The 72,089-nt window shown below is 42.6% G+C and overlaps 1 long non-coding RNA gene across 1 annotated transcript; it reads left to right on the top strand.

Annotated features, from left to right (window-relative positions):
• Window positions 1-14,065: 14,065 nt before the first annotated feature.
• Window positions 14,066-41,106, top strand: LOC132657013 (uncharacterized). The gene is made up of 5 exons (XR_009594857.1): window positions 14,066-14,194; window positions 15,654-15,771; window positions 37,802-37,923; window positions 39,032-39,302; window positions 39,954-41,106. It is a non-coding gene; the product is annotated as an uncharacterized LOC132657013 (long non-coding RNA).
• Window positions 41,107-72,089: the final 30,983 nt, after the last annotated feature.

The raw sequence follows: 72,089 nt of genomic DNA on the forward strand, positions 1-72,089 counted from the left end.
GGTGATTACCTTCCTCCTTTGCTAGTGTGCAGAGTACTAGAACCGTGAACACTAGTCAATAAGGTTGAAACTTATACTTAGGCGCCTGCTCCAGTTGTCCTTGTTCAATGACATACATAGGCACTTTCTTCAGCCAAAGGGCCTTATTATAGGTGTTGGAAAGCAATGACAACCTTGAAAATGGGCTGTGAGGTTTAGGGAGTCCCATGGGACCCCTTTGACCAATTAGTCAACAATATGTAACCTATTCCTGGACCTGGGGATTTTACTTGGTGGCATAAAATATCTGTTTGGGGCATTGTCTCACCTAAATATGTTTTTGTGACTCCATTTCACTTCCTTTCATATATGTATGTGTGTAAGGAAGCTTCTACTGTAGTAGGGTTCCATATGCTTTCTCAAATGGCCTTTAGTGTTAATTGTCTCTCTCTGTATTTCCTCCATTATCCTTCTTTTCCATTTCCCCTCTTTATTTAATCTTACTATTCTAGTTTCCTCTGTATTTCTCCACAACACCATGTACTATTACTCTTCCTTGCGAGACTCTCTTCTCCCTGAGGCTCCTTTACTAGGTACCTAACGTCTGTGGTTATTCAGATTGTAGCATACAAATTAAAAGCTTAAAAGCTAACTTCCAGATACAGGACAAAATATCTAATATTAGGCAGGCATGGTGGTGCATGCTTGTAGTCCCATCACTCTGCTCTGGGAAGCAGAGGCTGGAGGATCACTGTGAGTTCAAGGCCAACCGGATCTACAGAGAGAAACCCTGTCTGGAAAACCAAAACCAACCAACCAAACAAAACATCTAGTATTTTTCTTTGGGGGTCTGGGTCACTTCACTCAGGATGATTTTTTTTTTCTAGCTCCATCCATATATCTGCAAATTTCATGATTTTGTTTTTCTTAACAGCTGACTAATATTCCACTTTATGAATGTGCCACATTTTCACTATCCATTTGTCACTTGATGGACAGATAGACTTTAAAATATCTGGATGTTATGACTAGAACTGCAATGTATGCAGATGAGCAGGTGGCTCTGTAGTAAGATGGGCAGTTCCTTGTGTATATGCCCAAGAGTGGTATAGCTGGGTCTTGAGATATATCAGTTTCTAGATTCCTGAGCCTCCCCAAGGCTTGTATTAAGACACTGAAGAAAGAAATCGAAGAAGACACCAGAAGATGGAAAGATCTCCCATGCTCATGAATCAGTAGAATCAATAGTGTGAAAAGGGCCATTCTTCCAAAAGCAATCTGTAGATTCAATGTAATCCCCATCAAAATTTCAACACAATTCTTCACAGGAAAACAAAGCACAACTTCATCTTCGTATGAAAACACACACACACACACACACACACACACACACACACCAAAAACAAAAACAAAAACAGCTAAAAAAGCAACCCCAATTAATAAAAGATCTGGTGGTGGTGGTGTGTCACCATCCTTGATTTCAGCTGTATTAGAGAGCTACAGTAATAATAATAAAAAAGACAGCATGGTATTGGCATGAAATTAGGTACATTGATTATGGAATAGAATTGAACATCATAAATTTAGGTCTAGAAAACAGAGGTCTGAAGTGCATCCCACTGTACTGCAAAGCTGTATGTAACTTTCAGGAGCTTCTAGGGGAGACCACATTCTACTGCCTTTCAAAGCTTTTAGTAACATCACCCATCCCATTAGCATGCACTCCTCCCACCATGTCTAAGGCTAGAAATAATATGTCTGGGTTCTCATATGTATTCCTCTAATTTTTCTGCCTTTTTGGTACAGTGTGTGTGTGTGTGTGTGTGTGTGTGTGTGTGTGTATACACATGTATGGATGTGCATGTGGAGGCCAGAGGTTGGTGTTAAGTATGTTTCTCAGTTGCTCTTCGACTTAGGCTTTGAAACAGGTGTCTCACTGAACCTGCAGCAAGACCATTCTGCTAGACTGGCTGGCAAGGAAGTCGCAGGGGACCTCCTGTCTCTGCCGCCCCAGCAGTAGGATGATGTGTGCTTGCTGTGTGCTTAGCTTTCTAATATGTGTTTTAAATGATCAAACCCAAGACTTCATGCTTGCACAGCAAACGATTTGGCAACTGAGCCACCTCCACAGCTCTCCCTGTTTCATGTGACCAACCTTTTGACTTTTTCACACTGGCAAGTCTGTTTGCTACGTGGTGTCACATATTTCTAAGTTCTGAGGACTGGGGCATAGACTAGTTCCAGGACTGCAGTTCTGTGTGCTCTGTGGTCATGAGAATGTGGGGCAGAGCTTTGAGATGCACAAGGATTTGCAGAGAACTCAGGCACTCACTAGTGGCAGGTCCTGATTTTATTCGCAGAATGCACAGGCAAAGCCGCATCCATAGCTCTGTCCTCTAATTCCTTTCCTTCCCTGGAATTTAATAAATTAAACATAGTATAAGATGCAAAAGGGTTACATTGAGACATATACTATTTGAAGGTTTAATTCATTTTTCTAGTGTCTAAGACACAAGGCTATTAAATTTTTAAAGCAGTGAGCTCCTAAAGTCTCTTACTTTATGAGAGCTTTCTTCATAAAGATAAATGGTTTCCTTGCCAAATCAAATGCAGATTTGAAACAAATTAAGCTAATGTGCAATGGTACAAGGTAGAATGGGTGTGGGGCAGGGGGGGGGGAACTCTTATATCTTGCATTGTAATAACTATACCCACCTAAATCAATAGCTGTGGAAAAAAGCAATAATATCATGTAACTGCAGGAAATGAAATATAGTGGTTTAGTGGGGGAAAACAGGCTACAAAAAGAGAGGGGTTTGTATTAGAATAATGACATTTCATTAAGCAGGGAAGGAGTGGTATTGAAGAGAAGTCCATGGCAGTAAATTCTATTTCTTATAATAACACTCGAGAGGAGTTAAATTTGGTTGGGGATTGTGATAAAGGATAATGCTGCCATCTTTCCTTGCATTGCACTATAATTTTATGGTTAAAGAAACCTGAGATATTAAAGAAGCTGTACATGATTCTGGAGTGTGTTCTCATTCTCCTAATCTTCTGTTTAATTTGGTTCAAGGTCCTATAATCTGTCTGAAAGACCGTGTTTGGTGCTTTGAGAGGAAATTGGTCCTCTTTTCTTGCTTCTTTAAAATTCTTTTTATTTATTTACTTAGGTGGTGTTTCTGTTTTGTTTGCATATGAATAAAAGCAAACAGGGTCTTTTCATTTTCTTTTCAGTAGAGGGCAGGGTAAAGACAAAGGGATCTGCCATTATGAAAGTGGGTTTTCTTAACAGGTACCTCAGAGACATTTATTCCTACAGATGCTATCTTGCAGCCCACTAGTTAGTCTATAGTTTATAGTTATCTCTACCCATGAGAAACCCAAGGAGACATGTCACACATGTAGAGAGCCTGGCCAGGGACATCCCTATCTGAAAGCCTGTAAGGTACACCGTTGACATCTCCTAAAGCTGCTCTCACAAAGGACTACTCAGAACGCACTTTCCTCCTAGCAGAACTTAGTTCCTGCCTAAGGTAAGGTTCTATGTTCCTGAGCTGGAAACGAGCATCTGTGTGTTTGCTTCTTCCTGCTGGGAGAGACAGACTATCATTGCTGTTGAGTACCTGCAACCTCATGGCTCTAGTTCTAAAAGGCTAGGAAGAACAAGTTGGCACGGAGGTCATTTCCTCCAGGAAGTCTCCCATGTATAGACTTTTAGTCTGCCTTCGTAGTGTGGCCTCAGAACGGAAAGAGAATAGTCCTCCTTGTACTGTATTATTCCAAGGAATCATTCCTTGGGCTGGGAAGAAAATAGCATAGGGGCAATATGTTTACACTCTAAAGAAATAAGCCACTGGAGAACAAAAGTCACATCTATGGAATCTGGTATCTCTTTTACCCTAGGCAAATTCCTTTAAGTCTTTGTTCCACAGTCTCCTCACCTGGAAAACAGTATTCATCCTTCCAGGATTTGTAGCCTGGCTTTTTGGCTACTTTATTGGACCCTTATATCCACTATCCTTCTCCTTCCCAATCCCTTCCAATCCCCGGCAGGCAAGAAAGAAGGTTAGAGGGGAAAGTGAGCATAGATCTTTTTAGACTACTTTCTGCTGAGTAGGGCCATTGAGTTCCATGGGGCAAGTTCAGTCTTTTCTGTCAAGACTTCTCTAACTAGCTGCCAGAAATACAATAATCTAGCAATTCTGCAATTCTGCAATCCTGCAATCCAGCAATCCAGCAAACAGCAATAGCAAAAGCAGCAGCAGGAACCAGCAGCAGTAGGGGGAACAGCAGCAGGTACCTTTCTTGGAACTCAGGCACTGATATACCCACTGCAAAATCCCCAGAATTCCAAATGTAAACTATCTGCAGCTGGGAAAAATCATGCCCCTCCTAAAGGATGACACAATCCAGTAGAATGCTGTAGACAATCTGAAGCAGCCACATATTCCACACCTAGGATTAAAACAAAAACATTCATATAACATTACTGGATTTTTAAAGAAACCAAAATTCTCACTGTATTTTCTGCTTTGCTGTTTTAAGCCATTAATGGACACAGAGACATTTTAAACTAAATGCCTTTCCAAATCAGGGGTCAAGGTTTTAGGAGACATTCACTGCTGAATTATAACCTTTGTAAGTTTTTGTGGTATCCATATCTTTCACTCCCTGTAGAAACATAATCACAAGCATATCCCCAACAAAAATCTACTGTAGGTTTCTGCAAAATTCTGATGTCAGCCTATCTTTATAGTATATAGGTTGACTTAATTCCACAGTTTTTTTCTATAACTCAGGGTCTCTCAGTTGCTATTGTTTCTTTTTCATTAACATTATAAAAATTTAAAGTTAACAAAGTATTATTTAGTCTTTCCTGGGGGGGGGAGTCTTTAATCTTCTTTTTGTTTTATAAGCATTTTTTAAAAGTATGTTTAGATCTTTCTACAACTGCTTGTCCTGTAGGATTGTATGGTATACACATAATGTGGTTTATATTATAATATGCCATGAATTGCTTCATCTTACTGAAGACAGATGTGTGTGAGGAATTATCAGTATTAATCTGTGCAGGTATCCCATAATTGCTATTATTTTCAGTGAGTGTGTAGTTACAGAATCAGCTTTTTCAGAACTCAAAGCAGGTGCTCATTGAAACCCAGGATGTGTAGCAATGGTATTGTGTATAAACTTTAGTTTATTTTCTACAAAATAAAACATATTCATCTGCTGTATTTTATTTCTTTTGGTACCCCTGGGGCTAGTTATTGTGGGTAATGGAGTTTGGTTAAACAGAAAACAAGTATAACATTTTCTTATGATTTTTTTTGGCTTATTGCCAAGTGATAGAGAAATTTTTTCCTTAAACATTTTCATGATCTGATAATGATGTTTTTTCATGAAATTTTGAGGCTTTTAACACATTTCCTATTAATAATTGGTTCATTTCCTCATTTTTTTGTGCCAATGGAACTGGTAAACCTCTATGAGACCAAATATGAGTAATATATAATGGGTATATTATATTATTTCTGCAATATATTACGTTATTATAGTATTCAGTTATTATATTATTCAAGAAATATTTCTGATTGCTTATTGAAGTTGCATCAATATCAAAGCTGCTTATGGATTAACAGGAATAAGTTTATCAGTTTCTATGTGCAAAACAACTCTTTCTTTATATTGAGAGTCAGTAATTAAGAAATTCAAGAAAATCTAACAATACCATAAGGATGGCATACAACTCTTATTTTTGAACTGAAGTATATGGACTTTGAATTAATATGCTTATATTGTCTGACGTGTAGCCTGCCATTCCCAAATATTTGCATCAGCATAAAATGTAGGTGCTTCAGGAATTGGCATTCCCTTTACAACATGTGGGAGAATCCAATTAGTACTTTTTATAATGGCAAATGCTTGTTTTTAGAATATTTGTTATTAATTTCTCCCAAATAGTTACTATAAGCTCTTTGCCAGTCTTCATTAATTATGCACAATGTCATAATCTAAGTATTAGTGAAAGGCACTACAATTTCATCCAGGTCTGTTCCTGACAATTCATGTATTCTTAGTCTACCTTTTATGATTAATTCAGAAACCTTTTCTAAGTAAGTATTTTTTAATTTTGTTCATGAGCTAAGAAAATCCATTCCATAATACTACCTTCCTTTGCATAATGAGCCCAGTAGGAGAATGAGTTGAAGGCAAAATAAGCAAAATACAATTAAGTTTAGGATTAATCTGATCTACATATTCATCTTACAGTCTATTCAACCTGAGTTAACTCTCTGCTTCATGTGTTAAGTTCAATTCTCCTTCTAACTTTTGAAGCAAATTACTTAACTCATGAGTAATTAATCCAATTATAGGCCATATCCAATTAATATCCCTCATTACTTTTTGAAAATCATAAAAAGTTTGCAACTGATATACAGATTTGGATCTTTTGTGGTAAAATTTTTTGTTGACTTATTTTATAGCCTAAAAATAGTTAATAAAAATCTTCTTTCTGTTTTTTTTTTTCAGGACCAATCTGTAACCCCAGCATGACAGAATTCTTTTTGTTTCCTTAAATATTTTCTCTAAAGTGTCTGTATAAGGATCAACCAACACAATATCATCTATGTATGATAAATGATAGAGTGAGGAAATTTCCTATGAATTATTTCTAGAGTTTATTGCACAAAATATTAAAATAAAGTTGAACTATTTAACATTCTCTGTGGAAGCACTTTCTAATGATATCTTTTTACTGGACCACTATTATTATAAGTGGGTACTGAGAAAGGAAACCATTCTCTATCATGCTCGTGCAAAAGGATTGTGAAAAAGAAATCTTTTAAATCAATTGCTATTATAGGCTATTACTTAGTTAATAAAGAAGGTAAAGGAATTCCAGGCTTGGACTCATTGATTGAATTATTCTAGTCAGTGCCTTTAAATCTGCTAATATTCTCCATTTTTCTGATTTCCTCCTTCCTTCCTTCCTTCCTTCCTTCCTTCCTTCCTTCCTCCCTCCCTTTTTTTCTTTCTTTCTTTCTTCCTTTCTTTCCTTCTTTCTAACAAACACAGGGGAATTTCATAGGCTGGTAGACTCTTCTATATGTTGAGACTCTAGCTGCTCTTGTACCTGCTGCTTAAGGACCTATAATTTTACCTTAGTTAAGGGCCATTGCTCTACTCATACAGGCTTGTCAGTCAACCATTTTAAGGGTAGGTCCATTGGCACTTCAGCAAGGGCCCCTCTTATAAATTTGGAAGCATAGTCCCTGTGATGTCCTCTGTTTGGACAATGAACACAGCTTGTGATTGTTCTTGAGAACACATTAATACCTTCCCCAGGAGCATCTACCGTTTCAACACTAATTTCATCCTAAGTGGTCTCTGAGACTGTAGAAATATTTAATTTGAATACCCCATTGTTGTAAAAGATCCCCTCCCCATAAATCTATGGGTTTGTCAGCCCATAAGGTCTCAACTTCCCTGTTTGTCCTTCTGCTTCCGCACATTTCACCCATCATATACTTTGTTTTATTTGAGATGATTTACTAGTTCCTATAAACTATGTATAAATAGTCTAAAGTGGTCATTCTGAATTTCAGCATTTTGGAGAAATGATAGTCACATCATCTCCTCTACCCAACAAATCTTCTATTTGAAGACCATTTACTCGCAATTTTAATTTTCATCTGTGTTCATTAATCGCTGTTTGTCAGAACACGTTTTCGAGTACTCCCAAATCATCCTGTTCTTTCTGCAGTGCCCTTCATGTAGAGAAACAATAGCTGCTGAGCGATTTTATACCCTGGGCTAATTTTCATCTCTTTTTCACACATGCCATAATTTTAATTTCTTCTTTAAAATCCTCATCTATGATACTTGAATGCACAACGAATCCTTGGGAAGTTAATCCACTTCTTCCTAAGATCATCCCTACTGTCCCTGAAGGCAAAGAACCATAAATGCCAATGGTTCCTTGAACATTGAATATTGGGAGACAGGCAATGGGTTTGTCTATGATCAAATCAGAGCATCACAGCCCTCAGTTGCATAAATGAGATTAGAAATATGTAGGTGTGGTTTTCCTGCATGCTTGTTATATCCTTACTGACCAGAGGAAAATGGCTCATAATTTTTGCTGCGGGGCCTTGAGTTGGCAGGCTTCCCATTTTGTTTTCCAGTATTAAGAGATTACCTGGACATCTCTTGTGGACCTGAACTTATTGGTCCAATGATAGAGAGCCTTTGCCACAATGTCTGCCAACTCTGGGACGCCTACAGGTTCTTTCTGAAAAACCTTTGCTGCCAGAAGCAGCTTGCTTACTTTTCTGGCAGAAAATACCATATTTTTCAGAGTTAAAACACTGGGAATTTTAAGCTCTGTCATGTTTCTCAGTTACCACACTAGACATTTTGAGATCTGAGGCTTTTAGCAGCTTGGTCACAATTTCTTTGTAAATGGCCAAATTTACCACAATTAAAGCACAGGGCATTTTGATATCAGAGACCTCTACTATAGCTTATCCTATGATATTGGCATGATGCTCATGAGAGCCAATATCAGTCATGTCCCTGATCTCTTCATCCAATAGAGCTGCCTACATGTTCTGTAGAAAACAACAGCCTCTTTAAAATGCCTTAGAGCTATCATTTCTATAAGATACCAAGTTATTTCATCATAATGATGATCAGCAATGTTAGCAAGCATGTACTACACAATTACTGGGAAAACCAAAGCTGATTTTGTAATCCCAGGCCATCCCTCCTCTGGCAATAAAGCAAGCTTAACCGTATTTCTTGAAACAAGTTGTTTTAGCTCTTCCTGCATGGCCTCCTCCACATCCCCTGGATCCAGCACATCCAGCTCCTTTCCCCACCCAGAGGCTGCAGAGACTTGAAACCAAAAATGCCTAGATCTGCATTCTAGCCTGGTTTTCTTTCCTTTTTCATCCTTCAGGAAACTCCCACTCTTTTGCTCAGTCACAGGTTCTGAGCCCTTTCTTCTTCCTTTTCCAGTGCTATTCTGTTTTCAAGCACTTCTGCCTCTACTCACAATCTCTCCAGTTACACCGCCAATTCTAAAACCCCGTCAGAAATAAGAGAATAGAGTGACCTTTTTGATTTTCCCATTTCATCCATTTTTTTTGTTTGTTTGTTTGTCAGACCTCTCCATAACCACTGGCAATTGTTCAAACTGCTCAACCATTCTCCCAACCTTTTTTTGAGATGAAATATTGGAAAAAGAAGGAGGGAAAATAGAAAATCCCACGTGGAAGCAAAGCGGGGGAAAACCAAACATCAGCAGCTGAAATAAACTTCTGCTGATGCTCTGAAATAGAATATCCATTCCTTTGTACCCTGCCATCTCCTCTATATGCCATTAGAAACCAAGTTTCCCATTCTGCCTAGCCGCATGTCTGGTTACCTCTTGTAGCTGGGCTTTTTTGGCTCCTTTTTTGGGTTCTTATATCTACCACCCTTCCCACTCCAACCTTTTCCAAGCCCCCAAACTAGATGGACAAGAAAGAAGGTTAGAGGGGGAAAGGTGCATGGATCTTTAGACTACTTTATGTTGATTAAGGGCATCAAGTTCATTAAGGCAAGTTCAATCTTCATTGTCAGGATATCTCCAACTAGCAACCAGCAATTCAGCAATTCAGCAATCCAGCAATCCACCAACCCATCAACCCAGCAACCTAGCAACCCAGCAACCTAGCAACCCAGCAATAGCGAAAGCAGCATTAGGAACAACCAGCAGCAGGGGCAGTAGCGAGAAGAGCAGCAGCAACCTTGGAACTCTTGAAACTCTGGCATTAAAATACCCTCTGCAGAGTCCCCAGAATTCCAAATATAAATGATCTGCGGCAGGCCAAAATCATGTCCCTGCTGGAGCATGAGACAAATCATAGTTGCTGCTCTCAAGGCTCCTGGATATCAGAGGCCAGCCACTGTAGGTGTATTTTTTTTTAATCTATTGTATTGGGTTCCTATACTTCTACTCCCTTCTAACACTTATTCCATTATAATCTATTACAACCCCCCCAACACTAGGTAGAAGAGAAAGAAGATTGGAAGGGAAAAGGGACACAGATCTTTTTAAGCTAATTTCTGCTGATTAGGGGCATTGCATTCCTTGAGAAAAGTTCAGTCAGAATATCCAGCAGTCCAGCAATCCAGCAATCCAGCAACAGCAAATGCAGCAGCAGAATGAACCAGCAGTAGTGGGGGCAGCAACACAGGGATGAGCCGCTACTGCAGGTTCTCTCCCATTTATACTCTCTCCAGAGTCCCCAGAATTAAACTGTTTGCAGCTGGCAAAGATCTCTCCCTTGCTAGTGCACGAGATAAATCATAATCGCCTACTGTGAAGCAGCCTCTTATGCACACCTGGGATTAAAACAAAAACATATTCACACCACATAACTGGGTTTTTAAAGAAGCCAAAAGTCTCATTACATGTCTTCAACCCTTATCTTGAGTAGACTCTCAGCTGGGTAGCATGTCAATAACATCAGTTGGAGGAAAGAAACAAAGAAAGAAGAGAGTAGAAGTAGAAGGGAGTGAAGGTGTTGTTATCTTTGTTTGGAGAAAAACTTTAGATAACTTTGCTTTTATTTTTAAGGTTTTTTTCCCCTCTTAAAATATTAAGGTTATTGTCATCATACAAAATAGCTAGGCACTAACTATGTACAGAGCCAGGTTCTAGTTTCATTTTCTGGATGATGGAATGATGAGGAGCTTCAGAACCATAAACACGGGGTTGTTGCAATCCCAGCACAGCACCTGCTTACCGTAACAGTGGGTGTTTAAAATACTTACTCTGGAAGACTGGTGTGAGAAGTTGAGATAAATGGCAGAGAAGACATGGTCCATACAAATCATTCTGTAAATGGTAATGATCACCCTCTCTGTGGCAGGCACTGTTCTCTCTCTCTGTGTGTGTGTGTGTCTCTTACTTTCTCTAATTGAGAGCTGAGACTTCTGTTACAATGGTTTCTATTCCTCACAGAACACCAAGGAACACTCAGTTCCAGCAATATCATACAGCAATAGCAATAATTTGTGGCTTAACATGACTCTCTTCTCAATAAAATGTCTTACGTGGACTGCGTTCTGGACAAAGACAGATGCTAGTCTTTGCCCTTGTCACAGACAGGCTCATGATCCTATTGAAGACACCTAGGGATCATACATAGTACTTTGGTGGAAGGAGAAGGCTGAATTCATCAGGCAGAGCATCTCCATTGAGAAGGCACAGGGTGGATGGAACCCCAGGGACTAGAGCCTTCTGACACGTGTACTGTATCAGTTTCCAATTGCTGCTGTAACACAGAAGCTTTACTCTCTTACTCACTTTCCTAAACCCAAGGTGTCAGCTGGCCTGTATGTTTTGAACTTCCACGAATAACCCATTTCCTTGACTTTTCTCTGCTTTTAGAGCCAGCTTGCATTTCTTAGCTCATAGCTTCCTTTGGCATTTTAAAGTCCAGTGCTGGTAGCCTTCTGGCTGAAGCCCTCACACTGCAACTCTTAGGCCTCCTTTGTCTGAGTTAACGTCCCCATCTCAACAGCCTTGATTACATTGCACATTTCCCCTCTGCCATAAAAGACATTCAAAGGGTCCAGAGATTGTAATCACAAGATTATAGTTTAGAGACAAGCTCACTTAGGGGCCTCCAGAGGAATCTTGTAGAAGTACAAGGTACCTTCCTGAAGGCTTTGTTGAGTATGACCATTTTGGAGCATGGGGAAGGGCGTTTTGTGTTTTCTTTTATACCCTAGTCTTCATTAAAGAACATGTCTGTTTAATTAAGAGGTGACTTCTGCAATGGCTACTGCTCCATTGGGTGTCTCGGTTGGATCGCCATTACCCTTTTACATTTGTTTATTACGTGTATGTATATATATGCATGCGGGTGTGTATGTGGAGGTCAGGAAAACTTGCAGGAGTCAGTTCTCCCCTGCTGTCATGTGGGGTGTTGGGGTACAAACTGGGCTTAGTGGCAAGCGCCTTTACTCTCTAAGCCCTCTCACTGGACAGAGCACTCATTTGCAAAGCGCTTCAACACAGCCTCACTCCATCTTTATGGTTACCTAGATAACACCATCTCTATTCTATTCCCAAACCTATAACTATTAAAACACGTACCCATGGGTTGACCCGAGTCTGTCTTTTGTGGACATCAGACTCTTCCCCCACAGGGTGCACAACTTCCTTGAAAAGAATTCTCAGCGGACAGTGTGACTCATCAGCAGTCGGCTTCCCAGCCAGACAGGGAGAGACACAAGGAAAGAGGCAGCCAGTGCCCTTTTTGCTTGAGCCTCAGCCCAGTGGGGAGGTCTGGGCTGGCAAGAGCTCACACTAATCTGTTCCCTTCTCTCTCAGCCCTCTATGCAGCCAGCTCATGGAGGGAAAAGGATTTCCCTTCCAGCCTGACATCAAAAGGTTCTGGCCAGGGGTTCCCTGGGCCAGGATACTGTTGGCAGGGGGTATTAAGCAAACACAGTTCACCCCCCCTGTGTTTGTCAGGGGTGGTTGTGTCTTTGACGCAGCCTCATTCCTTGGACTTAATTAAAACCCAGTTCCCTCTTTTATTCAATTTATGAGGCCTAGCCTGTAGGATTAAGCGATTACAGACAAAAAGCCCCATTTGTGAAACACTCCTAAACTCAAGCTGTTACGATGCTTACTTGTACTCCATTAAATTAATAACGAATGAATCGGCTGATCCATTATGAATTAAGCGGTGGGGAGTCCGCCTGGTTCATGCTTTCTGCTCCCTCCTTGGAGAACATTTGTGTAAAATGATTATATTCATATTCATTCCGCTAGAATTCTCTAAAAGCGGAACACATAAATTACTCTAAAGACACAGAGTTTATCTTAAACATTAACTACGAAGGGTGAATTAATAAGACTATTATAAAACCATTAGCAGCCAGTGTATTTACCTACAACCACAGTGTACCCCAACCAACTTCAAGGCACAGTTGCCATTTGTGTTGGGTGCTCAAGCTAGTTAATTTTAGCTTGCAATTCATGTCAACTCCTAACACATCTTTAAATATCTAATTTGTTGATCAACCTCTCTTTTCATGTTTAAGGGTGTTATCAGAAGATCTTGGTTCCTAACTCAACCACACAATTCTATCAAAAATTATGATGTCTAAAAAGGCCTCTGACTGGGATCTTTGATCTCCAAAAGTTAGAAACCAAGAGGCTGAGCCTTAAGCAGGTAAACTGGAGAGTCACACATGGGCTCCTGAGGAGTCAGCTGAAGGGAGTGGGGGGGCAAAAACAATCAGGAAGAGCGGACGGACATTCACGACTTTCCGGTTGATCACAAGCTCAGGAAGATTTTGATAAGTGAATATGATTTTGCATAAGTCGCATATCATTTTTGATTCAGGTTTTTCCAACTAGGCATCCTGCACATGCTGGACTAGATCATGTTTTGGGGAGGGAGTGTCTTGCACTTTGTCCTGCATAATTTCTTGTCCCTTTATCAGATGCTGACAGCAAAGCTTCTCTTCTTCCTCAGCTGTGACAAGCAAAATATCTAAGTTTAGAATCTTCTGGAAATCAAGAGCAAAGAGAGTTGACTGCAGAACCCCTATCTGGATCTGCTGTCGGGAGAGAGGTCGCTTAGCCTCTCTAAGACTTGATCTCCCTTACTGTAAAATGGTGAAAGATGGCCTTCAAAGGTTTCCGAAATCCATACAAAGATGGGTCATTGCTGAGTGTAAACCTGCCCTGGGGCACATGCTTCGATCTGCTTAGGAAGGTGGGGGTGCAATGACCCGGGAAGATGAGCCAGTCTGTTCTTCTAAAGCACTACCTCTATGATCTTTATTCCTTCTCTGCCTGTATCAGATTAATTTCCTGTCATGGCGGTGAGTGGACTGGAAACTGTGAGGAGGGAGCGACTGTTTCCCCATGTTTTCTCCCTGTCGGTGGAACTTGAAGTGAAATCTACCTGGCACTCAGTTCTTTAACATCACATGACTGAATGGATTCAGGGTGTGCTTTGGACCGAGGAGAGGGGTCATCTCCAGCACATGTGCACATGTGTGCTGTCTCACATACAAACAGCTGCTGACTGCTTCCTGTCCAGAGGCCCCGCAGCTGCCGCGTGGATCTCAAATGCCCCCCAATCAAGCAGGAAGGCTACTGACCCCCACTCCCACACCGGGATGGCAGAGTCAGGTGAGGAGATCACAGGTCAGAATAGCAGGTAGGGTGCACCACACTGGTACAGAGGAGGGAGGTTTAAAATGTGGAGATTTTCCTCCTCTAGAAGCTTCGATGTTCCTGCTTATGATGGAACTGGCAGTTTAATGGCATGCCAAGGATAGCATCCTTCTTTGGGGTAGGGAGTTGAGATGCAAGGAGCTGAGGCAACATGTCCAGTGACAGACAGCTGGTGAGAGACAAGCCAGAGCAGAAACCTCAGTGGCCTGCCTCCCGAAGCCTGGACTCTTAGATTTCAGCAGGCAGCTCCCTTCCTGCTTCCATGTGGTTGTTATGGCCTGACACGGAGCAACACTTCCTGTCAAGACGACAGAGCTATTAATTAAATTTGCCTCAAGATCTTGTTGAGAGTCAGAGTTCTGAGAGCTCCCATTTGTTTCCCTTTTTCTTCCAAAAATGAGGTGCCTTTACCCCTCTATGCTTTTATTCTTTTATTTCTAATTCCTCCTCCTCTCCTTTTTAACCCAGCTGTTACTTTGACCGGAGTTTGTGTGTGTTTTGGAGTTTGTGAATGTTTGTGTGTGAGAGTATGTGCATTTATGCACATGAACACACGCATGTGTGTCTACGGTTACATATGTGCTATACCTGTGAGCACATCTGGGCAGAGGCCAGGCCACTCCCCACTTTATTCATTGAGGTGGGGTCTCCTGCAGAAGCCACACCTCACTCATTTCGGTACTCTAGCTAGTCAGCTGACCCCCGCTGGCCTTGCACAGGTCAGTCATCAGGTCTGCCTGGCTACTAGGTAGGTGCTGGGGATTCAGATTCCAACACTCATGCTTGAGCTTCCAAGCACTCCACCCACTTCATCTGTCTCCTCAGATTGGCTCTCCTCAGAGCTGTAAGGGAGAAGAAAGTCAGGCAGATGTGTGATCAGGAGCCTGCACCCATTGTCACCGTTGGCAAAAGATGTCATTGGACACGATGGAGTCTGAAGTGATTCTCTCCTGGTGACTGCTCCTTTATGTAATGCAGAGCTTGCAACTAGACAGGATAGGGTTAAACCCCAGCTTAACATCTTACTGAGTTTCACAGGCTCAAGCAGATGACTTAAAATATGACTCTTGGTTTCATTATCTACCCAACAATTTCACAATCTGTGCCCATCAGTGCTACGAGTCAAAGTGAGACAGTTTGTTTAATGGTGTTTTTATTAGGTCACTTATTAAAATGAACACTGTGGACTCCTTACACACCTTTTAAACACAGAACTAAATTCAGGGAGGCTGTCTCTTCCATGAGGTCCCCAAAGCCTTGTCCCCAGCCTAGTGGGAGGATTATTGAATTCTTTCTTGAAAGGACTTACATGTACATATGGAATTGGCAAAAAGTCTGGCTCTTTGGCCCGATTCCAAGCAAAACTAATCATCAGAAACTTCATGCAGATTTACCCGTACTCTTTCCATAACAGGGTTAGGCCCAAGCTGCTGAGACAGAATTAAAAGGGGCTGCTGCCAGTGATGAGGGCTCAGGTCTCCATAAAGAAGCGTTCTCCAGCCTAGCACCTTGTGCGGACACCCTGGCTCCAGGTGGGTTGTAAATTAATGTCAGCTGTTAAAGTAGCCTCACTCCTCTTTCCTAAGATTGCTGTGATGGGCTTTGTAATGGGCCTGTGGGCGCTCATGCAAAGCTAACAAAGAAGCTCACAGGATACTCTGAAAGTGCTGCATTTAATTCAAGGCAGGATTTAATTTTATGAGAGCTGGTTTGTCTCAATAAGATTGAGTGTGTGCATAGTGATATTTCTCATTATGAGTGGAGGACCAAGAGTCCCGAGGCCTGGATCTTCCAGGCAAGGCCTTACCACTCCTAACTGTAACACCAGTGATGAAGCTCTGCTCTCTCTTTTTTTCTTTTCTTTTTTTTTTTTTAAATGGCTGCTTGGCATCAGAACAGACCACATCAGTTGTTAAAACACTGACTCTACGCTGCTAAGAAGTGCAGCATTTGTTACCAACTCTAAAATGTTGATGCCCTCCACATTTCAAAAAAAAAAAAAAAACACAAAAAACCAAAAAACCAAAACACAGATTTGCACTAGGGAGATGGCTCAGTTGGTCAAAATGCTTGCCACACCAGCTCACAGAGCTGAGTCTGAGCCTCAGAGCTCACGTGAAAAGGCCATTGCATGGTGGTATGTTCTTACAATCCCACTGATTGTAGGGAGGGAGAGACAGGATGGTCTCTGGGACTTGCCAGCCAGCAGCCTCCCCTAATCCAGGTTCAGAGAGAGGCTCTGACTCAACAAACTTTGCGTGTAGTACGTCTACACTCAAGGATGACCTCTGATCCCTACATGCATGCTCCTACACTGGCACATCCATCCATGCCCACACAGTGCCCACATAGACACATGCACACATGCAGGTGCCCCCCCCCCCCCCCACACCATACCACACCACAGCCATTTGCGCCTCTACTATAACACTGGATTATTGGGCAACAAAACATGGCAGCATTTGGCGAGTGTGATCAGTGGTTGCTGCATTTTGCCTAGTTGTGCATTGTCCTTTCGGTTGTCACTGACTCCAACGCTCCCTGTTGTGAAACGGGGGTGTCATAATTTATGTATATCCTTTCCGATTTCTGGGTCATTGTTTGAAATCTCTCTGTTGCTAATAAAAATGTTTCTATAGCTGGGCCTGAGGGAAAATGTTTGCCATCCCAGCTATTAAACAGGCTGAGGCAAGAGGGTCCTAAATTTAAGCCTTGCTCAGCCTACATAATAAGGTCAATGACCCCTTAGTCAAGTTACTGAGAGCCTCTGCCTAAAAAGTACAAAGCGAAAACAAGCAAGCAAAAAATGATCTGGGGATTTATCTATCTCAGAACAGTTTTCTAGCATTATAATGCCCCAGGACCACAAAAACATTTCCTGGAATTGTTTATGATCAAAAGAGTCAACGTGGTAAGACTGGAATGATAGTACATACTCACAACCTCAGCACTTACGAGGTAGAAGCAGGAAGATCAGGAGTTCAAGGTCATCCTTGGATACATAGTGAGGCCAGTCTTGGGTTATATGAGACCTTGTCTCAATTGATAGATAGATAGATAGATAGATAGATAGATAGATAGATAGATAGATAGATAGATAGATAGAACAAAATAATCCAAGCGAAGTACTCTTGCTAAGTAGATCTATTCAGAAGCCAAATACTTTATTCATCTCTTAACAAATTGAAAATGTTCTTTATTTCATTTACTGGGGATACTTCCCTGTGTGTGGAGAATACTTCCTGGTACCTGTTGGAGGATCACAGTGGACAGCGGTGAGCATAAACTTAGGGAAGGAGGAGATAAAACAACCAACCAAAAGGACAGATTCATGTGAACACAATCAACATCTAAGACAATTTCCAGGTCTCTGCTAAGCTATGGAAGTCATGGTGGAGACAGCCTGGACATCTCAAAGTTTTTAGGAGGAAAATAGATGGTGCTGTGAATGGATGCCCACCTATACAAAGGTCAGAGAGTTTCTGAATATAAAATAGACCTCTGCCCCCTCAAGCCCCTCCCACTCCCTGAACCCTTTTCTGGTCTCTTCAGATGACTCTTTCCCCATACAGCTGGTACTCCAAAAGGTTAATGTCAGCAAGGCTATCTTCTGCACTTTGCATGGATTTTCAGGTTCTAAGAGCCAGGCATTGTGCTGTATGATCTGGAAAGAATGTTTATGGAAGTAAGACACCCATGGAGACCACAGATCACAGCTCTGTAGCTTAGGTAGTTCTTGAACTGCTCATTCAGGACACCTGGGTTCAGAAAAACAAAAAAACAACAAAACAAAACAAAAAAAAACATTGTCCAATAATCTAGGCTCAGCATCACAATCTTACACCCCCTCTCCCAGGATAACCACTAACCTAGATTCTAACCCCACAGAGGCCAAGTTCTGCCTGCTGGTGAGCTGAGGATAAATGCAGGTGTGGTGTTTTACTGGCTTCTTTTGCTTGGCATTATGCTTGTCAAGCTATTAATTAGCCAGGATTGGCTATTAATCTCTCTGAAAGCATTCCATTTTGTGAGCCTAGCCCATTGTCTTCTTGCTTCTATAGACAGGTGCCTTAGTCCGGGTTTCTTAGAGGAACAGTACAGGTTGTATGGATATAGACTGGGGGCTAGATGCTGCTCTGGGCACTCTCGTATTTATTTCTATTTCCTGTCCACAATGGTGTGAAGATTATCACACCATTAACACACACCCTTGTTGTCATGATGTTTTGCTCAAGTGCTTCATGCCAGGCAAGCACACATTGAGCCTTTTGAATCCATGAGCCAAAACAAATCCTTCCTCCTTTATACATCACTTCTGTTCAGTTTTTTTAAGCCACTCTAATGAGAGGAAGAAGCCATACCATGTCTCCTTGGGGGCCTCAAGACATGCTTTCATTTTCCAAGACAGTATTTTTAGACACGGATGCATGAGACCTTCATGCTTGAGGTCGGTCTCTCTACAAGGCTGGTGTCCTTACAGGAGGATAGGATGCAAGGACACTGAAGAGAGAAGCCACACCTGGCCTGAGATAGCATTTATGGGTGTGTCCTCAAGCCAAGAAACACCAAGAACACCCAGAAGGCCCAGAAATTGAGAGATGTTGCCTCGATAGAATCCTCAGAAGCAAACAACCCTGGGACTCCTGGCTTCCACAACTGTCAAAAAGTATATTCACTTCTAATAAACCACTCAGTTTATGATCATCTGTCAGAGAAGACATCAAGAATTACCATACCTCTGACTGTGTGTTCCGGGGACACTGAGGCTTTCTGAGTGGTCCAGTGACTGCAAGCTATTCTGTGGGAGTTTGGAAGATGATGCAGGAAGCATGGGAAGAGCCACAGGCAGCTGTGACTTTACGATTCCTCTCTCCTTCCAAAGGGAACTTCTTTGGACCTAACAACACGTAGCCCTATCACCAGGCTCATAGATATTGCACTATCGCCCCACGCTATGTGTTCTTGGGATTTTGAGGTGACTTCTAGCATCAGCACACCCTGTTGCTTTTACTTGCAAGCACGTACCACCACAGTCTCCTATCCCCCTTAGAACCATAAACACTCTAATAGCAGTAACGGGGCCGCCTCCATCATGACCAAAACGTGATTACGTTCCACATAAAAATATAAAAGCTCATTTGAGCCAGGGCTCCCTCTGGGCCCATTGCCTGCACTTTTATTGAAAACCCACATTCCTGACTCTGCGAGCACTGATGTCAGGGCCCACTGAGCTGTATCCCACAGTCTGCTGTAAAGCACCAGGGCAGCCCAGTGGGGTGACTCCAGAATCTCCATCTTCGCTGTGTGCTGTGGTTTGGAGGCCCCACGCTCTCCTCTCCACAGGCTCCTCTGTGCTCAGTCCGTGCCTTTTGCTTCTGCTGTACATTATAAGGGCCCCATAGTTGGTCTGTTTCTCCCCCAGCAAATGCTCAAGGCCAAACCTGGGCCAAGACATGTGAGTGAACCAGAATCAGAAGAGCCTCTTCCTGCTCTTCTCTATGTCCATCTTTCTGGCTTGCACTCCTGACCCATGCTTTGTGTCCCCCAATCAAGTCTCACTTTTCAAGCCAGGATTCAGGCTCAATCAGCCTTTAACATGCTTACCTGTCCCTTCCCCTTTGCAGGCTGGCTTTCTCAAATGTTTATCTCTCTGTCATTAACACCGGTTCAGCTTTCTTTGTTATCTCTGTGCTTTCCCTAGGGATCAGCCTGGGCATGTCTTTTTTCTAGGATAATTTGTTGTGACCTCTGGAATTGCTATGATCTCCCATATCCCACCATCTTTTCACATCCCGACACTTTTCTTTAAATTTCTTTCTTTATTTGTGTATACATATATCCATATATGCTCCTAGGTGCCCTCAGGGAACAGGAGGGGGCGTCAGATCCCCTGGAGCTGCAAGTACAGGCATTTGTAACTCACCTGACATGGGTCCTCTGAAAGAGCAGCAGGTGCTGCTAATTATTCACCCATCTTCTCAGCCCTTCCCCTGACTTCTCTAGACTTTAAGCACTGCATTGTGCTTGGCAGTGCCCGCTCCATCCTTCTTCCCCAAGGACCCGTCAGAGGCTCTGACTCATGGCATCCTTGATGAGTGTTGGTTGGATGGTTTCACAAACTGCTGAGAGCAGAACAAGCCTCCAGAAAAATGGACACCCCGGAACGGAGGAAGAGAAGAGTGAGCCAGAGTGCTCAAGCACTGAGCTGGAAATATAATAAAAATGTGACTTGAGAGAAACCCCAACCAACTTCACCCTACAACAAGCAGGAGGGAAAAGAAATATTCTCTCTCTTTAATGCTCTTTTTCACACAGGAAGAGAAGGTGGCCAGAGAAGTTCACATTGCCATTGTCAAACACAAAGCCAGCAGGTCCAGGCTTGTAATCTAGATCAGATAGATATTACGTTCAAACTCACTGCAAAGAACATACTTCTAAAAAGTATTTTGTCATTTGTTAGCATTGCTATTATTGTACATGTGCATGTACGTGTGTTTGTGTGTGTGTGTGTATGTGTGTGCAAGTTCAGGCCTATAAAGACAACACTGTCTTCTGCCCCTTTCTCCCCTTCTGCCCTGAGCTCCAGGGATCAGGCTTATGTTGTCAGCTTTACAAGGCATGTGCTTTAGCTCCTGAGGGTCTCCAGCCCAAAAGAGCACAATTTTTTCAAAAGTGATTTTTCAAGAGTGGGCTGTCTGTAAAAGTACAGGACTGAGAGGCCAGTCTCTGGCGTGTTATCAGCCTGGGAGGAACTAGTCTCATTCTGGGCTCAGGATATGAAGGGGCTGAAGATATTTGGACACTAAGTCAGGTGTCTTTAATGCCAATATAGCTCCAAAAATACTCTCTGAAATTATGCACAATTTATGGGGGAAAACATATACTTTAAAATTCAGTGACTGAGGCAACAGCTGCAGGCATAAGATTGCTGTTCTAATCCTTAAAAATAGATTTTACAGAAATGTGCGTGCTTGTGTGTGTGTGTGTGTGTGTGTGTGTGTGTGTGTGTGTTTGTCCATCTACACGCATAGGAGCTCACAGTACAGATTGACAACTGTGACCACCTTGAAAACCCTCAGTTCTCCCTCTCTACCACTCTCAGTCCTCCATGGCTGTGTGGCAATGCTGCTCTGAGTCATTCTAGAGACTGACACGGGTTCTGTCCAGGTGGCTGTGCTGGTCTACCTGGATGTCCATTTTGTCAGCACCTCTTTTTTTTTCACTCAAAGAGGCTATCTACTCTGCATGAGGAGCCACAGATCATTGGGAGTAGGAAGGATGCTGACAGAGCCTTTGTAATGGGGCAGGAAGATGACAAGGCATCAAGGAAGATCCATGGATAATTTGTAATAAAAAGGGAAGGATTGGTTGGTGCTAGCGATGAGTGGGGCAATGGAAATTTTTGAAAAAAATGGAGGCTAAGTAAGTGATGAAGAAGCTGGGCTTCTTTTCTTTGGCAGAATGGTTTCTAACAAATTATGTTTTGTTCATGCATTGAACACAGGTGCATGCACACATTGCGTCCCCTCCCCACACATATTGTATTTGACAGGGATAGTGATGGGAATCTGGCTGTGAGAGAATTCACAGGTTAGCTGGAAAATGGGGTTGACTACATAATGGCCCCAAAAGCTGATCACATCCCAATCCTCAGATATATGAGAGCTATCATCTTCTTTGGCAAAATGGACTTTGCAAAGGGAAGGATCTAGGGATGGGGAGGATGGATGGGTGGGGGAGTGTTTCCTGGGGGGGGGGGTCCTTGTGGGTACAGTGATATCAGCAGGGCTTTTAAGATGGAGGCTCAGGAGATGGGAAGGACCCACAAACCAAGAAAGCAAGTGCTCCCTGAGCTGGAGCTGGAACGGAAAATAACAGAGAGTCCCCTTATCCTATAGGTGGAACCAACCCTGTAGGAACAGGTATTTCTGGCTTCCAGGGCTATCAGAGAATAGAGTTGTGTTTCAGTAAGCTGCAACATTTTAAAAATAATTTTAAAACAGTGCTTGGAAATAATAGAGTGGGAAAGCCTCCAATCGGAAGATCAGATGACCTGATACATGACTCCCAAGGAATGGGAAAGGCTCAGAGTGATGTGGAGAGGACCCTCAGAGCTCCCAGAAACCACCTTAGATGTTATTGAAGGAGGATATTGGCATGCCAGGGCAGGCGTGATGGGAAGAAAATTCCATGCAATGCATATTCTCTGTGTGAAACCTCAGAGGAGGAGCCTGGCCCAGTTAGGGAAGTGAAGAAATCCAGCAGGTCTGGTTCACAGACTGAGGGAAAAATAAACCCAGGTAGGAAAATATCTATAGGGTCAGGCAGAGCCTTCTCAAATCTCTGCTAGGAATCCGGCTCCTTCCACTGGAGAAGACAGGAATGTTTTGCTTTGTGCTAAACCAAGGCGAGATCGGTCAGAATGGTGAGCTGTGTGGAGCTGTCTGCATCACAGGACTAAAAAGTCCATAATTTCTTAAATACAGCTGTCTAGTCACACTAGCCACAGGTCAAGCTCAGAAGCCTTGTGGTCTCATGGTCCTTACATAGGATAAAATAGAGAATATTCCTGGTGTCACGGGTGTTGAAGGCACAGAGGAGTTGTCCTAGGAAAGGTATCTTCTGGAAGGGTTCTGCATGAGACACGGCTACAGAAAAGAGATGTGTGTGAACCTCTGGATGGAGGCCTATAATTCCAGGTTGGGGGACTTGGTGGCCCTTCAGCCACCATGATTCAGTGGACATGGACATACGTGGGCAGATACGAAGTCAATGTAGGAAGCCACTGTGCAGGCTTGGGTAACCTTTCTTAAGAGCTCCTCTGTGCAATGAAGGTCACAGAGAACTGTAGAGAGAATGAGCCACCCCAAAATGAACAATTCTGTTTCCACCATGACGGCAGGGCGCCCAAATGGAGCTGTTTTGTAATCAGAATGCCATGTAAGACCACACCAGGAAAGCGGGCTTGGGGGAAGTCAGGGGAAGAGTGTGCCATCCGTGTAGAGAAGATAATTGAATCCGTAGGAGGTCGACGGGGGCTCATTTCACAGAGAGCCGCACAGAGCACAAGGCTTTGGTGAAGGCGATATGGCCTTGGGAGAGTGCTGTTGAAGGGGACTTGTTTGTACATTAAGGCACAGTTTACTCTTAGTGAGATGCACTGCTATGCCACTGCCTGGGCATAGCCATAAAAGAAATGAAGTATATTTGCCTTGTTAACACACTTTGTGTTACATATTCATAAACCATTTTCTTGAAACTGCAAGGGAAAGATTCAATTGTCTTGGAAGCTGATAATGGCCCAACGGCCATCCAGAACTCAGGCAGCATGCTATGGAATTAGCTGCACAATGAATGAAACACAACGCCTATAATAAAGCCATTCAGATATAAATTACTGCAGAGTAGATGTAATGTTTGTTAAGCAATAAAGCTTGCCACCTTACACGGGAAATTGAATGAGATTTATCATCAAATATGGTGGAGGATGCTTCAAGGGAATCTAGTTCTGTAAACTGGCCATAATCAAAACAATCCAGAGAGAGCAGGCTTCCAGGAACAGGAAGCCAGAAGAAAACGATAGCAGCAGGTTCAAAGGGCATGCTGACATCCTGACCCTAAACTCCAGGGCTCCCCAGAAATTCCAGAGGACATTTGCACATTTGCATTTTTCAAAAGGTTCTGCTTCGACCCCCCTCCCTCTGTTCTCCCACAGCCCTTTCACCATGGGGAATTACCAGAATGGCTTCAGCTCTGGGAATACACAATTTGACCAATAATTGGCTTCCTGGTTACAGAGGACAATAATTCAATTCAGGGACAGGGAACTTGTCCAAGTGACACTGGGCTCTGGTTCTTTTGGAAAGTGTTGAAGTTGGTCTCTAGTGAGGGGGCTCATACTTCCTGAGGTTTCCCTGGGTCCTCTACTGCCCCAAAGACCTCCTTCAGTCTTCCCTAGGAGGGCATGTGGTCTGCTGTCTCCCATCCCTGGGCGCTTCAGTTTATCTCAGTCTCGAGTTTCTGGGGGAAAATAAAATGGAACCAAATGAAATAAAATGGGAATTAGCTCAGCATGGTGCAGGCTTTCTGGTATTGTTACTCGAAAATAACTGCAAATATTTCACAGCTTTACGAGTTGAAGTCCATGTTTTTAGTTTACTGAGAACAATGGAAACTAACTTAGGAATGGATTAGAGCCCCGGAGTTGGATTAAGAGTGTTCAGAAGCCAAAAAGAATTTTCTGCCTGCTAATAACATTACCCTGCCATCTAATGAAATAATCTCTCTAAAGCCAAGTGCACAGAGGAAGCTGAGTTCCCATTCATGGTTAAAACAAAACACTAGTTGGTCAGCCCACCACTCTTTTCACCAGGAACCATGCTTCCGACAACACTGTATGGCTTAAGCAATAAATTACGAAGTTTTAGTGATGAAGATTGCCACACCCTTCAGGGAAGAAAGCTTAGAGTTCAAGTAGGAAGCCTGAGTTCCAACAACTCCTGAAGAATCTTTAACTGTGTCTTAGCTTAAAACGAGTGGGAAAATTCAAATAGGTAAGGTTCTAACATACAAACAACAAAATCTCCACTTCTGGTCATCCACAGTCTTCTCTAGGATAAAGCAAATGGCAGAATATCTACTCAGGAAATCGTGGTAATGTAGGAAGGTACTAGAATCCATCCAAAACCAGAAACAGCTGCAAGGCGACTGGTTTCTTCTTTGCTGTAATCTCATTTATGTGTCGCAACCATCCTTGCAGAGCAGGGATCACTGGAGCCATTTCAAAAGGGAAGGAATCAAGGAGGGTCATGCATCATTTAAAAAATTCTTTCAGGTACAAAAAAAATAGGCACCCGAACTCACAGCGATAAAACTGTTTTTTTGTTTTGTTTTAAAGTCAGCTTAATCCTGTAAAGTAGAACATACTGTTTCCATCCATAAAGTGCTTGCTTTGCAAGCACAAGGACCCAAGTTTGAGCTCCAAGATCCACATTTTAAAAACTGCTGAGCATGGTGTAATCTCAGTGCTGAGAAGATAGAAACCAGTGGGTCTCTGGGCCTCAGTGGGCTGCTAGCCTTACATACATGGGGAGCTCTGGGTCAGTAAGACCCTAGCACAAAAGCAAAAGGTGAACAGGACATGGGCAATGACACTTAATGTTGTTTTCTTGCATGAGTGTAAACACACACACACACACACACACACACATACACACAGACCACCCCTGGCCCTGTGTCTCTATCCTTGCTGCTATCCTGTACAGTTTCTAGAATGGAAAAGGGTGAAAAAGTTTCCATAGGTCAAGAGCCAGGCCTGCAAAGTGTCTTTTTATATCTCTAAACCAATATTTCCCCACAGCCAGCTCTTCACTTTGCTTCATTGATCTGAGTTTGTTTCTCAGCCACCACTTGGCTTGAGTGCAGGGTTGGACGAGAGAACCAGTGATGCCCACCACCCTCTGACTCGCATAATTTGTATAGTTTGCATTGTTCACTGGTTAACAGGGACCCACAGAACCAGCTTTCATTCACAGTCATATACGTGAATTATAACTGCACCATCTCCTTATCATTTGGCTCAGAATCGTACCTCTCAATTATACCTTTGTTAAGCCAGTTTCAGAAGAAAGTAATGTTATATATGAATTACATAAATGTAAGTTTGCCCAACTGACACCTTTTGTATAATAGAAATTAGACTGCACTTGATATAAATTGGACAGACCCACACATTGTAGATTTCCAAAAGCTGGTTTATGGCTCTGAATTAGTTTAATCAATATGGATAATTTAGCGTAATTTCTGGACCATTTGGCCTTTATGGAAAGACTTAGAGAGGCAGCTGCTAGGCCTGGTTTTTAGAGCCTTCTAAGCACCAGCGGCTTGGCTTCCAGTTGAAAGCCCTGATGTGCTTCATATTACTCTCTGAAGTGAACATTCTATGGTCCTTACTCTCTTGTGAACTATCGATCCATTAAACAGCATAGTTCTGCTGTGTAACCTGGACACCAGCCATTACTCTCACCTTGGAGAAGATGGAGAATCTGAGCTGTGGGTCTCAGAGTCCCAGAGAAAGGAAAAGAATGGGCCTTCCCTTTGAAAAGCTTCTTTTACACAGGCTCTGTCTCCACTGTGGACACAGCCATGCCCATGACTCACTACAGCCATCGCATGCAACACGCTTGTAGAAGGGAGCTGAAAAGAAACAGTGTGACAGGCAACACTTGACCCCAAGACAACATTTGCTTCTAAGGCAATTTTCAGGGAAATGGTCCCAAGTGCTAAATCCAAGCATAAGAATGCTTCCAGAAGGTCTGCATTTCAGTTACTTATTGTGTAACCAACTACCCTCACTTAGGAAAAGCACCACACACTGCCTCAGGGTTCTGCAATCTCATCAAGGTTGGGTGGAGGTGACTTGTTTCTATCCTGGGTGGGTTTGCTGCCATGATACACTCATGTGCACATCCTATTGGCTGAAGTGGGAAGATTTGTTGTTGTTGTTGCTGTGAGAGTTATCGGAATATCTTTACTTAGATGAATACCAAGAGAATGATGCAGCAGCTACTAGACTCTGGGACTCACACATCACTGTGCATTGGTTATGTGGAGTCACAGCTGATGTAGGTTTTTAAAGAAGCCCTGATTCTTCATGCTGACTGTGGAACATGCTCACGGGGTCTGGAGAGTTGGTGGTGGTCTTTGTGGCCCACTTATGTGCCCTGAATCATCTCCCTGGAGACTTGGATCTCTTCCAGGTGGGCTCTTGTTTTTCCCAGGGACCCACACGTTTCTATGAAGCATGGGAACCGGAAAAGGTTTCAGTACAAAGGAAGTAGACTGTTTTCACTGGTTTCTGTCTTACTTTCTGACAAATCTTGGTAAAGTCATTCAGTGCCTCAGGCTTTGGTGTTGTCCTCAGTCCAATGACAGTAAGAACAGCTTCCTTCTCATGGGCTAAAAGGAATCTTACAGGGTTCATCCATAGTAACTATGACCTTACACGTGGTCAGGACTCAGTGATAATGATTCTCCCTGCATCCTCCTCTAGCCTGTGGGCATTCAAACAGAGGGCTAGTGTTATCTATGGAGTTTTAGGATCCTAGAAACATGCCATGATATACATGCTCAGCAAATATAGAATGAATGAATGAATGAATGAACAGATGAATGAATAAGGAGGAACTGAGACTATCATTGTATTAAATTTATATCCACTTGACAGTAATTATTTAAGTTCAACAAATGAAGGATTAAGGCAGCCTGTCATTTGTCCCATTGGTTTTCACATTCCTTCATTTTTTCATTCAGTAAATATTTATCGAGCATCTGTTATGAGTAAGGTATTCCATCAGATTCAAGAAGCTATGTGGCAAAATAAGTCATGTGTAGTCACTGCCCTTATATTCTGTTAAAAGGAGAATAAAAAAAATAAACAACCAAAAATATATGTAAAACACTATCTTGGAATTTGGAAGAATCTTGGACTTTTCTGTGGAGACTTGTCAGAGGAGAAAAATGTGTCATTATACATGTGGCCCATGTATAGCATGTCCCAGGAAGGGTGAAGATAGAAAAGAAAGATTGTGGTGGAAGATCAGAGTCTCACAATACCCAAGGCACTGAGCCTTGAGGAGCAATGGGCAGGAAATGTAGAGAGGGGCCCAGTGGTGTAGCCTGTACAATCAGGATTCTATACTAAGTGGGAAACCATTGAAGGAGCCTTTAAGCAGAACAATCAAACAGTTTCTTTTCTGCAGACTTCATGCTTGGATTTTCTGTTTGCTGACAGTCACCCAGTGGAGCAGCTATATCACCCTGCACACACTGGGGCTGGGAAATGAGGCGTGTTATATGTGTGAATCAGCATGAGAGTGGTGGTCTGGGGCTGGGGGAGCATCGTCTTCCATTAACATTAAGAACATGCTGACTTCCTGGAGAAAACCACAGGTGGATCTAGGCGACATTACTGTACTTGGTTTTCACCAGAATCCAAGAACTCACTGCCACTGGCCTCTCTTTTTTCATGCAAACATTAGGATTCTTAGAGGTGAATGGTCCAGGCAAGGCACAAGTGCTGGGAATTCAAGTCAGATGCCTGCACCTACACACACACACACACACACACACACACACACGAGAGAGAGAGAGAGAGAGAGAGAGAGAGAGAATATCAGAATTCTTCTCATCTCCATCTCCTCCCTCTGAGAAGCCTCACAGACAGCTCATGTAGATGGGGACTGAGCCTGGATGATGAGTTAGATGATGTTCTCCAGAACTTTTGGAAATCATAGGGTGGGAGAGCCTCACTACAATGCTCCTAATGAGCAATTTAGCACCACCCGCTGCACATGTGCGGGGATCCGAGGCACAGGCTGTCTGCGGCACATTTGTGTCATTGTTTGGTGTCTGCGAGATTTCCAAATGGCACCAGAGGAAGCAGATGAGTGGCTCCTCTCAGGCTTTACATATTCGTGGCTGAGGCATGCTGAATGTTGGCCTCAAGTCACACAGCAAGCTGATGAGAGCTTCAAGCTTCAGGGGCCGTGTGGAGGAGCAAAGAGAGTGAGCACCATTTATTCAAATAGTAAGGGATTTGACCTTCAGCTGAAGTCAGCATGTTGGCTATATTGATTAATGCTTCGGTAATTATTTCTTTCTTGTGTTAAACAACTATGGAGCACCTAGGATAGCTTAGAGTCTCTGTTAGGTAAGTGTAGGCACATAGGGAGGAATAAGACAGTTGCAGCCCTTGTAAAATTGTCCTTGTTGTCACTTGGCCATGGCCCTCCTTCCCCCCCTCCCTTTTTTTTTCCTCCAACCTCATCATGTCCTGATCCAACCCTGATATAATCCACCTGGTGTTAATACTGGCTCAGTATGACATTGGACTAGAGCTTTTTTAGCTTTCTTACCTGTGCAAGCCTGAGATCGGTACATGGTACATACTAGTGCCATAAATGAGAGAATTATTGTACAAATGAAATAAAATTAGGTGATTTTCTGTATGTGGTTTTTTGTTTGTTTGTTTATGATAATGATAAACTACATCCACAATGCCTGTTAAAATGTAGCTTCCCAAGCTTCCTATCTGGAAATTTCTGATTCAGTGATCATGGGGCTGGAGATGTCATTCTCCCCAGTATTCCAGGTGATGGCTTATAGGTGAAGCTGGAAAACATGGATATTCCTCACAGTGACTGAGGAACTTGGGGACTTTTAAAATGCAGAAGTCTGGGCTGCATTCAGATGCTGTTTTTTTAGAAAGTGGAGTCAGACATAATGCTTATAGGCTCTCCAGTGTTTCTATATGGATAGGGAAAATGGTTGCTCTATAGTGTTTAACAGTGCCTGGACCAAATTAATTAGCAATCCATTGTCATCCCAGTCACCATAGAAAGGATGACAGAAACACCAGAATCATTTATCCTATTTCACATTTAGACTCTAATTTAAAAAAAAAATTTAAATATTACATTTATTTATTTGCTGTGGGATCAGAGGCCTGCCACAGCACAAATGTGAAGTCTGAGAACAGCTTGTGGGAGTAGATTCCCCCTCTTTTTAACATGTAGATATGAACTATCAAATTCAGGTTGTCACCCTTGATGGTAAATACCTTTATTCACAAAGCCATCTCTCCAGCTTATCTTTTCCTTTCTCTACTAAAGCTCTCAGAAAAACATGTTTGTTTCTTATTTTCCCTTGGTATAATCTCCCAAAGATACACCTAATAGTTTGTGTGTATAATGGGCAGTGGCAAAACTCTATTGGCTTAATCATTTAGCACACAGTACTTAGACCGTAGGCACTATATAACTGTTTACCAAAAAATAAGTGTAATTGTGTGTGATGAATGAGGACAGAACTGGACACAGGGAGCAAGGAGAAAGAGCATTTGAAAATGTTGGAAGACTTTCAAGTTCACATTGGAAGAAGGATTTTGTCCAGAGGACTGAGAGAGGGTATTCCACTAGGAAATTTCGTTTGAATAAGTTCAGAGACTATACTAGTCTCTGTAGTGTGAAAAAATGAGTAAAGATTTGGATGGAGCATCGAATGGAGGGGACAGAGGGAGGTCGAAGCTGGCGATGGGCGTTAGCGAGTGGATCATTCAAGATCCTTCTTCGTGGCAGCTGAGACATTGGCCCATGGTTCATGAAGGTAGCTCATGTAACTTACCACTGCCTTCCTGTGCCTGTGGAATAAGTCAGAGACATTCACAGAAAAATGTTTGAGAAATTGCCCTCTCTGCAACAGCCTTCTTGGTGGTTGTAAGGAACAAAGTTTGCAGAGGGCATGAAACTGGATATCACAAGGAGGGCTCTTGCCAAAGCCTTTCCTTCTTAAATAGGGGACTGACGTACAGGCTTACCACAGACAAACAGCCAGCTCTGAGGTCAGGACACAAAGTACATAAATACACGACATGCCTTCTAGTCCTCTGGAAAGAGGCAGGCCGCAAATTTGCATTTGGGTGTTCTGGCAGCCTGGTCACAGAAGGGCACGTGATCCATGTAGGTTATGAAAGCAAAACAGTATGGCCAGCCACTCTGGGGATACCAACTTGTACTGCTACTGAGCCCAAAGGATAAATTTGCCCTTTGGTTCTGTAAGCAAAAAATGCTGCCCAAGTCTGGAGGGCACTCTTAGCAGTGAGGACCACAAGTCTGATGAGCCTGCTCTCCACGTGAGCATTAACAAGGGAGATTGCACCACCAATGGGTACCTAATCTTTCAGAATTTGGACTCTTGATTTTAATATTTGGAAGCGTTTCCTTTTGTGTATCACTTTTGTTCCCTGAAAACAATGGCTGCCTTATTAAAGGCAGTCGAAGGACCAGCTCCTGCAATGATTCTTATCTTTTTGTCTTTCTTTCTTTCTTTCTTTCTTTCTTTCTTTCTTTCTTTCTTTCTTTCTTTCTTTCTTTCTTTCTTTCTTTTTTTCTTTCTTTCTTTTTCTGGTGCTGTAAACACAAGGATCAGGATTTCAGATATGCATCTCACAATTTGTTGTCATTCTTTAAGCATTTATAATGAAATGTCAATAACTGTCATGGCTGATTAGACAGATTCTTGCTAATGACATATTAAACAGGATGGTAGCCTAGCCTTTCTCCCTTGAAGATTTTATTCTGCTTTAAAGATTTGACATACTCTGTTGGTACTGAGTCATAGAGCCTCATGTTTAAAGTTGCTGAGTGCTTATCTAGCTATGAACCCTTTCCTTCTTCCCATGCGATATTGGAAACAGAGCTTTAGTGGGGCTCTCTGCATTTCAAATGTTACTACTACTTTTGTTGTGGGAAAGTGATTTCAGAGAGATGAAAGTGTGAGTCAGGGCAAGAAATGGGGTTAGGTCCCAGCTTCTGTTAAGTGCTTCATATTTACCAACTCATCATGCCAACATGCTCATGATAAGCATTAATTTTCCAGAAGAGGGAAAGTTAGGTTATAGAAGCTTTCAGAAACAAATTCTCACTGAGTAAAACCTAATGGCAAAATTGCAGATGGTGTCCCAGAGGCATAGTTCACAAGGTAAAGGTATGTGTGCTAAGCCTGATGCCCTGAGTTTGATCTTTGGATTTACGTTGGTGGAAAGAAAGAACAGATTCTTGACATTTGTCCTTTGGCCTCCTCAGGGGTCCACAACATGTATACCTTCAAGTTTATAAATTCTTTTCTGAATTGGCAATGATTGTCATATCTTGGAGCAGTTGTTTTCCCTTTCTTTCTTTCTTCCTTTCTTTCATTTTAGATAGGATTTTACTATGATGCCCAGGCAGTCCCATTCCCCAGGAAGCTAAGGCAGGATAATTGTGATTTTTGAGATCAGCAATATGTAAGATCCTGTCTCAGGAAACCAATATAATAATAATAATAATAATAATACTGAAAATAATAATGAAAGTGTACATGTAAAAACGTTCAAGGATTTCAATGTTTTAAAAGGATGGTACAATATCTGAGGTTTGAGAAATATATCATGTTTTAATTAATTTATGCATTTATTACAATTTCTTTCACGGTCTACTGCATTCCCTCACACCCCAACTCTCTCAGTGATGTGTGTGGTAGTATTTACTTTGAGCATCTTATTTCATGCCTTCTAAACTTTCCCACCTCTACATTTCTTCCACTAACGTTGGATAAACCTCAGACTCAGTCTCAGGGCAGACACTGGGAACAGAAATGAAGCATATGTAAAATTACAGTGGAAGGATAGTGGTTTCAGTGGCAAACATTCCCCCTCGGGTCACTATTTTAATACTTAATGCTTAATACTTGGTGGTGCTGTTTGGGGAATCTGTGGACCTTTGGCAAGTGGAGCCTCACTGGAGGAAGTGCTCCTCTGGGGGTGAGCTTTGATAGTTTGTAGCCTCATCCATCCATTTCCAGTTTAGGTGCTCTGTCTGATGCTTCCCCTCCCCTCCATGATGGACTCTTATATCTCTGGAATCATGAGCTAAACTAAACTCCTCTATAAGTTGCTTTGACCACAGCATTCTTTTTTTAAAATCAATATTTTTTTATTTTTAAATAATTTTATACATTCACTTGTATCCCAGCTGTAGTCCACTCCCTCTTTCCCTCCCAATCCTCCCCTCCCTCCCTCATCTCCTCCCTGCCCCCTTCCGAGTCCACTGAGAGGGGGTGTCCTCCTCTCCTTCCATCTGGCCCTAGCTTATCAGTTATCTTCAGGATGGTTGCAATGTCCTTGGCCATAGCATTCTATTATGGCAACAGGAAAGTAACAAACACAGGAAAAGTGCTTCATTCAGGTCCCCTACTGATCCCAGTTTTCTCTGTGAATTCAGTGTTCTCTAAGTCCTCTTTCACTTCATATACCCAGTGACATACATTGAGTTCCCATGACTCTTTTATTTTAGCTCTAGTCCCCATATTTTGATAGCCTCTCCTGTTTTAGTATGAAGTCATTCCAGACTGATCCACTAGTGACACCTTTGTGAGTGCCCCTATTGGTCAGCAAATTGTCCCACAGAGAGGTCATCTGTTCATTTAAAGTAAAGCCTGGGACCAGACTCAAGCATTGCTCATGGTCCATCCCATTTCCTGTCTTGCATATCTGCAGTCTGTAGTTTTCCCTCTTAGATCAACCCTAGATGGTATCTCTTTGCAGCCACTCACTCAACCATATGTTAATCACATTAGTTAGTCAGCCATCCAGGGATGAACAATAATAGATTAGTGGCTGGAATAGTGGAGCTGAGATGGTATCACACAATGGGTGGTTGTAATGGTTCTGTGATTCTAAGTGGATTGGATTGAATACCTGGTGTCTGATCCACTGAACAGAAGCTGAACTTACATGTCAGACTACTTCTTTAGTGGGGACCAGACTCGGTTCTCACTTGCACCACCTTTGTCTTAGTTTGTTCTATATTGCTGAAATAAAGAGCATTTGACTAAAAGCAACTTGGGGAGGAAAGAGTTTATTTCAGCTTGCAGTTGTAGTTTATCATGAAGGGAAGGCAGAGGAACAACTGAAGGCAGGGACCCGATGAGGAGGTCATGGATGAATGCAGCTTACTGGCTTGCCCTCTACCCCCCATGGCTTGCTCAGCCTGCTTTCTTTTAGCACTGTGGACTACTAGCCCAAGGGTGGCACTGTGCACAGTGACCTGAGACCTCCCACATCAATCATCAGCCAAGAAAGCTTGCTTATAGACCAACCTTATGGAAGCATTTTCTTAATTGATATTTTTCCCCCATATATGTCCAAGTTTGTAAAACCAACCAGCATAGCCTTTTCCAACAGGATCATGTATGCCTTTTGAAATCTTTGTTATGATTGGTGTTTTGATTTACATGTCCTGTGACGGCCAGAATGATATCACAGAGAGAAAAATAAGGTGCTAATGTGATTGTAAATGCATGTTTTCCAACTCCCTAAATTCCTCTAGCACTCATGTTATTGCTTTGCACAGAAAGGCCATCTTTGTGCAGGGATCCTTTTGAACACCCAAAAGGTCACAATGTCTCCATTTACTTACTACCTTCTTTATTTTCATCAGGACAAGAACTGCATACAGCAGGTACTCAATATGGCCTGTTAAATGAGTCAATAAGAAGAATATGGTGATTTCTGTAATTTTAGCTCTTGGAGGAGGTAGGGGGCAGGAAGATCAGAAGTTCAAGGTTATGCACAGCTACATTGAGAATTCAAGGCCAGCTTGGATTACATGAGACTCTGAAGCAAAACAAAGTAATAATAATAATAAAAATAACAACAAACCTCCCCCAAACACCCAAAGAATGAACGATCATATAGGTGAACAGGATTCATGGAGGTTTACCTAGGAATATGTACTTGGGAGTGAGGAGAAATTGACACTTCTCTGCTTATAGCATGGTGAAATGTGTTGGCAATATGAGCCCTGACATCGGGTATCTTCCAAAATTGCTTCCAAGGGCTTCCTTGCTTTCCAAGGACTGTAGGACACTCCCTGACATAGGACGTCAAAATTGTCCTTCATCAGACTCGACTCTGCAGATTGCAGTGGGAAAGGCCAAAGTGTGCTGACCACATGCACGTGGGTCTGGGTTAGGTTGTGCGCTTCTTGGCTTATTTTGTGATGTTTCTACATAGTAGTTCCGTGAAGTGCTTGAGGTGATCTTTCTTTTGCAAACTGAGACTCAGAGTCAAGACCATCACAGGCTTTTGAGGCCTAGACACAGTTTAAACTTCATTTCTTAGCTGAACTTTTTTCTTTCTTCCTTTTTTTTTTTCAGTGACCAATCTCTATAATCAGACTAGGCAACCCTACTGAAAAAAGCCATGAAATAACATATTCAAGGTCACAAATTATAAACCAAGGGTCAATTGATTAAATTTTCTTTCTATTTTGTCAAAGTACCTCTTGATGAGTGAATAAAGTCAAACTTTTCTCACAATGACAACTCTCATGATCTAGACTTGAGATTTTAAAAGAATGAAAGTGACCCAGTGTGTGTGTGTGTGTGTGTGTGTGTGTGTATGTGTGTGTGTTTTAGTCTCTTCAATTTCAGTTCCAATTTTCTTAACCCTAGAACCACATTATTTATTTATTTTTTCTTTGGTCAGCTTATCAGCCTTTACTGCTTGCCTCCTCACCTTCCACACATGATACCTTGCATTGTATCACAGACAGAGCATTGAAATACTGGGGGTGGCATCAATAAAACCCACAGCAGCATCTCAGACGAATCCAAAGAAACGGATTGTCTTTCAGGAGCACAAATCACCAAGGCTTCCCAAAAATAACTGCTGCTTAGTCTAACCCAGATTTATAACCTGACTCCTAATAAAGCTTTATTTCTCCCACATCGTGGTGTTTAAGATTCACATGATATAACACTGCTAACTAATGTTGCCATTTATTTCTATTTGAGGCCTTGTGCAGTGGGACTGTAGCAGAATGGCTTAACAGGAATGATCCTGAAAGATATTAAGCGTGAATGAAAGCACAATGAAATAGCAATGAGCTAGATTTTCTGTCCCAGCAGAGAAGGAAAGTTCCCCTAAATCTTCCCCCCCTCCCTATAACTTGTAAGAACATGGCCAGGCCTGGTGGTGCAGCCCTGTTATCCAATCTACCAGGAGGCTGAGGCAGGGGGACCGTAATTTCCATGTTTGAATATACTGCAGACTAAGTTTAAGTACATCCTAAGAAACTTAGTGAGATGCTGTCTCAAGGTTAAAAAGTAAAAAAGAGACTGTGTTTTGCATTATTTCCCTCTCTTCTTCCTTCACCTAGAGCTTGGTGAAGAATGCTGTGAAACTTTAACTTCTGGACATGACATGGGTATTGTACTCACAAATTCACAGCAGTAGCTGTGGTTATATGCATAAGACCCATATAAGAACAATCCAGCCAAAATTTCAGTATGGAAGAGAGGAGGGGCTCATGAACTCTACTGCTGTTCATTCCGACATTGCTAGCTTCATAAGCAATGTGACTAACAAGATTCCAACCCCTGCTGCCATGTCTTTCCTTCCATGAAGGCATGTACCTACTGAAAGTACAAGTCAGAATAAACACTTCTACATCAAAATTCATTCATGTTTTCTTTGAAGACTCAGTTTTGTCATGTGATGTTTTTCTGCAAGCTGGTCACATGATCTTTTGCTGTAGGTTGGCTTGTGAGAGGGCATGTTATGTTTTCCTGTGAACTCTTTCATGTGAGGGGCATGACTTTGGCCAACTAAGAACATCTGTGGGTGGACTCTGAGGAGAGGAGATATGTCGAAGCCTATACACATGAGACATCACTTTTAGGATCAACATCAATGTCCTGATCTTTGGTCTTCTACACTTGACTTTGCAGAGAGAAGTGCTCCACAGAACTTCTTGGAGCAATCCAAATGAGTCTTGCAGATTTTGTTGCTGCTTGGGGTTGGCTTTTGGACTGGACTGCTGGTGTCCTGATGACTGAATTTGGTAATCCCCTAAAGACCCATGGGCACAGTTTTCAACCTGTGGGTCATGACCCCCTTGATAGTTGAACAATCCTTTCACAGGGGTCACATGTCAGTCATCCTGCATATCAGCTATTTTCTTTACAATTGTAACAGTAGCAAATTTACATTTGTGAAGTAGCAAGAAAAATATATTTTTTTTTTTTTTGGTTTTGGGGTAGGGGGGCACCGCAACATGAGAAACATGTATTAAAGTGTAGTAGCATTAGGAAGGTTGAGAACCTCTGCTGTAGGGATCAGTGACTCAATTTTGTAATGGACTGAAAGGCAGTGTCCTCCAGAATCACTAGAAGCATGACTCTGAAGACTTGGACCTCTGCTCTAGACCTCCGGAGTACACATATGGGGACATCTCATCGAGCTAGGTCAAGGGTGAAATGAGTGAGGTTGGGAATCATAGGAACTATATCAGACAACATAAAGCAGGCATGGTTACCCAAAATTTCATGTAAGTCCCATTCAATCAACTTTAGAATTTTCCCGGAAATACAGAAACTGTGACTGTTTTACAGTGAGACAATGTTTTGTGTTGGAAGTCTCCAAGCACCTCCACCTTCACAGGTTTGGAGAGCTTCCTATCCAAATAGATGGTGGCTTTGCATTCAGTAAGTATAAATTACCTGCTTACAGTTCCAGAAGGAAGATTAGAAATTCTTATATTAGAGGTCATCCTGAACAACATAGTAAGCCTGGGCTGCATGAGATCCACTTGAAGTAAATACATTAGCCAAGTTTTAGTTGCATAAAGGATGGCTTTGAAACACAGCATGTTTGATTTTGTTTCAAGTGTCAGAGGGGGCAGTTGCAGGCGATCTTGATGGCAGAATGTAAGATCATTCCTCTGAGGGCATCCTGTCTTAGAAAGTGATGAGAGTATTAGAATGATGTCAGGGAAACTAGAGTATAGCTTGTGATGAAACACAGCTTTCCCAGTTCCACTCAAGGAAATCTGCTTTCCAGAGACAGATTTTTGTTCTTTATACATTAAGGAGTACATGCGGGCTCGGGCTTGTATTCATGCAGTTTGGAAATTTTGTTGTTCTTTCCCCTTACTTTTCTTTTGGTTTGCCTTGGCTTCACAGATCCCTTGGGAAGACCCAGTTGTTCAAGTGAGGTTTGGATGTCTGAGACTTTGTCCCATTTGGCTCAGCTGTGGAGTCTAGTGTTTTCCTCTGGAGTCCTTAAGCAGAAATCAAAACCGCCTGTAAGACACTGGGTAGTAACTGTGTTTAAGACAGCATGGCCAGAACACTATCAGTGTGGGCAGTTGGGTCTTCTAAACACATCTCATCTTTTTTCTAAGCAATAAGCAAACTGCCAGAATTCTTTCTACAGTTATAAACAATTGAAGTGGTCACCAGTATATGTCTCCCACTATCCTTAGCATGAGTACTCATAGAGTGGAGAAATCTAGGGATTTCTTTTCAAGGTCAATACTCAATTGTTCTTAAGGTGTTGGTCAAGTCCTCTTTAGGGAGCGAATGACCCTTTCACAGGGGTTATATATCAGATACCTTGCATATCAGATATTTGCATTACAGTTCATAACATTAGCAAAACTGCAGTTATGAAGTAGCAAGGAGAGTAATTTTATGTTGGAAGTCACCACAATATGAGGAATTGTATCAAAGTGTCACAGAATTAGGAAGGTTGAGAACCATTGCTCTAGAGGACTAGATGGTAGATTCATACTGGACAAGTGGTTTTTAGTCAGAGACAACAAAGTAGACTCAGCTGAGGCTTCCCATGACTCTATGTAAAGGACCTTTGCACAAATCTCTCAAACCTCAGATGGAGGCATTCCTGCCTTCAGGGTGGTATGACTTACACTTAATACTACATCTTGCCATCTTGAAACTTTCTATAAGCTTTGAATAAGCGACTGTGGGAGCCATAGAGTCCTAAATGAAGGGGAAGTTAATTTCTTTCAAACTAGGTATTTCTAGATGAATTGTTCGCAAAGAAAACCAAGAGTAAACATGCTGATGGGGAAAGATTACCATCTCAGCAGCTCATTCAATATTTCTTTATTTACGAACACTCTCTGAACATCTGCTCCAAGCCAGACATTTTGTGAAGCAATAAAGAGAAAATACTTGCCTATTGCCAGACACATAGCTTTGCCATTGTATCCACTGGATGAATTTCGTCTATTTTATGGCACAGGAAACTGAGGCTCAGATGTACTAAATATCCATCCAAGGTCACAGAACTTATAAGAAATGGACCCAAAATGTCAAGCCAGGTGGGATGGTTGCAGAGCTTGCACTTAGTCACTCTGAAACACTGCCTATTTGTCTTCTAAAAATTAGCCCCACAAGGAGACCAACAAAGCTGAAAAATCTGAGCCTAGATGGTCCTGCAGAGACAGATGCACCAACTAAGGATAATGCATGGAGAGGAACTGCTCAGATGAAGCTGATTGGCAGCTCAGTCTCCATGTGGGTTCCCTAGTAAGGGGAGCAGTTGCAGTTGCTGCCTCTGTCATGAACTTGGTTGCCTGCTCTTTGATCACTTGGCCCTGGAGATGCGGCCTTACCAGGCCACAGAGGAAGAAGATCCAGGCAGTCCTGATGAGACTTGGTAAGCTATGGGCAGATGGCAGAGGAGGAAAACTCCCCTTTTTAGTGGACTAGGGAAAGAGAATGGGGAAGAGGGACGGAAGGTAGGATGGGGAGGAATTGAGGGAGGGACTTCAATCAGGATATATCATGAATAAATTGTTAAAAAATAAAATTAAAAGAAAAAATTAGCCTACTCACTTTTTGTGTTGTCATCTCTGTTGTTTATCATTGTAATAGCAAAATTTATGATATAAACAACTCAAAGGAGTAAAATTTAATTTGGATGATTGTTTCTGAGATTTCTTCCATCATCCTTGGCTCTCTACATATTTGGGAGCCCATGGTAAAATGATATCAGTGTCATGGTAACATAAGAAGAGGAAGGCTAAGTGGGTGATAGACAGGAAAGAAAGAGAGGGGGAAAGATAGATAGATAGATAGATAGATAGATAGATAGATAGATGATATAGAGAACAAAACAAAGAGAGGATGTGATATGCCCTTCAAAAATAGCCCCAATAACCTAATTCCTTCAACTAGGTCCTGTCTCCTAAAGTTTTTAGAAGCTCCCAGGATAGCACTAGCAGCTAAGAAAGTATTCACGGGTTGAGCTTATGGGGGGGAACATTTTCTATTCTTGCCATAATATCTTCTCATTCAAACATTACAGTAATGGCCACTGTCTTATGCCTCTAAACTTGGAGTGACCAGAGTATCTGCTAAGAAGACAGGAACTTCCAGCTGATGTATAAATCCTGTGGAAGAATATATAGTTTGCTGTGCAGTTGACTGGGGTTTACTGTGAGGCCAGATCATTATGTTTATTGGTGACAATCTTGAAAAAGTTGTCAAGACCCCAGCCTCAGCTGCCTTCACTGAGCCCTTCTAAGTGCCTCACAGCCATGGCAATATGTTGAGTATCTGTGGAGAGTCCACAGGTTATCAGCTCCTCTCTGGAACTGATCTTGTGATCTCTAAGAGGATGTCATCCTCGAAAGAATGCCCAGTCAACATTCCTACATTGGCTGCAAAATCAAGGTCTTCAACCAGACTTTGACACTTGAGAACTGCTCTCAGGGACAGTCTCCACATTTCCGGCCTCTTGTCTATGGCGACTTCAGACTTCTTACCCCAGGGCCTGGACAACATGTTGATTGTTTTGTTAGAGACTAGTTTGTACCAAAGGTTGTACCAGTCACACTCCACTAATGAGAAACAATGTGGAGACAAGATCAGCCTGGTCCAGGAAGCTAGCCTAGCTGGTAACAACCTTGTTAAAGCGCCCGGTAAATAAATAAGCAAGCCTTCCAGGCTGTCCTGTCCTCTGCAGATGAGCTGAACCAGCTGGCCTCAGAGAGAAGCCCTGTGTTTTGTTAACTGGAAACAGATTATCAAACTCAATCAATGGAGCATGAATGGAGCATGGCCTTGTAACGTATAAAAAAGAGAATTTGGGGTGAGAATTTGTTCAGCAAAGACCAGGCAGCAGATGTCCCAAAGCTTGGCATGAAAGTGTTCTGATGGGTAAAAATAATTAAAAAGAAATCTGGGACTCTCATTTTTTAACTTTCCTTATGGATCTTTGACAAAAATTTCAGGGGATTCTATGGAGTGTGTATTGTCAGTATTTTAATCAGCTTCAGCTGTCAAAACTCTTGTAACCCGCCTCTTCTATTTAAACTGTATCTTCTAGGCATAAAATAATTAAAGGCGCAGGGCCATACAGTAGCTCAGAGCCCTTGCAATGTGGCAGAACTGTATGGATAAAAGGTATTATTTCAGGAAGTTTTAAATATAAATTTCGTTTTGTCAGAAGGCTGCAGGGCACACATTTTCTGTACTGTCAATCTTGATAGTAACAATATTTATATTTCAAATAAAAAGATTAAATTTCAGTCTTATGTGTTTCTGGGTTTTGTCAAAAAATTTTAAACCAGTTTATCGTGTATCTTGGTATGTCACCATACTATTTTTTTTTTGACAATACTTTTGTTTTATTGAATGGTTATATCTTTTACTGTCAATCTCAGGGTTGGAATAAGGAAGCCAGACAGCCCAGCCTCTTGGGTTTGGTTGTTTTTACAAACAAATGACTTGTTTCCGTACTTTGTTGGAGGTTCTGTGAAAGAAATGCAGAACAAGGGAATCAAACAGGGAAATAAACAGTGCAGACCATGTGTTTCATGGACTGTTTGAACTGGTTTTGAGCTTTTCACCTGGAGTCATGCATGTGCTTTTTCATGTCAGCTCTCACAAGCACACAAGGGCCAGTCCAGGTCAGCTGAGTTCCAGGAAGGAGCTTCGCTGGCGAGTGACTGTGCTGCTGGCTGCTTTGTGTCAGAGCTTGTTAGCTGCTAAAATGCCCCATTGCTCCAAAGGGGCTGAGGCAGCCAAGGGAGTTCTCTGAGCCACAGGAGCTGATGAGTCTCAGGGTTAGGGGACTGCCTCAGTGTCAGCCCTTCAATGTTGCACTCCGCAGACTAGCGTGAAGGGAAAGAGAGGAGGGAATCATTTTGCCATCAGTGGGAGCTCTGGACTTGCACACTGTAAAATGAAGAGTCTTGCCCTTCAGAATGAATGTGTGAGCCCTTTTCGAAGTCAACAAACTCCACAGGGAGGCCCCATCATCTCTATAATGGCAGATATATGGGCAGAAAGGTACTTCTCTGCACCGCAGCAGACATAACCAGTCAATCTCAGCATTTTACACTGAGCCAGATGCCTCTCCATAATGCTTTTCAATGGAGTTCCCCATGCAGCCACAGCCAACCAACCAGAGTTGATAGTCTGTCTTTGTCTTGCCAAGCCCCTCAGCTGAGAGAAAGACAAATGACCAGTCACATGGGTACCTGGAAGTCATATGACTTAAGAAATACTTGTTTTTATTCAATATTTCGCTGGCCCAAATATATCACAGCATAACCATGCTTTGGTTCACCAACTTTTTCCTATCCTGACCTCACCATGTTCATCTCCAGTTTTAAGAGGGGAAAGTAAGCCTTAGAGGAAATATGAAGCTTATCAAAGGGCAGATCGTCACAAGCAACACAGATTCAACTGAACACCAGTCTTCTAATTTAATGTCCCATACATAGGGTTCTAAGCATATTAATATTAATACAGAAGGGGAAAAAAGGTTGAAGAGATGGCTTAATTGGTAAAGTGCTTGCTCTGCACGCATAAGAACCCACATTTGATCCCTGGAACCTTTGCAAAAAGCTGGGTATGATGACACCTACGTGTAATCCCAGCACTGGGGAGCTAGAGACATGAAGATTCCTGGTGTTCACTGGCCAGCTAGCCTAACTTATGTGATGAATTCCAGGCTGGTGGGAGACATTATCCCCCAAACCAAAATGTATGGTGTCAGAGAAATAGGAACTGAGGGTGGTCTTTGGTCTCAATACTAATGTGTACCCATACTAAGGAATGAACACACACACACACAGAGAGAGAGAGAGAGAGAGAGAGAGAGAGAGAGAGAGAGAGAGAGGAACACTGGAGAAAGAGATATTAAAATGTATTAAAATGATAGAATACTAAATTCAGGCACACTTGTTGAAGGAATCATTTTCCTCACTGGCTGTCTGAAAACACATTGTCCAAGCACTTGCTTGAACACATAGGGCTACAGGATGTAGCCTTTGCAAGTAGAAAGCCCTGTCCGCTGCATGTTTGTCACATTTTACACTGCACATGGCACAGAAAATAAAAGCCTTGTCTGCATCAGAGTCCTTCCTCCTTGTCATGCCAGATCCACGTTTCTTTGTATCTGGATGTGTTAAAGGTTTTAGTGGTAAAGGACAATTTAAGTAAAAGAGGAAAGGAGAGAAGAAGATAGAAAGGTGAGAGGGTGAGGTGGGAGAGAATTCTGGTCCACATAAGATCAAAAGTGGGACTAGAATATTGTCAGGGAAAGCAGACAAATCCCTTTCCTGGAGTCACATCTCTTTGTCTTTTGTGTCCAACACTACCATTCCCATCCTCTCTTTCATCACCTTATTTTACAATATATGATCCAAACATGGAAAATCTTACATTCTCAATGCTCGTACTCAAGGCCTTGCATGTGTTTGTCTACAGTCCACATTTCCAACAGGGTGGATATGATGAGTCAGTCCAGCTGTCAAATACAACTTTCTGGGTAAAGTGGGTACTTTGAGTCCAAATGGACACAGCTATTGTGGCAAGGACCAGGGACTTCAGTTGACATTAGCATGTTGTGGGGAGAGGTCCTCAGATAAAGGTTGAAGGATGGATGAACAGAGGTCTGAAACTATAACTAAATGATGCAATTATTATTTAGTAGATAAGACAATGGGGGGGTCTGGAGCTTTTGCTATGTGAGGCAGCATCTCATGAAGCCCGGGCTGACCTCAAACTCACTGTGTAGCTGAGGATGACCTTTCTCCAACTCCCCAGTGGTAGGATCATAGGTCTACCTCTGATCAATTTATGAGATAATAGGGGTAGAACCTAGATCTCCAATGCTTTCTAGGCAAGCAGGTTACCATCTGAACTACATCACCAGCCAGGAGGCTCCTTTTGAAAATATAGCCTCTTTGTCACAAGACGTCCACCCTACGAGGTGCTTCCCATATCTACCTCAGCGCAACAATTGCACAGTCTTATTATTTCTAAATGCAGGTTTGTTTTGCTAGTTCTGGGGGAGGGGACTATCATCATGGCAGAGCCGACAGCTCACTGAATGCAGTGTTGACAGATCAAGGGTATGTCCGGTGTGCAACATAAAAGAAGAGACACTCCCCAAAACTCCTGGAGGGGACATTGTTAAACCCCAGTTTCATAACCAGAAGCTCACAGGGATTTCAGCCATTAATGCAGTTTTCTAATAGATGATTAATAGTCCTGAAATTACCTGCAAAGGAAGGTTTAACTAAAGAGAGCAAAAAATGAAAAAGGAAAAAAAAAAGTCATTTATAAGCCTAAGGATTACGATGTCCCCGGGCAGTATGGGAAGTTCTCCTCCATTTAGACAAGTATGACACAGCCCATTAGAGTCCACTTCCACCCATCAAATGATGCTCAGGGCTTTCTTGGGAAACTTAGTAACCTGTGTTGTGAAAAACAAAGAGAAAGGCAAAATAGGAGACAAACAAAAAAAGAAAAAGAAAGAAAGAAAGAAAACAAAGCAACATTGTAATTGGATGGATGGAATCAGACTGTGGACTTGTCAAGTGAGCCTGTTCCAGTTTCTAACAATGACACAAAAGGAAAAAACAGGAAGACTTGAGGGTCCTCAGCAAACACAGAAGTGGCGGGACTCCTTTCCAAACCATCAGAAAGGAACACAGACACAGCTCTAACAGAGCCCTCCAAACAAGTTAAGGTAGGCAAACCCCGCCCAACTACCCATGGGAAGGCTGGTCTGACTACTTATCTAATCACAGGCCCTATCTGCCCCCAAAAGGAGATATGAAATTTGAGCAGACAAACTCTGTCTTGAAAAAAACAATAAATAAATGGGAAAAAATAAGAAAATAAAATTAATCAATCAATAAAATGACACAAGTTCAAGAAGACAAAAGTGAAAGTTGCTCTGGTCCTAAAATCTTCGTTAGGGATGGGAGTGTAGCTCAGTGATAGCATGTCTGCTTAAAATGTAAAAGGTGTGAGGATCAGTCCCAGCATAATGTGCACATGCACACACACACACACACACACACACACACACACACACATACTCATACATACACTCCTCAAAATAACTAAAAGACTATTAAAGCCAGGCTTAAGGGGGGAATTTATTTTTCTATTAGGGACCACTTATTAGAGGGGGAATAGTGCCTACAACATAAAAATTAACACAGAAAATGAAGATTCAGCTTGGCGGGGGGCTGGGAGGAAAAGAATCAACAGAAAAGAATAGAGTGGGGGTGCGGCATGTAGAAACTCGACTCGGCCGAGAACTGTTATTGACAGCAGCAGCAAATTAATCAAGAAGCTCGCTGGTTTGATGATAAGGAAGCTGTCACTCTCCCTGCGGAGATTGGCACGCCTCACGACATGGGTATAACTGATGTCTACACCACGACACCCAGAATCTGTCCCAGAATTTGGGTGAGAAGAGCTGATAGGAGCCTCAGATGCAGACATGAAATGCCAGAGAGGGGAGGATGCAGATGGTCACAGATGTTCTTAGATAAAATAAGATTTTTTTTTTAATTATTAAAAAGCTGTTTAACAGATGCCACAGTTAACAAAGGAATGGTTCAGGGTGCACGTGTTGGTTTGGGAGGGATATCTGAGTTCAGCTGGGCTTTGACAAAAGGCCTTCAACACACTAAAAGGCATCCTCCTGGTGTAATTTTGTGTAAGGACACTATGGCTTCCTCCAGAGAAAGCCTTTCTTTTCTTTCTTTTTTTTTCTTAAAGGACTATGTTAGCTCAAAGAAGATGGTGTGTACTCAAAGGGTCAGATCCTTGCCCATGCTGAATCTTGTGGGGTCTTGATTTCTGATGATACAGAAAAATAAGGAAATGGAGGTGGAACCATGTCAACCACACAGAGAGCCTTTCAGTATCAACTTCCTGAGGTAGGTACACCATCAATGAATGGGCTATGGGATTGACAAAGGGAGTCCCAGGTGGCACACCGGCACGGAACTACACAGAAGGTTCACGTAGGATAGGGGACATACACTGAGGGAGATGGGAGGCCAAATCTTATTTGCCATGTAAATAAAGTTTTATTGACACGCAGCCAAAACCTTCTTTCACATGCTGCCTATGGTTGTCTTTGCTAGCAATGGCAAAGATGAATCACTAGACAGAGACTTTGAAGCCCACAGCGTTAAAATCTTTACTCTCTGCCTCTTTATAGAAACAAACAAAGCCAGCAAATTGACGAGCCATGCTGTAGGGCTTCACTCTCAGGGCCACCTCTCTGTTAGGAAAACCTTCCTCCCTCCCAAGGTAGCAAGTTGAATATGGTTTTATTCATGGCTCCATTTACTTTCTTTTCTTTCAGCAAATTTTTATTAAGCCCCACCCCACTCCACTGAACTTTTTTTTTTCTTCTTCCTGTAAATACTTAAAAGGTATACAGCCTCTATAATCAAAGGTAATGTCCTGGCTGGAAAGATGACTTACCAGTTAAAAACACATACAGTATTCATGACAGGGGGCTCACAACCTCCTAAAACTCCGGCCCTGGGTATCCAAAGTCACTTTCATAGGCAACTGCACTCCTGTGCATGTATCACCATATAGATATGCATGCATACACACAATAAATAATGAGAAATGAATCTTCAGAAAGGCGCTTCATCTATGACAAGTAGTTAGGTTTATCCCCATTGCTCCCGAGGTGTCTGGGATGACTATTACTCTGGGAATCAGGTTACATTTACTAAGCTTTTTCTGTGTATGGTAAACTCGCGACAAACCCTTGGCCTGAGCAACAGCCTCTACTTCAAACCTTGCAGTGTGCGCAGCCATCATAAGTGTTTGACAGATGAAAACTCTGCTGCGTGTGGACACGTTGTCAATTATTCAAACTCATGATCAGAGGGTGATGGGTTCCTTAATGAAACCTAGATTTTTCTTTTTTCCAGGAGCAGAATTCATGTTCTTAGAGTCCTTCAGTGCCACTAAATGCATTCCCTCTGCTTCACCTGAGAGTCTCTGACTGGGCAGGCAGAAGGAGGGCACGGGAGCAGCAGCTGCTTCTGAGAACTGTGTGTTCTAACCTAACCTCAGTCTTGCCTGGTCTTGGGGTCAGAAGGTGTGTCTAACGCTCATCATATGAGTGATGCATTCTGTCCACGGTGATGCTGGGAAAGTCGCTCCACGACTGGCTGCCACAGTTGCCACATGTTTATTCTTCTTTCATGTGAGTAAGGATCAAGGGGGATCCAGGGGACGTCAGACAAAGAACAGAACCCAGCTACCTCCTCTCCAGTCTCTCACTGCTTCCCCCTAGGAGCTATATACAAAGCTTCTGCCAGCCACGTAATTCCCCATGCTTTCATGGCTGCCTGTCATGCCTCAGACTCCTGACACATTTTAGCCTCTCCAGCCTGAGTTTCCATTCTGATTCTTTCCGAAGTTGAGGACACAGGAGTTGTTTAGACAGCAGATAAAGCTGATTTGACAAAGCAATTTTAAGCCCAAAAAGGCCCAATCAGCCCCCTGAGGCAAATGCCTCCCCCGATCAATCTCCGTGGAGCTGGATGGCCGGGTCTGTTACATCACTGTCAGCGTTCTTGGATCCACAGAGGAGAACTTCCGCCCTCTCCCCAAACCTCCAAGATCTTTCCTTTCAGAGCTAAAGAACCAAAATCAGGGAGAAAGCCGGTCCTCAGGTCACGAGTCAACACAGCTTCCCAAAAGAGGAGCGAGCCTTTCCCAGAAGCCCCGGTGTTCACTGCACCCACTTCCAACAGAAGACTCAATGCATTACATCTTTTTTTTCTTTCTTTTTGTTACTTTTACTTATGCAGGGCCGGGAGGCATTCTTACCAAGGTTTGTATGTGGAGGTCTGAGGACAAACCTGGAGGAGCCAGATCTATCCTTCCACCACATGGGCACGGTGTTTTAAATTTTATGGTTTTTTGTTTGTTTGTTTGTTTGTTGTTTCCCCTCCTTAAATAGCTTATGTGCATCCAGGGAAACCACTCCAACCGCAGCACTGAAAGGTAGCTTGGTAGTCCAAAAGAGATTCCCCCCCCTGATTGGATCATCATCAGTAGACTTTTTTTTTCCTGGATAGGTCTCACTGTGTAGCCCTGGATGGTCTGGAACAGATGATGCTGGCCTTAAACTCATAAAGGTCCACCTGCCTGTGCCTCCCAAGTGCTGGGCTCAAAGGTGTGCGCCACCATGCCTGGTATCAGTGGACTTCTTAGAAACTTCTTCAGTGGTCCAAGGTGACTATGATTTTTTTTATTGGCAATCTTGCTGATACAATATGGCTTCTGGCCAGCCTGTGGTTTTCCTTTGACCATGTTACCACCTAACAACATTTCAGATTGCAGTTTCCGTGCCCCTGCGGGAAGGCAGCGAAGAACTGATGCGAGGTCCAGGATAGAAAAATGAGGGGAGTTGTCCTCTTAGTTGATGGTGCCTTGATTTGGAATGCCAAGAGAAGTTGGGGAGTGTAGGTCACAATGCTATGACTGTGCATCTTGGCTTGGGACCTAACAGGGTCTGTATTCAACTCCCAGCCATAGCTGATCTTTTTAAGCTCCTTCATAAGTTTCTAGAATTATTAACTTCAACTCCAACATGTATCATGAGTTTATACAGCAAGAGAATCTTGACAATGCCCAAGGACTGACCCAGAGTTACGAAGCAGCACTGACTGTTTAGGAAGACAGCCAGTATCACGGTCTGGCTCAGGCCCTAGCACCACTGGAAGGTTGGAAAAGTTTGATTTGAGCCTGCTCACTTATCCCCTCAACTCCACCATGCTTCTTTCCTCTCGATTCTTAAGTTTGTCAATCTTTGGAATGTACAGATAGGAATGTTCAAATATGGGCCATTTCTTTCCATTTTATTTGTGGTCTTTACCATTTAGGTATAGCTAATACTTATTTCTTTAATAATTTCTTTCAAGTGCCTTTCTCATTTTAGGTCTGTTGTTTCTTTGTCATATTCTAAGCATTGATATTTGAATTAAACATATGCCCAGACATGTAATAAAGTTAAACAGAAAGTTGATGCACCAGTTAAACCATCTTGGGTACCAACTGATCGTTGGATGTCCCAACTCAGGAATGGGGTGACACCATCCTGTCTAGAGAACTCCATGAGGTGGAGCAAATGTCTCTTTGCTCTCCAAACAGCAGCCTCTAGTCACACGCAGCTGTTAATACCCAAAATGCTTCGAATAGAACTTTAAAATAGAATCATTCCATTTAATTTTCATTAACATAAACTTATATTTAAACAACCACATGGATTAGTTAGATTTACATGGCTCTGGCTAAATACCTAAGAAGCAAATGAAGGGAAGGAGGATTTACTATTGCTCATGGTTTCAGGGAACACAGTCCCTCGTGGTAGAGACTGCATGGTGTAAGAGCAGGAGGCAGCGGCTTGTGTCACATCAGTACTGAACCTGGAAGCAGAGCGCTTGGGTTGGGCTGGAATCCATAAAGCCCTAATCCTCCAGCTTCCTATTTCTTCCGGTCTGACACTTCTCCGAAAGTTTCTACTATTTCCTAAAACTGTGCTGCCAGTTTGGAAGCAAGTATTCAAATAATGAGCCAGGGTAGAGTTGAGGACATTTCATATTCAAATCATAATGTGTCCCTTGATGAGCAGCAAACATATCAGCCTAAACAGTTCTGATAGAAGTTGTGAGCCTTGGGCCAGACACTGTGTGAGTGCTTTATAAATTTAAATGTTGGTTTTTTTTTCTAGTCTTTTATAAGACCCCAGAAGATAAAATTGACCTCATCCTATGGTAGGCACAGGTTGAGGAGGGGGCTATCTTCCATTTCATGTTTAAATATAGAAATGAGGCCATCCTTGTTTATTTACAGCAAAAGGAGAGAGAGAGAGAGAGGCTAGTGAGTAACTGTCAGCCAATCCCAACTACATTCAAGATTTAAAAGGGTGACATTTCTGCTTTTTTTTCACTTCCTCTTTCAAACACCCAGCCCTCCTCATTAACCAGATATCTTTATTCTCTAAATATTTACCACCCAAACGAAATTTACAGTTTAATTTGCTGTATAAAATCATTTATTGACTGATAAACCTCATTACTAAACCCCGGCACAGCCCCTGGTACTCCCGACAGTTTTAATTCGTGTAGCAGCAGGCTACTGCGAGAGAAAAACAATCCTGTCAAATTAACGGCGGGGGTCTAAATTATTCAAATACACTAAATCCATGCAGAACCGTTCCCCGGCTCATAATTTTTCTGTCGGAGCCAACAATTAACCGGCAATATTCTAACTTAAACAATGACAGCCATTCTAAAAGAATTCTGGGAACAGTGTACATTCCACCTTCCCGTGTTCCCATGTGTCTTTCTGCTGCCCAGACACCCAAAGAGTGACCTTGGAGGGAGCCCATTTAAGAGGCTTTCTCTGCCAATGCTTCTCACCTCTGCGGAGCTCAGGGTCCCCTTCCTCCTTTTTTCCTGTCCCAAAGGTCAGAGGCTACTGTTTGGACATCAAGGTGTGTGTGTCTATATCCCTAGAGTCTATAGCAGGTGTGCGTTAGGCTGCAATTAGCTAATTGCCTGTGATTCTCCCTGCTTGTGGGAGAAAGGGGGGCTTCTAGTTTCTGCTCTGCAATGGTAACCAAACTAATTACTAAGTTGCTGATTTGGAAGACAAGCCCACCTAATTCAGCCTATGAGACAGAAACTACCTAGAAAAAAAAATAATACTGAGAAAGTGATCTTAGCTTTAGAAGAACATCTTTAGAGGGGGAAAATCACTCCCAGTGTATTGAGTCTCAGACACAGCCTATCCACTGAGTGGCAGTGGCTGTGGGTAGTCCCTGTGAATTCATCTAATTCTCTACAGTTTATGAGCCTTAACAATGGTGAGTGTCCAGGTGTGACACCCAGTGCCACAGTTCTTAATGGGGCAAAGTAGGAGGCTAAGGAGATAACTCAGTTGGTAAAGGGCTTATTATTCAATGAGGAAGACATGAGTTAGATACCCAGGAACCACTACTAAAAGTAATCTTCAGAGTATAGCCTCTGCAATACCAGATAGAGACATGAGGATTTCTAGGATTCTTGTCAGACTGATGAGCTCCAGGTGTAGGGAGAGACATTGTTTCAAAAAGGAAAGTGAAGAAAGGTTGAGGAAGACATTCAACACACACACACACACACACACACACACACACATACACACCCCACAATGCTGATTGTGACTGTTCATTCATGCATTCATTTGTTAAAATAACTTGAATGCTGACTGCCAACTATCTCTCAAATATGTGGTACCCAGGAGTATCCAGGCACTAAATGCATGAAGAGATGTGAAATAAAGAATGCTACATCAAAGAAGCCATGGCCAGCCCTGTAGGCCAGGCTTGGTGACAATATATGAGCAGGACCACCCCAAGAATCCTGTTACAGACACAAATGAACGAACTCAGACACACTGCTCTGGAATCTCTGTGCTAAACACAGAAATAGACTGTCTCAAGTCTGCCCAGTTCAATTCTTAGCACTTCTGGGTTTGAGAACATCTGTTTCTCTTTTGTCGGATGATGACTGCATATTAGAGAGTGCCAGGCAATGAGGGCCTTAATAAAAATGCCAGTGTCAATAGCACAGAGAAAACACCAACAGATATTAGGCAGGGTCATGCTTGGTAGCACACACAGGGTCCCTATCAAAGGCAGCACAGAGCTGAAAACCTGGGGCAGGCTTGAGATGAGTCCATCTGCTTGCAACAGTTCCAAGAGTCCTCTTTGTATTTTCATTTTGAGTAGACCAATCAGTGGGGCTGGTGAGGGCAATCCCCTATTTTTATAGTTTTACTTGTTCTATTAAATATTTTGTCATATAGAACTTTTAACTATTTGGGAAATCTCTAAAGATAGTATAGAGTCTTCTGTATCTTACACCCAACTCTATTTAACATTGTACATTACTTTATGAGTTGCTTTTCTCACTGCCCTGATATAACACATGACAAAAGCAGCCTAGAAAGGAAGGTTTTATTTGAACTCACAGTTCAAAGGTACGCTCCATCTTGGCAGCACAGTCATGACGGCAGGAGCATGATGCAGCTGGTCACGTGGCGCTCATAGCCAAACAGAAGATAAATAATAGTCGTGTTCAACTTGCCTTTTCCTTTTTAATTCAGTCTCGTATTCCAGTCCATGAGTTGGTGTTATGTACCATTAGTGTAATTCTTGCTGCACCAGTTAACCCAACATAATAATCCCTTCACAGGCATTCTCAGCTGTGTCTCCTGGGTGATTCTAGATCCTGTCAAGTTGACAGTTTTAACCATCACAGCCACTGTGATATGTTCGTGACAGTTAATGAAGCTCTATAGCTATTGAGATTTCCTTAGTTTTTATGGTCACATCCATGTCCTATCAATGATGATACTTTACATTTAAGATATATATAATATGTATGTTATTTAATATTCTATATTATTATATAACACATTATAATATAATAAATATACACACATTTATTATTAATATATAATATATAATAGTATATATTATTTAATATCTAATATACATATTTACACCTGTGTTTATAGCTACTACATCTATGTGAGTACATGCATCAGTCCATAGCAATACTCCCAAGTAGCCCATAATCTCATGGATCATTCCAACTTTCCCTTCTGGCTCTCTATCACCTTCAATCACAATATTAAGAAGCCTAACCTCCATCACTTGCACCTGTTTATTTTATTTGTTCAGTCTTGGTGTTTACACATCTATCAGCTATCATAAATCTATCTATCTATCTATCTATCTATCTATCTATCTATCTATCTACCAGCATCTATCTATCTATCTATCTATCTATCTATCTATCTATCTATCACTTTTTTGCATCTATATGGCTGTCATCTATCAATGGTTTCAGAATTTGCACCCTGATGCAGCTCCTTTTGATGTCATGTCTCTTCTAACCAGAAGAATGTCTCTGATCTGAGGTATATGTTGGGCACAAGCTTTCCAGAACTTCGTTTGTATTAGAGATGCAGTTACTTGAATGCTGACTGCCAACTATCTCTCAAATATGTGGTACCCAGGAGTATCCAGGCACTAAATGCATGAAGAGACGTGAAATAAAGAATGCTACATCAAAGAAGCCATGGCCAGCCATGAACCCAGAAGTGCTAAGAATTGAACTGGGCAGACTTGAGACAGTCTATTTCTGTGTTTAGCACAGAGATTCCAGAGCAGTGTGTCTGAGTTCATTCATTTGTGTCTGTAACAGGATTCTTGGGGTGGTCCTGCTCATATATTGTCACCAAGCCTGGCCCTGGACACTGTCTTCCTGTCTCACACCTGTCCTTTTAGGCAACAGCTCATCATACATTGGCAACAGCTCCAGAGTTTGCCCCCAGGTCTGTGTCAGCTGCCCTCAGCAACCACAGTAGAGTGCTGAATTCTGTTCAGGAATAATCCACTCACAAGTCAGCTCAAGGACAGGGTTACTGGGGATGAAGAGTGACCAAGCCACTCTATAAAGTACTGAGGGGGAAGACTGGGTCCTTGTTCCATTTATTATTGTCACTTCTCTGAGTGTCACCAAATGAGGTAACATGATATGCAGCAGTGTCTCAGAGGGTAGAAGTGTTTCCTAGCCTGGGACAGCTGACATAGCTTCCCAAAGTGGGCGGTCATTCAGCTGAGCCCTCAAACATCTATTGGGAATTTAGGTGCAGCCTGGGTGCTGAGGACTTTAAGGAGGAGAGGACAATGCAAGGTTACTGATCTCCCGGAGACCCCAGCTAAGCAAGAGAGTCAGGCGTTTAATAGCCTAAGTGGCCATTAATCAGGTGGCGAAAAGATGTGAGTGTCAGTCCTGAAATTGTGCCTTCAAGAATTTCCTTTCTTTCTCACGTCTCTCTCTCTACCAAGTTCCTGTGGGAAGATCTCTGGGAATATTTCAAAGCCCTTAGCTCACTCAGAGCTCTGTGCCTAATGCATGTGCATCAGTCAGAGGGGGAGGGGAGGGGACTAGGATACCGGTGGGACCACATGCATTTGATCCTTTTTTATATGTAAATGCGACTTTAAATAATATTTTGTAATGACCTGCATTCCTGTTAGGGGATATCTCTTGATGATTAAGCTTTCTCTCTGCAATTACGACAGCCTAGTGATCTTGTTAATTAATGCCAAAGAGGGCTTTTCGGCACCTCATTAAAGGTTTTCCCTTTCCAGGACACCCAGTGCTCCCGTGCGCAACCAGGGGCAGAGAAAGCCATTTGCCTGTGGGTGGAAACTCATCGTTTGATCCTCCACTTCTTCCCTCTGCCCTCCTCTCACTTTTTTTGTGGCATTCCGTCCTTGTTTTGTGCTCTCCTTAATTTCTCTCTTCTTTAGCTCTCTCTCTTTTATCTCTCTATTCCAAAATGTAGTTGCTTCTGGTTCTGAACTATTTTAAATAAACTAATTAATGTTCTATTTTCCTGGAAGGACAGGTTCACATTTTATTTATTCACCTTTTGCATTATTTTTTAAAATTTATTTATGTGTGTGTGTTTAACATGCCTCTTTCTGTGAGTGTATGCACATGTGTGTGGAAGCCAGAAGTGGACATTAGATGACTTTTTTTTTTTTAATCACCCTTCACCTATTTCTTGAGACATGGTCTTCCATTGAACTCAGAACTCAGATTGGCTGGCCATCAAGCTTTAGCATAGACCTTTATCTTTGCCCTGGGTGTTGTGGTTATGGATATGGGATGTTTAGTCTGGCCTTTACAGGTGAGGGCAAGGGATTAGAACCTTAGCTTTCTTGCCTGCAGGACAACCACCTACCAGTGGAGACATTTTTTCTGGGCCACAGTTTTGTACTTATTTCAATACTCTCCATTGGATGTATTTTGGCTGAGAACCTTCATTGTTTCAAGCTCTTTTCTAAACACTAACAGATGGTTACCAAAGAGACATCTTTGTTTTGTCCAATAAAAATAACCACTGATGAAATTATGGTTGAAGGGCCCTGTGCATTTTCCTAATGCTGTCTGCCTTACTGCAGGAGATTGACAGATTATTGGTAGTTAATGTCTTGAAAACCAAATCTTAACTTCTGCTCACTTTGTAAAAACATATTTTATTAGAACCTAGACACGGCCATCATTCGCACATTCCTCGTGGCTGCTTTGGGGCTCTAAGGGCTGTGCAGGTAGACTGAAGACATTTTTGGTCCCCAAAGCCTAAAACATTCACATGTTGTTCTTTACAAAGTTTGTTGACTGTGATAACTTCTATCATTGGAGCTTCTGATGTCCATGATGAATTTAAACTATGAAAGCAGCTAAATTATTTTTTATCTTTCCTGCCCCCCAGTGCATTTGATCTTAGGATATTCCCTCAGTTCATTTTTTTCTTCTTTCAGTTATAAGTGAGGGTCTCACTGTGCAGCTCTGGCTGGTCTGGAACTCCCTACCTAGACCAGGCTGGTGTCATTCTCAGAGATCCATCTGCTTCTGCCTCCTGGGAGCTGACATTAAAAATGTGCTCCACAACACCTGACTCAATTCACTTTTAAAACAATGAATTATTTTGGGAGGGTTTTCCCTGCTAAGACTTCTCTGTTAATGTACTCTTTCTCTGCTTGATGTCACATGGGTCACCACTGTAATTCTTGCCTTTTGACTAGGTTCTCTTAGTAAAACCAAACATTTGATTCCCGGAAGTTGTAATCCACCTCCCCTTTTGACCATTGTGAACATTTTCAACAAGGGCCTAGACATGTGGAGATGTCCAAGTCTCCTCCGATGGGGGAAGAAGGCTGACTGGTTTCTCTGTGGGTTTATGCTGTTGCCTCATTTGACACACACACACACACAAAAACCCACTGGACTTATGTTTATTTTTTTCTGAGCCATTGTTGAAACTGACATGGCTTTCTCCCCATGGTTTTCTCAGCCTATATATATGACCCAGGACTCCTGTCTGGGGTGATATTGTCCCCTGGGGACTGAGCCCTCCTACAGCAATCATCAGGAAAATTCTGTAGACTTGCCTACAGACCAGTCTAACAGAAGAACTTTCTCAATTGATCTTCTCTCTTCCCAGATGACCCTTGGTTATGTGAGGTCAACAGTAACAGTAAAATTCAAGCCAAACTACTACCACCACCCACACCAAAAACAATAACAACCAAAAGAACGCACAGATATAATGATGGTACCTGATGATGATTTGATAGTAAAATGGGGAAAGTAGGGACCTTCTCTAGTTGTTGGTAGAGAGGGAAGTCAGATTGATATAACTTATAAGAAAGGACTGATCAGCTAGCTATTGCTGGCTCTGAAAGAGAAGGAAGTCATGTGCAACAAGAAGAAAGTTGAGTTTAGCCCACTGCGTATCCATCCTTCAACCACAAGGTACTAACCTTTGGCAACAGTTGAGCATCCTTGAAGTTCCTCTTTGCTTAGACCTTGCTAGGACACTGGGAAACTAATAAAAAGCCCTCTAGCCTCAAAGTATCCCTGTTCAACAGAACTTAAGGCTGCCAGATGTGTTTTGTTTAAACCGGTAGGTTGGTAGTCAAGTAAAGGGACCCAGATTTCCTGAGTCTCAGAGTTTGAAAGTCCCCTGGGTGCATGTTGGACATACTGTAATGGAGAGAACAAAACTGAGTCAAGAAGCACAGGTGAGGGTGGGCCTTCCAGCAGCCAGGTGTGAAAATAGAAGCTGGCCTTGGGATACATTAGAAGACATTGTTCCAAGGCCAAATTGGACAAGAGGGACCAATCTGAGCAAGTGAGACCAATTTGGAAAGGCAAATTACCTCCGTGGGTAATGAGCTTGCTTCTACTCAGAGTGCATTAAAGTCCACCTGAGCAGAGGGTGGGGCTAAGCTGGGAGCTGAGTGAGGCAGATGGACCACTGAGGATGCAAAGCAAGGAAAAGTTTTAGATAGGAAAAGAGCAAGACACAAAGAGCAACTCCCACCAGGAAACTGCACTTCAGCTAAGGCCTGAAGAGTGGATCCCAGTGGAACAGCAGTAGCTGCAGCAGGGAGGAAGCACACAGGAAGCCCCAACACCACACAGCACGGGAAATGAATACCAAGCAGAAAGAACCAGGGTGTGAGGCATCCCTCAATCCAGGGAAACAAACTTCCCTGGTTACTTGCAAGCTAAGCCTTCAGCTATGGCTTGTCAGTCACAAGGGTTTGTTTGAGCAAATGTGATGGTGAGTATGGCAGGAAGGCTCTGTTCATTGTCTGGATCTTGTTGAATGTATCTATCATCTCTCTATCAATCATCTATCTATCATCTGTATATATTTATCTAATCTATCATTTGTCTACCTATCATCTAGATCATCTATCAATCATATATCAATCATCTGTGATCTATCAGTCTATCGCCTATCATATGTGTCTGTATGTGTACATCTATCATCTTCCTATCCATCCATTTATCTATCTGTATACACACATATATATATGTATATGTTTATATATACACAGTCTGATATTTACCATTGAAAAGTGAAAGCATCACTTTTCTGCAAGCAATTTTACTTTCTTTCAATTTTTTTTTTTTTTGGCTAAGAGATAACACAGGAATTAATGTTAGGGTTATTTTAATTAAACCACATTTATCACTGTTTTATTGATTGATCTTAGAAATATTTAAGTGGAAGAATGGGGATGGGTGAGAGATGCTCTGTCTATTTCTGATAAGTCCAGTCAGATAAGCTTAAAAGGGAAGAAACTCAGCAATTAATTTAAACAAGAAAGAAGCCAAAGTGTGAAAGAGTGGCTTTCTGTTTAGTGCTTTCATTGCCTCTTTTTTTTTTTTTTTTTTTTTTTTCTGTATCCATGAGTGGAGTTAAGGCTAGTTTTTCTGCATTGAGTTAGGGAACTGTTGTGAACTTGTATGAGCCAATTATCTGGAAATTTCTCATAGAGTATTCTCCTTTGAATAAAAACCTAAGACATGAGTGAGTGTTGTTTCTTGATATGACTCCCCCGTAACAGGAATGAACATAAAATTTAAATATAATTTTCTTTGTAAAGCTATGTTATTTCCTCATACAAATATTCATGGATTTCACCAGAACACTAAAGGAAAGCCTGTTGTGGGGTCTGGGTAGAAGCCTGCCAACCTGCATATCCTCCACTGGAGGAGACGGAGGCCCTGGGGTCAAGTTTTAACCATTTTCTCTCAAACTTAATTTACATAGCTTGGTTTCATAAAAAAAAAATAATTTCTATGATGGTTTTCTGGTAGCCATAATTGAAAGGGAAGATTCTCACCCAGAGAGGGCCTTGCCAGATAGCTTTCTTTGACATTGATATGTCTCTGCTTGGCCAGAAGCCACAGAGATAGATCCCCTCACGTTAGAGAGTTAATTGTTCTCTGCCAAGTCTACACACAAAAAGCTGAGAACCAAGGCAATTATGCAAATAGGGAGGAAAAAAGAAAAAATCCCATGCATGTGCTCCAGTGAGCTAAGGCTTCAGTTGACAGTGGTCCTGACTTGACTTGTGCAGATAATTGCCCCAAGTTCTCCATGACCATGACCGCCCTGACAACTGTGTGAGCTCCTCCATTCTTTTAAACAATGCCGCTATCTTTTATTTTTTAGCATATGTATCCCTTTACTGTAATAGTTAATGTAAGATAGCCAGTTTTATTTTTAGTTTTTTTCTTTTATTTATTTATTTATTACAGTTTAATCACTTTGTATCCCAGCTGTAGGCCCCCTCCCTCGACCCCTCCTAATCCCACTCTTCCTCCCTCTTCTCCTCCCATGCCCCTCTCCCAGTCCACTGATAGGGGAGGTCCTCCTCCCCTTCCATCTGATCCTAGTCTATCAGGTCTCATTGGGACTGGCTGCATTGCCTCCTCTGTGGCCTGGTAAGAAAAGGACAGAGGTGGATCCTGATGTCCTTTAGCCAGATACAAGTGGCTCTGGGATCAGACTGCATTTTAGGAAAATGATTTAGCCAAGCAGGAAGCACAGAAAAATCTTGCAGGGGACACTGGGAAGTGAAAGAGAAAGTGCTTCATCGGGTACCACTACTGAAGAATTCCAGGGACCCAGACTAAGGGTGCTCACTGGGGTCTTCAATCTTTCACACTTGGGTACAGATAACTTCTTCAGCTATGACAGTGCCCTCAGGCACACATGCAGTGCCTTCTGCAAAAGTCTAGCTGGCACCGTTCTATGGACAAATTGCAAGGAGAAGTCAGTGGAATGCCAACTCTACTTCTGAAGCCTCAAACCCCAAAACTTCAATTTTTCTGTTTCCTCAGCTCGCAATCAAGCTTATCCTTTCCCCTTCCTTCCTTCCTTCTTTTTTTTTTCCTTTGTGACACTGTCTTGTTTGATCTAAAAGACTGATCCTGGGGGAGTGAGGTCATCTGTGCTATCTAGGGCCTTCCTTATGATGCTAAACTATTGTTTGCCAACTCCAAGTTAAGGTGGGACATTAGTCCTCTGACTCTGCCTTGCATCTTTCATTAATTTGTTAAATTCAGAGACCCATATCTTCTTAGCTCAGGGACCCGTTCCTACCTAAAGTCTATAAACGTAAGGATTTTCCTTTGTTCTCTGTGTTGCTGATATATCCTTACTACATCCCAGAGTTTTTAATATTTAAAATGGGTAGTTATCACGTAGCGCAAGCTGGCATCTAGCTCCAGTCACTGAGGGTGACTTTGAACTTATTATCAATCCTCTGACCTAACACTCCCAAGTGCTGGGATTTCAAATAGGGGCCACCACATCCAGTTTAAAACTGTCCTCTGTCTTAGAGCAAAGGTAAGGTAAGTGTTTGCCTCTGAAGCTGAAAGCTAAAAAATGTTACCCTTTTCACTCTGGAGAAGGAACCTTCCAGGCAGGTAGGTGTGCTTATAACTCTCCAGTTTTTGTTGTTGTTGTTGTTGTTTTTTACAAACTTAGTTAAGACACCACAGTTAAAAAAAAATAAAACCAAAACCAGAAAACAAACAAAACCACTTCGGTGATGGACAGTATTCCTCTCTATATCTCTAGCCTCCTTTTATAACACTAGTTCTGAAATACAGAGGATTTCCACTTTCTCATATACTTTTCTGCTTTAACTTTTAAACAGAAAGATCTCACTGTATCTGCTTTTAATCTGTAGGCCTTTCTGAAGCTTTTGGCCCATGGCAATACAGCTCTGCCCTGAATTTTTGCTTTGAGCTGATAAAAACATAACCAAGCCAAGCCAAATCAACAAGTGTTTGTTTAACACTTAATACGTATCTTGATTACACAAGGTAAATGCTTCTAAACCACATACTGTGCTATTTGCTCAAGATAACTTTTTTTTTTTAAACTTTGCCTGTGGTGTTACTGGCAAATACAGTTAGCAAGGAAATGGCAAAAGAACTCCTAATGGGTTTGTGGGGTAGAAAGCACAATCGCTTTATATTTTGCTTCATGTAACATTCTTAGAGAATCTGAGTACACAGAGCTCAGGAACTGCCATTAAAAAAATGAAAGACTATTTCTTTTCGATTATAACTTCCTTTAAGAATATTTGAGATTATCAAATTTTCTCAAATGTGGTGTGTACAGAAATTCAGGGCACTGTTTAGTGATCTACATGTACGGACACCCAGGAGAGAGGGCTTGGAAGGGAGTCGAGTAAGCTTCTTACTCTCACTGGGCAGAGTATTGTTTATTTCCACCTTTAATTGCCTCCTATATTCTGAGAGCCTTGACCAGCTCTCCCCAGCAGGTTGTGTCTTCTAGCCTCTGGCCACTTTCTGTTGTATTTATCTATTGTACTTCATGGATGTATATTTGTAGTGTGGTTCTCTTTGAACAGGAACGAAATGAGATAGCTCATGTAAAATATATATTCTTGCTTATTCTACTGACTGGAACACAATGATTAATCATTAATGCCTGTTGTTTACCTGAGTTTTTCTTATTGTAATATAAAGTATTTGAGAGAGGGAGGATATGAATATAGAGAGCAGGAAGGAGAATATATGGAGGGAGGAACTGGGGGAGAAGAGAAAGGAAGGGAGTGGGAGAAGAGGAAAAGGAAAGTGACTTGCTGTGATTTTTAAATTTCATATCACATTGCAGGTCTTTTTCAGTTGAATACAGGAGGAGAAGAAATATAAAGATACTGACAGAGATGCCTCACTGAGTGGGTAAATGTGCTTGCTGCCAACCCTGGTCATCTGAGCTCAGTCTCTGGAATTCACATACTATAAGAAGAGAATCTATTCTTGAAAGGCAGTCTATAGAAAAGTGGCCTATGACTTCCATTGATACGCACACACACACACACACACACACACACACACACAAATCTAATAAAATAATTTTTAAACTTTAAAGTAAAAAGCATAAAAAAGAAATACAACTATCACTAGTAGAATTTACTGTTGAAAAAATAGAAAGTGTAATGGCTATGCAAAGTATAAGAAGCACTGACAATTTTTAAAGATTGTTAAGTATAAAGTCTATATTCACAAATCACTTGTATTCTATATGCCAGCATCAAATAATTCAAAGATGGCGCTAAGACAGTTGTCACATGAACAATAGTATCACTCAGTTCAAAGACTGAGGAATAAGTTAGGTTCCTAGACCTTGGGACTATCTCCTGAGTCTTAGTACAAGACTGTAACACTGAAAACTATAAAACATCAAAGACCTAAATGAATATAGCAACATGGTAATTGCTACTGAAACTACCTGTATAGTTCACACAGTCTTGATTTTTAAAACAGATGCACACATACACATTATATATGTGTGTATATATCATATATGTGTGTGTATGTATGTATACATATATGCACACACACATAAGTTGTAGAAAATTTGAAGGGTTAAGGTTAGGAAAAATAAATCCTGAGGAATAATACAAGAGGTGATTAACTGTTTGACCTGATTCAAGGCATGTTACAAAGCTGCAATAAACTAAGCCATATGATGTTGGTACAAAGACATAAGTAAATGATACAGGAAAAATGGAGTTAGAAATTTCATAATCTTTAGGACCTAGAGGACTGTCCTGGATAACTTTAACCCTCAAGTTGACACAGCCTAAAGTCATCAGAGAGGAGAATCTCGGTTGAAGACAGTATAGAGCCCTTTGGCTTGTAGGCATTTCTATGGGTACTGTCTGAATTGTTAATTGATATAGGAGTGCCCAGCCTACTGTGGGCAGCGCCATTCCCTAAAAAAGTAGTATTAATTATAAAAGAGCATGCCAGGTAGAGAGCCATGTCTTCCATGGTTTCTGCTGCACTTCTGTGTCTATGAGTGAGTGACTTCCTTGGCTGGAGACAATACTATATGCAATATCAAGCAGGCCTGCCTTCGAGTTCCTGCCTTGGTTTCCCTTAGTAATGGACTGTGATCTGAAATTGTAAGCAAAGACAAGCCTTTACTCCCCCAAGTTCTTTTTATCAGTGTTTTCACTCAAAGCAAAAGAAAGAAAACTAGAACAGGCACCCTAAAGTGAAGCGAGAAAACGGTCTTCTCAGTAATCACTGCCAAATCCACTCAAAGCCCACAGAGAAAAATACACTGTGGTTTGGACCTAGCACCATCCACACTAATTTCAATATGTAAATCTAAATGTCAGATATGTTTTTATTTTGAAGCATTTTGAAGCATGTAAGATGCACACACACACACACACACACACACATACATATGCACACACATGAATGTATATGAGGTCGGGTGCCCTTGGAGACCTTCAGAGAACTGTGGATCTCCCTAGAACTAGAGATTTGGAAGGCAATTGTGAACCATCCAGAGTGGGTGCTGGAAACAGAACTCAAGATAGTCTGGAAGAGTTGTATGTGCTTTTAATCACTGGACCATCTCTTCAGCTCCCATGCAGAGGATTCTGAGAGAGAAATTTTATTAATTTACAGTAAGGAGAGAGTTCTTAACTTACAAAATGGGAAGCCTGAAAGAATGAGCTGATCAAAATAATCTGCAAAATTAAAGAACTTGGTCTGAGATGGTGGCTTAATTAAGTGTGTGCACAAGCCTGGGGACTTGAGTTTAGACTCTCAGGATCCACACACAAGCTGAATGCATCTCTGTAGTCCCAGGACTGTTTAGGGGTGCAGGGTAAAGATGTGTGTACCCTTATAGCTCCTTGGCAGCCAGCCTAGCCAAAGGAGGAGTGCCACATTCACTAAGAGGCCCTGTCCCAAGAAACAAACAACAAAACCAAAGAAAAAATACAAACAAGTGAAAGAGGAGGCAGAAAGAACAGAAGACCTGAGCATCAGGAGGTATGCTGTGAAGTGCTGCATTCTAGACAAGACGTGGCTATCACAATCATGAACCTATGCCTCCTGGAACAAGACCTATACAAGATCAAGCCAGTCAAAATTCCCATATAGACTGGTGAGCAGCTCTCCAGGCTCCAACCCTTGCTGAGGAGCTATTGCAGCAGAGTGCTGCTGGGGAAGGGAGAATCATTCATTTTTGGTTTAGGATGCTCCTAAACTTGTGGACGGCTCTGCCCCTAAGCACACACCTGAGGCACTAACTGGACTTAAGAGGTTATTGGAGGAAGAAAAGGAGGAAGAGAAAAAAGAGGAGAATGACAGTGTGCTGGGAAAAGTGGGGCCCATATTGTAACATTTCATTGTAAAAATGTATGAACATTTCAAAGAATCAAAGCATATAATTATGTATAAAAGCATATAATGCAACTAAGGAAGACACTTGCTGTCAAGGTCTGGTTTCCACATGCATGGACAAATGTACAAACCCATCCCTACAAGAATAGATTGCAGGTGCACACACACACAAAGGACCTTTATTTATTTTACAATGTCCATCAAAAGAATGAAAAGGCAAGATACAGAGTATATATTTTGTCTAGAAGGAGTAGAAAACCCACAAGAGAAGATTTATTGATGTTCCAAGCTTTTTGACAAAATTAAACTTTGGAGGGGGCTTGAATTACTCAGTAACTCTAGTGGGGAGAATAATGAAATGGAATAATATGAACTCCACATTTTATCTGAACTAGCTCAACCATCAAATCATTCATTTGATTTGAGGAACAAAATAAAAACCCAAAGAGAAAGCAGACAGGTTAAATACATCCAAAGTCAAGCAAATAAGCATTTTAGTGGATCCTCAAGACATCATTTTTGGATCTAATGAAGTCTAGAACCACAGGAAAGATGCTTGAAGTGATGTTGTGATCCTCACTCACTGCCATCATCAGGAGGTATTTTCTTTCACTGCTTTTTCTCATTGTCTGTGACAAAAGGCTGGCAGTGAGGACCCCTGGATGGCTGTGTTCCAGACAGAATATACCTCCAGTCAGACTTACAAAAGGTGAGGGAGCACAGCAGTGTTCCAGACAGAATATACCTCCAATCAGACTTACAAAAGGTGAGGGAGCACAGCAGTGCCAGCTCATAGTTGCTCCTCCATGTTCAGTGCACATGTTTGCTCTTAACTGTTCATCCTTCCACCTAGTCGCTGAACATCAGCTCCTACCTCACGATCCATGTTTGGGGAGCTGATATTCCCTGAAGCGGTGGAAGGGTCACAGGTTGGTTCCCACCACCCTACTGCTGACTCGACTGCAAACAACGTCAGCCACCTTGGGATTGGAGAGCGGGCTTTCCAGTTAACAGTGGTTTCTGCTTTTGTGAAGGGCTGGAGTTGACAAGCCAGCACTCACGTCAGGCAGCTCACAACCACTTGTAACTCAGCTGCAGGGTTTTTTTGTTTGTTTGTTTTCGTTTGTTTTGATGCCCTCGTCGTGCCTCCGTGGGCACTGCAAACATATGTGTATACTCACAGCATATAAATACACATAAATGAAAGTAACCAAATCTTTATACTTAAAAATAAAACATGTCATTTCCTCACTACTGTTCAGGCTGTTTTGGAAGTGATCCTCCTGCTTCAGCATCCTCAGGGATACTGTGATTACAAGCATCTCTCCCCCACCTCTCTATTTCAAGTAAAAAGACGTGAGTATGTACTTGAGTGGAGAGAAGAAACAATCTCAGTTTAGAACTATTCTGAGTTCCAAAAGAGTGGAAGCTGCCCACTTTAATTAAAAATAAGAATTTCATTGTGTTTGAGTTCAATAGAAGAGAGGGATTTTTTAAAAAGATTTTTGTTTTAGAAGTCAATAAAATTTTATTAATTTAATTAGTCCCTATCAATTTTTAAATACATTGTAGCTTAGATTAAATGTGTTCCCTCTCCATTCTCTTTCTGCTAAACTAACTTCCTCTGAATACATTATATTGCATCTGGCCTTATGATATTGTTATTGTTCTTTGCAGAGGGAACAGCTTGGTTAAAAATCAAGATGGAGTTTGGTGCTTAAATGGTGAGGTGTCATTCCCAATGGTGTGGGTAATGAGAAAATGGCACACAACACCAGGACGGAAGAGAATTTGACTAGCTACTGGATGAGTGCTCTATGTAATGAAGACTGTCCTGTGCTGTTTGGCTTCATCCAGTGTTCAGAAAGCAGAGGTTGGAAAGCTGGAGATCTGCAAATGTTTGGAGCCTAACTTCTGCGAGCGTATGTGGACACTGGAAGAGAAAGTGGGGCAGGAGAAGGGTGAACTAGGTGAGACATGGTCCCAGGTTCTGATGAAGAGAATTTAATGAGGACAGAATCCTCAACCCAGAGGGTAGCAATGAAATGAATAGGAAACAAGCTAAAATTTTGAGGAATGAGGGTTCTCTTCCTCACTTGGAGTATGCATACTCTTTAAAAATTGGGATTTGCAATCAAATGACTTAATGATTTAGTGACATATTTGATCTTCTCTTAGATCGCTGAAGTATGAGGTATTTAAGGCCTTGCAAACATTACACTGAGGAAGCTTATGCATGTTGCTTAACTCCTTTAAGTATAGAGCACGTGTGTGTGTGTGCCTGTCTGTGTGTGTCTACAGGTATATATGAATGTGTTCATGAATATGGAGGACAGAGGACAATCTTGGATATAGTTCAGACAACATCCACTTTTTTTTTTCTTTTGAGATAGGCTCTCTCACCAACCAGGAACTGGTCAAGTAGGCTAGCCTGCCTGGCCAGGGAGTTGCTTGTCTCTGTCTGCCTCTCTCCAGCCCTGGGATTACAAGCCCAACTCTCACCACACCCAGCTGTTTAAGCCAAGGCTCTGAAGATCACCTTCAGCTAAGAAGGAAAACACTGTATCGACTGAGCTCTTCCTCAGCCCTCAGACCACATTCTCAACACGTTGAAAACAATATTAATATTTTACAGAAGGGAGAAGTAAAGAAAACCCACTCTAAGATGTGCCATGGTAAAAAAAACATGGGCTTAAAATTCGGATACTGACTGTATTCCAGCTCCACTACGTCGAAAGTTGAGTGAGCTTGGGCAGCTCACAGCTCTGAACTCGAGTTCAAAGGCAATCTACCATCTACCGAGTCAAAGGCAATCATATTGGGTGCTTAGGAGTTAGGGAGTGAGATCTGTAGACAGGCTCAGCACTGGGCACATGACAGATGTCCAATGGAAGAAGAGCTTGGGTTCTATGTGTGCAGAAACAGGTGTGATCCAGAAGAGGCTTGGACCTCACAGGGAAGGTGGACTGGACAGGATACCTGCCTAAGCAAAATGGTGCTTAGAGCTCAACTCAGAAGACTGCAGGACGGAGGACAGAAAGAGTTCCCAGGGTCCGACCAGCTGCCATTTCTACACCCCACGCCCACTTCTTGTTTTATTTTTTTGGACAAAGCACAGAGAGTCACATCACCATTCTGACCCTCATTTTTCTCAAAAGGTTAGTTTGTTACTCACAGTTTGAGGGCTCAGAAAACAAAAATGGTGCGGGGAACGCAGGCTCAACACACATGTGCAGGTAGTCGGTTTCCTGGGTTTGCTAAACGCTGTTGTCTTCTTCCCCTGGGAGTGAGCCCTAAGGAAAGGGCTCTGTCTCCAGGAGTTTTCTCCCATCTAAAATGAGAGGATTAAATGAGATGATGTTTCTACAAACCTCGGAATAAATAATGGGACAGAAGGGAGAGGCTGCCTGTGTCTTGGTGATCAAGCGATGTTGGATGGGTTCACTTTGCAGCTTTTCTCCGGGGTGGGGACAGCCTAAGGGAGGCCTACCTTGGGATTAGCGTCCAGCCTGTCTGTCCTCAGCTCTGTACTCCTTTCACATACAGCTCTGAACTGGCTGAGTCATGAGTGCAGGACAGGTTCAGATCTTCATTGCCGAGCAGTTTGAATTGTGCTCTGTGCCAGGCATTGTGTTAGTGACTAGGGGGATGGAGAGGAAGAAGGAGGCAACACCCTCTCTGCTATGGCTTCTGAGCTGAGGTGCGGGAGCAGATATACATGCTCAATGATCATTAAACCACCCAGCAACGAATGCTGGGATAATCCAGGGCAAGTACTTAGCATGCTGTCTGAGCATACGATAAGACTCAATGTGTCTTGATTACTAGGACGGTCAATATAATTATTATTATTAAACATCGGGGTTGGCTTGGGAGGGGCCTCATTTTGCCTGGCAGCGCAGAGAAAACTTCCCAGGAAAAAGGTGTCATTTGAGTCTTTCAAAGATACAATGTCATCATTTTGTTTTGGGGGTGTGTGTGGCTAGATTCAACTGACTGAAGAACTACGTCAGAAGGCTTCATGCGGCTGTTCATGCCATGGAGAGACAGCCATGGTCATGCAAGGAACGAGGGTGTATGTGTCAGTGAACAACTTGCAGGAGTTGGTTCTCCCCTTTCGCTCCGTGGGTCCCAAGGATCGAATCAACTCCCGCATGGTGTCCTCTGACCTTCACACTTGGTGCTGTGGCACATGCACACATGTATAAAAAATACATGTTATAAAAAAAATCGAGCCGTTACTACCAGCTAGTTCCCATTCACAGTCAATCCTGATAGAGTCTGGCGTCTTTGTAATCTGTCTGGAAACATCTGAGGGAAAAAAGAACTATGGAGTAGACTTTGGCCGGAGCCTGTGATTTCTCGGGGTGGCTGCTAGGCCTGGTACTGAAGCTCTTGAAGCATCAAGTGAGTAAGAGGTTAGAACAAAATGTCTACCAACAAGATTCTCAACATTACTGTCAAAGGGGGCTGAGAGTGAAGATTAGACTGGCAAGTCTTAGCAGGTTACAGTTGTCACCTGCAGTGGGAGGAGTCATGGGGAAAGTTAATCTTCTCATTTATATTCCAATCAGTGCTGAATAGGCTACAGGGCCCAAGTGGAGACACTGAGCCTCCAGCAGGCTGAAAATCCCTAGTGCATAGCCATCTGGGTTTCACCATGCCTCCCTGAGCTCAAGCAAGGCTGGGTGGGGCACCTCCAGATGGTAACTGGGGAGCTGGACAGTCCCTCACAAAGGTGGTCAGGGCTCTCAGGCACACAGCTCACAGAGTGGTAGAGGTTTACCCCTGGGCTGTGGGATGTAAACTGGGCCTTAAGGCACCTGAATGCTGTGATATGCAGAACTGAGACACATTACCCAAAAGCTCTCATCCAGCTCTTCAAGGAAGATTTCCTTTTCTCATTCCTGAACATCGTCACCCATGGGTGCTATGTCTGCACGTCTGCACATCGATGTCTCTTGGAGGGAAGTGAGCTGCATCAAGTTCATCATCTCTTTGGGGACATACTTATAACCACAGACATGATAGTAATAACTGGCTGTTGTGGGAGGGGGGGATCTTGCTAAGTGGCTGTGTCTTGCCTCACTAATATAGAATTTGCTCATAATCTGCTGTGTTTACAGCCTGAAAAACTGAGCTTGGGCAAGATCATCTAAAACCGTGGTTCCCAACCTCCCCTAATGCTGTGGATCCTTTCACACAGTTCTGCATGTTGTGGTGACCCCCAACCGTTATATCATTTCTTCACTACTTCTTAACTACAATTTTGCCACTGTTATGAATTGTAAGAGTCTGATAGGAGGGATCTCTGATATGTGACTCCCGCTGGGACTGTGACCTATTGTTAGAAAACCACTGATCTAGAGCCAACTGTATTAGTTAATTTCTTGTTGCTGTGATAATCACAACCTGAGAGCTTAGGGGATAAAAGGTTTACTTTTGGCTTACAGTTCCAGGGGATGGAGTCCATCAGGGTAGGTCACAAGGCAGCAGGCAAGGAAGGCATGGTGGCAGGAGCCTGAGGCTGGCCGGTTACATTGCATACACACTCTGGAAGCAGAGCATGAAAAGTAAGGGGCGGAGGGGCTACAGAGTGTCAAGGCCTGCCCCAGTGACCTACTGCCTCCAGGGAGGCTGTGCCTCCTAAAGGTTCTACAGCCTTTCCAATTGGCTCCGTCAAGTGGAACCAACTGTTCAATTACCTTAGCCTTTGGGGGACACTTCACATTCCAGCCACAACACCATTCTTTTTTTTTTAATTTTTTTTTCTTTATTAATTACACTTTACTCACTTTGTATCCCCCCCCCCCGTGGTTCTCTCCCTCCTCCCAACCCAATCCCTCCCTTCCTCCACCCTCTGCCTGCATGCCCCTCCCCAAGTCCACCGATGGGGAGGACTTCTTTTCCTTCCTTCTGATCCTAGTCAATTAGGTCTCATCAGGAGTGGCTGCATTGTCTTCTTCTGTGGCCTGCTAATGCTGCTTCCCCCTCAGGGGGAGGTAAAGAGCAGGCCAATCAGTTCATGTCAGAGACAGTCCCTGTTCCTATTACAATGGAACCCACTTGGATACTGAACTGCCATGGGCTACATCTGTGCAGGGGGTCTTAGGTTATCTCCATGCATAGTCCTTGGTTGTAGTATCAGTCTCAGGAAAGACCCCTGTGCTCAGATTTTTTTGGTTCTGTTCCTCTCCTTATGGAGTTCCTGTCTTCTCCAGATCTTACTAATTCCCACTTCTTTCATAAGATTCCCTGCATTCTGCCCAAAGGTTGCCCGTAAGTCTCAGCATCTGCATTGATAGTCTGCAGGGCAGAGCCTTTCAGAGGTCCTCTGTGTCAGGTTCCTGACTTGTTCCCTCTTTTCTCCTTCTTCTGATGTCCAGCCTCTTTGCCTTTCTGGATAGGAGTTGAGCATTTTAGCAAGAGTCCTCCCTCTTGATTAGTTTCTTTAGGTGTACAGATTTTAGTAGGTTTATCCTATATTATATGTCTATATGAGTGAGTATATACCGTGTGCATCTTTCTGCTTCTGGGACAGCTCACCCAGGATGATATTTTCCAGATCCCACCACTTACCTGCAAATTTCATGATTTCCTTGTTTTTTATTGCTGAGTAATATTCCATTGCACAACACCATCCTTAAGCGCCAGGGATGGAGTCCTGGGCCACCTAGTTCCAAAGCCTGGGAGTGTGACCAGTAGAGGACTTCTCTCTTGGGGGATTCCGCTGGGAACCAATGGCATACAATCTTCCGTATTTCATCTCACTGAGCCTCAAAAGAGAGACACACCCAAAGAGAGAATCCTAGTTTGATGTGTGATTTCAATGTGTGTGTATGTGTGTGTACACGCATGTCTGTGTGCATGTGCATACCTACGTGGGCGAGCAGGGGCCAGAGGAGGGCCAGGTGTTCTGCCTTACCACTCTCTACTTTGTTCCAGAGCAGTGACACATGCTCTGTCACTGAACTTAGAGCTAGGATAGTGGTCAACAAAGACCCCTCCCCACCAGTGCTGGAGTCGGAGGTGTGTGCCCTACCATACTTGGCTTTTCATTATGTGTTGGGATCTGAACTCAGGACCTCATGATGGTCCAGAAATGATGCTTACACTTTAAAACATCTCTCCAGCCCCATGATCGTCATTATTTTTTTCCTTTTGGGTGAGAGCGCAGTATAAAACTGCTGTGCTAAGTAATGGCATGCCAACAGACAGCAGTGTTCATCAGGGATCCCAGTGAAGAGCTCTGGGCATTCTGTGGCATGGTAGGTAATAACCACATCTTAGGTCTTGGCCAGGTGCCCAGTCCTATGTCCTCTGTGGCTGGTGGTATAAAGAACCTTGCCGCCTGATGGAAAGACTTTTCTCTGAGTAACCTGTGTCCCCTCTGGCTGATGCCTGGCCTCCTACTATCCTCCTTACTTGGCTACAAAAATGCCAAGGACAAAGTTGGTGGTTTGCAAGGTGTTTCTCATCCTCAGCTATGATCTTGCCCTATGTGTGAGAAATGTGGTTCCTTATTGTGCAAGGAGGAAGGGGTGCATCTTGTGAAGAGGACTTTGGGGCACAGGAACAGAACTCCCAATGGGCTGCTCCACGTGTCTGCTGCCCACTGACAGGTGGAGAGGCTAGTACTGACTGACCTGCAAGGAGAGATGGCAGGCTATGGTTTACTTTCCCTCAGAGGCAAGGCTGGCTCTATGGGGAAGGATACTTCTTAGGTGGGTTTCATACAAGGTCTTAACCTGTAGGCTGATGCCACAAATGGGTCCATTTTGGGTTGCTAGGCTGACCAACTCTCTTGTGCATGTGGTCTCTCTTCTCTACATTAAAAGAGAGAGAGAGAGAGAGAGAGAGAGAGAGAGAGCCTAAATAAATAAATAAATTCAACCAATGGTACCCAGAGTGGGTGTAGGGGGAGGTGGACAGAGAGACACACACAGAGAGATGCAGGGAGAGACAGAAAGAGAAGAAAGAGCAGAAAGACAGAAATTCCCAAATCAGCTGGTAACCATCGTAAGTAGGAACCTTTTCCTCTGGGCTTCGGGATTCACCCACAGCTACAGCGTTATTTCATGCCAGAAAATCTACATAGTCAAACCAACCTGGTTCCCACTCCCCACCCCCAACTCCTTGACTGAACGAGGCTCAGGAGCCCCTGTGTTGAAGCCCACAGTCCAGCCTGGAGCCCTGGAAGAAGCGCATATTGCCAGCATTCAACAGGCGGCGCTCTTTGCTAGGTGTCAGAAGCCATGTCCTGATGCCTGCTTAGCCCAGCTGAGTAAGCTGGCTGCTCATCTGGAAACAAAAGGTTGCTCCCTTCCCGGAGTGGGGGCTGACTAATCCTGCCCCTGCCTGTGCGCTGTTTGGAGCTCTCCGGGCTCTACCCTGAGAAGGCAGCAAAGGTGAGCCCTTGGCCTTGATCTGTGGAGGCACCTCTAGTTCCTCAGCCTTCCTCAGCCGGGGGATCCAGGCCCTCCTGAAGTGTTCTCTTTCTAGGGGGCTGTCTTGAAAACAAGAGCAAG

This window comes from Meriones unguiculatus, chromosome 10 (genome assembly GCF_030254825.1).
Source record: "Meriones unguiculatus strain TT.TT164.6M chromosome 10, Bangor_MerUng_6.1, whole genome shotgun sequence".
NCBI classification, from domain to species: Eukaryota; Metazoa; Chordata; class Mammalia; order Rodentia; family Muridae; genus Meriones; species Meriones unguiculatus.